This window comes from Aristolochia californica, unplaced genomic scaffold (genome assembly GCF_029961685.1).
Source record: "Aristolochia californica isolate CCGP_79_NKW_82.1479 unplaced genomic scaffold, dmAriCali1.0.hap1 SCAF_9, whole genome shotgun sequence".
In the NCBI taxonomy this organism is placed as follows: Eukaryota; Viridiplantae; Streptophyta; class Magnoliopsida; order Piperales; family Aristolochiaceae; genus Aristolochia; species Aristolochia californica.
In genome coordinates, this window is record NW_027182290.1 from 33,165,371 (window position 1) to 33,234,724 (window position 69,354).

Consider the following 69,354-nt stretch of genomic DNA (forward strand, 5'->3'; position numbering starts at 1 on the left):
CGGCATGTCAGTTCTTACCAAAAAAAAATTATATCATATTTGCAGGCTGCAGCAGTCAAGCAGTCTTCATCACCAGAAAATTTATAATAACAAATTTAAGGTTTTTTAGTCTCCGAATAAACTGAAGCCAACAAAATGTTGGAGGTCGATCTGAGATGCTTCTCATGTCACTTATTAATTCTACATTTCGGAGAAAAAGTGATGGAAATACTAACGCTCGTCATCAACGAAGATTAGAAGTAATGAACTTCGTCGAAGCTCAAAAGTCTCCGACGATATCTGGTATGGTCCACGACAAAGGAACACCGGAAAGCCAATCAGGTGTCCGATTGCCCGTGGATCGTTGCATGAAAGACACTAGAATCTTAGACTCCAGTACGTGGAGACGTCGAGTATTCAGGTTCTGAAGCTAATCACAGCCAGAAAACCAGTTATCTGTTGTCACGAGGTCGAGAACTATGAAACGTTCCATGTGCCTCGTTCTTGTCTACAGAGAGTTGAGATTTATGAACGCAGAGAAAAAAAAAAAAAGAGGTCTGATCTAATAAGAAAAATTAAAATAAGTGGAAGAAGAGGAGAAAGAAGTCTCTTACCGATTTTGAATCTTAATTCTTCTCATGATCAGACGACGAACGTCTACCGATTATCTCTATTGCGATTTACGTCCGAACTTCGAAGCATCGGGTTGGCAGAAAACATGGTGGAGTCTGCCCGCAGTCCACGGCAACGACGGCAGATTCTTTTCTACGTCCTGTTTTCCGAGATAAATCCCTAATTACTTAAAACCAATGCTCAAGATCTTGATCTCCCCTACTGTTCGTCCAGGGCCACAGGTGACCATCGGCTTTGATTGAGATGACGTGTAGCACGGCTTAGATGAATCAAATTTGCTGGAGAGCTGCGTATGCGACAACGACGTGGGCCAGGGTTTGCTGGAGGGTCGAGACTCCAGAGTGGCAGAGTGCAGTCAGCAAGTAAGGAAGAATACGGATCTCGTAATAATCTTTAAATCTAAGGGCAAGAATTTACCTTTCCTTTTTCCGAATTTATTCCACGCCGCTCCCGCGGGGTCACATGCAGTCGCCTTGGGTCTGCCGGCCTAGGTCTTACTCGCTCTGATTACGGTAAGACCACTCTTAGACTCCCTCTCTTCTTCACTCTACATTTACTCCTAGAACTTTTGATTTAAGAACCTCCTTGTCTGTTCGCTCCCCAGTTTATCGATTTTGTCTGTTTTCTGGTAAGTTCTATATTCCCTCTGTCTTCTTATCTTCATTTTCCGTTCTATGCATTATTGTCCTTTTCATCACTGTTTGGAACTCCAAGCCTGTAAGCGAGGGAAGAAAGGGGTGAGAAATGAATTTCGAATGAAATGTTGGATCTGTGGGTATATCTATTAATGGAATTAATCTTGCGATCTTGCATAATTTCGTTTGTCATATATGACGTCGTCTGTGTTGAGAATAATATCAAGGGATCTTCGTTTATTCTTTATTCTGAATGTTTGATTTAGTTTTTTGGTTTATTTTGTTACTTTAACAATCTGAAACATATCTTCAGTTTCATTCTTGTTCACTTTGATATATTTTGTTACATTAACAATCCGTGACATATCTTCAGTTTCTTTCTTGCTCACTTTTATAACATTGACATCTGTGCATCTTGAGATGAGATTTATTTTTTTATTTTTTTTCGACTAAATGTCGAATGTGCTTGAGTTGATCTGTAGATTCGAGTTTATCTAAACTTGTTTTCTCTGTCTTTTTTATTTTTCTCTTCTGTGGTTCTTTTAAAGTTGCGCCAACGCAATTTCTCAATAATGTCAATTGCTTTGATTGCATGCGTTGGAATTGCCAGATTGTTACGAGCGGATAAGTTTTTAAGTCCTCTCTTTATGATTCCATTGGATCTATTATGGCATGTCATTCCCAATTTTAGTTATGAAAACCAATGTGAAATGTCATTCATCATTTCGTCTGTAGCCTTAAGTATGTTAGTGCAAGATAATGTCTGAAGGAGTGTCAACATCCAGACGACAAAATGCTGGAAATTGGCTCTTTAAGTATCAAAATTGCCCTTAGAATTTGAATAAAAGTGAGATCTAGCAGGAAATAATTTTGACACGGTTTTAGTTGGTTCTTCTTTGTTGTAAGCTGCACTTATAATGCAATAACAAGTCTTACAACAATTATCTCCTTTTGTGACGATCCTCAAGTAATATGAAAATACTGAAAATGCTGAGCTTCAAAAGGTTTGATGTTTTGTACACTTTATTAAAGTTAGAATAATTTGTCCATGTATAAATGATGTAGTTTTTTTTTTTTTTTTTTGAAAGGTTCAATGACGGAAATTTGATTTGTTAAGAACCGAAATTGCCCTTTGAATATGAATAAAGGTGTGGTCTAGCTGAAAATGATTTTAGTGTGGTTTTAGTTGCTGTTTTTGTAACCAGCATATATGGTGCTTGTTGTTAGAGAGCTTTTAGTATATTGCTGTAAGAAAATTCAGTTTATCAATGGGTGAACATCATTTTTATCAAAATTTTCATATTTATATGAAGTCAATTTTTTTTCTGAAATCCTCAATTATCATATCTTTCAAAATATAAATCTTCAATTATCCTCTTCATCAATGGCCTAGCTCATCCTGTAATGATTCTTGAGTAATATTGAAGGAGAGAAAACTTTTTGAGAATGTCTAATGAGCTTCACAAGGCTTGATGTTTTGTAAACATTTCTAGTTTAAGAATTGTTTGCCTAATTTTCATGGTATTAGGGAGTTAATTCTTTGAACAAAAAAAAGATGGTTATATCTTTCTAATTGATTAGACCAGAGTCCATTCTTTTTCCTTTTTTTTTTCTTTTGAAGATCTTTCATTGTAATGTTTTTTTATCACAAAAGTAGCTCGGTTAAATTCACCGTATTGTGTGTAGATTCTGAACACTCCTTGGAAATGGTTAAGATTTCATGTGCAGTTTGAGATTTGCTAAGCATTGTGTGCAAATAGCGTGCATTTGGCATCTGCCTGAGTTAATTAAAATTTTGACAGGATTAAAAGTGTTCAATTCCTAACTGTGCAGCTAGAAAATAAGTTGCCTGGGTTCAGTTATAGAAAAACTCATTTTCGTCTATTGACTGCTGTTTTTTATCTGTATGCAGCACCCAATGTGTTCATGTTGTTGTGGTAAATCTTCTGAAAATTAATGATATTTTAACTTTGATATTAGATAGCTTGAAATGGTGGACAACTTCATATGGAATGTAGAAATTCTCTTATGAAAATCTGCACTTAGTGTTAACTTTATGAGACCGTTTATTTTTATTTTTATTTCTTATTTTTTGAATGTTAATTACACACACAGAACTACTTTCCTTGGCGAACCATCCCCATGTGGCTAGTGCGTTAAAGGCTTTTTCAAAAAAATTAAGTACATATGACAATTGTAGCTTTTTAAAAGAATTTTGTTGGTCAAAACTACCTGTATTCACTAGACTATTCTTGTTGAAGGTGAATTAATTATTAAGATTCAGAAGTTCATTTTCTCATTTTCTTCTCCTTTTTCTTAAAAAATAAGGAAAACAAAGAGGTGATTTACAGCCTTGAGGAATGTTTCTATGATGAGAGGTAACTTTTAGTGTAAGCTATGTTTTTAAACTTGGGCCCTTGAACTCTTAGTTTTATCTTGTATCCTTACTTTTATCCTTATCACTAATTCATTTATATAGCTCATTATTATCCATAGAAGATTTTTTTGTTTGTCCATTAGGCAAAAGCTATTTAGTATCCTTGTGAGTTTAACTGGATTTTTTTTCTTTTTTCATTCTTCTAGTGCTAAAAATGTCAGACAAGGCTCTGCGAGTTCTCAACACATTGCCACAGCCCGAGAAAAACATTGAAAATTCTAGTAAAGTGAGCCTTACAAAAGCATGTGCAGAGAACAACAATGGTAACCATGACAAAAGGCAGATAGAAAATCCTACTTCTTTGGCATCTACTACTCCTTCAAGTGACAATGCTGGGGCTTGTGGAACGGAGGCCGGAAATTCAGAAGTAGAATACATAGAAACTGAGAACCTCACTGATCTAGAGGACGTTGGTACGAGTCTCAGTGTATGAATTATTCCTTTATCTTAAACACATTTTCCAGCTTGTATTTATTTCTTATTGCTTTGACTACAATTCTTCTTTATTAATTTTTTATTTACTGGATTCCTAACTTCAGTTTCGCACTTCATTTCATACAGATGTTGTTACAACAGCTTGACTCGAAAAACTGGGTTTTGGTTTGTGATGGTCTAAATAATGTACGTCGGCTTTCTATATTTCACAAGGAAGCAATGCTTGAATTGCTGTAAGTCTCTGTATTTTTCTGCATTCACTTGATATGGTCATTGGTGGAGCTTTATTATTTATGTTTGAACTTACCAGTTACTAGTTCATTTAGTTTGTTTCTCTCAAATTTGTTACCAACAGGGCAAATGTAATGCCACTTGTGGTGAAATCTTTGAAAAGTCCAAGAAGTGCTGTTTGTAAAACTGCAATTATGGCATCTGCTGACATTTTCAAGGTCTACAGTGATCATATAATTGATTCACTTGATCCTTTGGTAAGGGCTACTTCTTCTGTTTTGTCAGGGCTTCTTTGTCTGTGTTGGAATTTCTTGCATATCATGTCATTCATTTTAATTTTCATTTGGATAACTCTTTTCATGTTTGGTCTGCTTCAGCTTGTGCAACTTCTGCTCAAGTCATCTCAAGACAAACACTTCCTCTGTGAAGCAGCAGAGAGAGCTTTAATAGCAATGACCTTTTGGGTCTCACCAAATCTGCTATTACCAAAGTTGCAATCATATCTTAAGCATAAGAATCCTCGAATACGAGCAAAGGCTTCAATGTGCTTTTCTCAAAGTCTACCCCGACTGGTAACTGCACTTAAAATCTGATTCCTGAAGTTTCTCTTAGAGGCATGAGAATAGAGCATAAGAATGAATAGATGATGTAACTGATTATTCAAAACTGAAGTTAATGGGTCCATCCAAATGAAAAAGGTCAATGTATACATATGGTACTGCATTTTTTTTATTAAAATGTTTCTAGTAGCAGTTAGGTCTGTAAACAAACTGGATGTGGTACGGATATTGAAATTCACCATCTGGTCCCTTTCCAGATATCCTAAAGTCCAAAATCCAAATATCCAAAAAACTATTTGCAGTTCATTTTATGATGCACATCAGTATCATCTTCTTTTGCATGATGTTACTCTGTTTTCTTGCAAAATCCAAATTGAAAGGCAATCAAGCCCATTATAAAAATAGCTGCAAGCTTTTGAGTCTGCTCCCACTAGATGTTTTATTGGAGATTTTAACTGGGTTTGTCATCTGCAGGGAGTGGAAGGAATTAATAATTATGGCATTGATAAACTCATTCAGATAGCTGCATCCCTGCTTACTGATCAACTCCCAAAATCAAGAGAGGCTGCTCGAACACTCGCTTTGGAACTTCAATCTGTATTCGAGAAATCCCAAATCTCACCGAGCACGGAAGAGTTGGAGCAGCCTGAAATTAATTCATGGGTGGATTTTTGCCATGCTAAGCTGTCCACTTTAAATGCACAGGCTATCTTGCGTGTCACTTCAATTGGAAGAGAAGGTTTGATTGCAGGTAGCTAATACGTGGCTGGTATTATAATGAAAATAGCACTTTTCTATGATCTTGTGGTCTATTCTTCTTGCTTGGTATAGGTTTGTTGCTTCTAGTTTTATCTGTAAGTTCTCCTATGCGATCGGAAGATAAGAGACATGGATAATGCATGGTTTTTAAGGAGGTCATGCAACATTTTTTCCGTCAAAGTATTGTAAAGTTTCATATAAAAAGATCTTTATTCTTCTATTTGTTTCATTGTCAAAAACTTTTCATGGTTCATGATGTCAATGATCCATAGTAGCTGCAAGGAAGAACATCGAGAAAGAAAATTTTGCTCTGAAACTCAAGTGGGGCCTCTCAGCAGGCATGTTGATAACATCTCCGAGGAAGAACCCAACGGTGAGAATATACTGAGTTATCCGTGTGCGCCGGATGTTTCCGTTCTTTTATTTGTTTATTCAGACTTGCCGTTGATTAGAAACCATCAACTATTCTCTATCCTTTTACTTATTCTTCAGCAGATTGCGATATTGTCTATCCGTTGATTTGAACCACAACATCTCCGGTTGGTTCAAATCTGGCTGCACTCATATCGTTTCCATTTCTTCACCGGAGCCATTAGCTCCAGTTCTGCATATTGGACAGATTGGTGTTCTCAATAACCAGGAATCCACACTGAGCATGGAAACTATGCTTACACGGGGAGCATCCGACATTGATCGCCCGGTCGGAAGTTTTCCAAACAAACGGCGCAGTCGACTGGGCTACTTCCTTTGGACACTCCTTCAAACCTGAAAGAAGGGAGCTTCTCTAGATCATCCTGTGAGATCCCGTCACTGGGTTTAGTCTCGTTTCCTCTTTGATTATTTGCGGATAAGCTTCTCCTGAAGCCTCTTTTCACTATGCACACATGAAGTAGAATAAGGAGCCCACAAACAGCAGCACCACGGATATGATTATCGCCATCACCGTAACCTGCGTAGCAAAATACCCGGAGCTCTGTGACTAATCATAAGCTTCAGGATTCCGCGTTCATCACAATTCGCCCGTACTGCAGTATCTGTCAGCCGATCTTTTCAAGTGCCCCAGTTGCGAGAAACACACAAACCCTCGCAAAAATTTTACAAGCCACTAAAAGCTTTAGCCGAAATAATACCTCATCTAGCACCCCTGAAATCAGAACCATTTCCCTAGTTCCCAATAAGCGAATCTCTCAACAGGCATGGATTTTTGGAGTTTGTTCTGAATTCTGATGGGCCTGATAACAGAATTTACAAACTGGGAGGAGGGAATTGCGTACTTGCATCCATTGGACTTTAAAGAAGAGAATCCCAGCTTTTAGAACCTGGCAAAGGAATTTCTGACATCATGGCATGCATACCGGTGACATAAATTTAATATACGATGTGGGAGTGGCTGTATGCTAAGAGACACGAAGAAAGACTTAAAAGTCATCCTCCGCTGGAGGTTTTTTTTTTTTTTTTGTGGCATGTTTTTCTCCAGCTAAGAGATAACAATATCAGCATCATAGTAGGATGGATTACGTTCTCTGCTTATTTTTCTCGCAAAAGCACAAACATCCTTACCTGATAGATCCAGACATCAGTTCGTAGATCCTTACCTGCTAAATGTATGAAGTACCAGCAATATATATTTCTCCTGGTCTGCCTATACATGCTGCTGTTCCGTCCAGGATTTGTACCGGAGCCAAACAGAAACCTTTTAGCCAGCTGGAAGAAAGTAGTTCTAAGCTATGTCAAATCACATCCAACTATCCGATTCAATTTCCCTTAGCAGAGGGAGTTATCGGATTTTGCCGAGCTAGGACGGAGAGATGTTCACCGACTCTGAACAGACAATTAATGGAATGTTCGCCGGAAACATCCGGCGCAGACAGGTAACTCCATTATATTCTCACCCTCGGTTGTTCCTCGGAGTTGTCATCGACATGCACGCTAAGGCCTACTTGTCAGTGCAAAATTGTATTTCTCGATGGATCACAGAAATCAGGAAGCATAAAACTTTTTGGACAGTGAAACAAATAGAATAAACTTTGCAATACTTTTGGAGGAAAAAATGTTGCATGACAAGTAGGCCTCTAATCTTCTGCTCCCATGGGAAAATTTACAGATATAAACTACAGGCAACAAACCTATAACAGGCAAGAAAGAACAGACTACAAGATCTCAGACAAGTGCTGCGCTCATTGTAGTGCTGGCAGTTAGAGGTGGCAGTAAGCCAAACCAGTTTGCAAGCTGTTCAAGCTCGACTAAAAAAAACACTTAGTTCAGTTCAGTTTTTACTTGAGCTTGGTTCGAGCTCAATTTTGAAGTAAGGCTTGTTAAATATTACAAGCCAAACTCGAGCAGATTCGTTAGCATAGATTTTTTTATGAAAATACCCTTTACTCTAATTGCACTCATCAATTCACTCTTTAGTTTGTTAATAGTTTGCTCTTATTTACCTCAAACCTCAAAGATAATCAATCATTCTGTCCTTTTGGGTCCCTCGACATCTAATGTTGATGTTTGTCAATAGTACTAAATTCATCACAATATTATTTATATTTATTTTAGTAATTTTTAAAATTTTTTAATATAAGTTGGAACTCAAACTCGGCTCAAACTCGAACATATACAGGTTCGAGCTTGGCTCTGCTCAATGCCACCCCTACTTCTATATAGAGTCGACTCATACTTGACTAAATTTCCCCTAATTTTTACAAAAATTACACTCATATACCATGAATAAATGTTTAGATTTATCATCATAAAAATTACAGCACCTAGAGGAATGTTAAACCCTTATTCCAATAGAAGCATATGATAGAAGAGACGTTTCACATTACAATTAGATCTAGAAGTTGTTAAAACGAAAGGAATGGTGGGAATTGCATAGATTTACTACCTAATTATATGTGGTCATATAACAAGTGTTGAAACCATTGCGCTAAAAGGCTCGAACTTGTTAGGAAAATAACCCCACGGATCTTATAAATCTCCATTTCTTACAATTTCTTAATGTTTGCATTCGGGTTTTGCTTGACTGCTTGGGCTTTACACGATTGACTGCCCCTTGCCAATTCCCCTCTAACGGGACCAACTGGGATTGTAAAACTCAACAAAGGACAATAACGCCTATAGAACGGATCATTGGCCGACATCTCCACCCCATAATTCATGAGCTATCCAAGGGTGCTTAAATTCCATTGTTCTGTCAACTTCTCTCAGCACAGTCCAACTGAAACGACCAAACGAAAACGTCCAAATCCTTTAGAAAAACACCACGGAATTCATCACTATTTTGGCCGGCAACCCTTGCTCTCGCTCCAGCGCGACAACATTTGGCATCGTAACAGCTAACGCTTCTTTGGCTGCTAAATCCAAATTTCTTTGTTGATCGGCCTCCAATCATCTTCTTTATACAGCAAACTACGGTGGAAAACGGTGATTACCGGGATCATTTCGCTTCGATAATTTCAAGTTCTTTTATCTTCATCTGATTCTCTTTACTATTTTCCTGCTCCTGTCATCTAATTCTGTGTGGTTAGTTGCAATTACTTGATCAGTCATGTTTCTTATGAAAAAAAATACATATTGTCTCTGTCATCTAATCTGCTACCTTCGAATCATCTTCTCTGGTTTAGGTTTCTCCAAAAAGCAGAAAATGTGCTGGTCTGAATTAGCCGGTGTCCATGTCATCTGAGTGTCAGTTCTTTATCCTTGCTTGTCAACTGACTGACAGTCCCCACTTCATTAAAACTGAAAATTCGAGAGTTACTCCCTGTTCGCGGAGCTCGCCTTCCGATGTCTCGTCTACTATAAATTCTCCGTATTAAAGAGGTTGCACAAACGTTTTAAGGTTTCTCTTCTCTTCAGCGGGAAGATTGTTCTCCAAAAAGGGTAATACTGACTTGTCCCCTCATCCTTCTACTGAATTGTCGTTTTTCTTTCGTGATTCTTGCACATAGATATTTCACTTCTCTTGCAATCCGGTCAAAATTTCTAGGCTTTAGCAAAAAATTCGTTATTATATACAATAACTGCTATTGTTGTTGTCTCAAAAGACTTGTAGTACCAACTCTTTCAAAAAAAGGTCTTCGATTGCTCATAGCTAAAATCTGTTTATATTTCAAGAATGAGCATCCTTTAATTCATTTTTACATCGTTCTATTTGATACCTTGTAAGTTTTATCTCCTCTCTGGAAGCTGCAGAACTGAAGCCATACTCAAATGCTATTGAGATGATAACTTGCCAAAGAAAGCAAATTATTTATTTCCCGACACGACATCTGATTTCATGGCTAAACGAGTTGTCAGCAGTCGCAAGCTGCATCTATCAACGTGTTGGAAGCTGCATCCGCTCACAATCTTGGTCTTAATTTTCCCCTTTATCCTTAAACTGGTGAATACACAATCGCCAAGGACGAAATGCAATCTAGATTTTCAAAAGTCCTATCGTAGAAACTTTTCCGCTTGTGAAGGTGGGAATTGGGGTGGCTTTCTTACACAGAATTGCTGTGGAGGAGCTCTAGATGGATACCTTTATGCGCTGGGACAAACAGCGAATAGAACTGGGCAAATCTACTTAAATGCGTCTGAGCAAAGCAGCTGCTTGGATCAAATGAAGAATTTAGATGCAGATGTTATGATCTGCGGGATAGAGAGGCTTACTAGTGGAGCAGGTGGTTGCTCCGATTTCACAGTAAATGATGTCATTAATAAACTTGGTGACAGGCTTGGAAGTTTAGCAAACAATTGCATGTTCTCGCGTGATGATGGAGGGTTTAATTCCAAGTGTGTTAGTTGTTTGGAGACATGGGAAAAATTGAGACAGACTATGGGCAGTACTGGAGGATTATTGCAAAATGACGTTAATGTTTGTAGATTTGCTGTTTTGGTGACACTAATAAGTCAGAGGACTGACAATATACACTGGGTCCAAGCACTCTATAAATGTCTTGGCGAGAGTGACTATGGTGGAGGTAAATTGCTGAAGTCCTTTCTTGGGTTTTGATTTTTCTTTATGTGTTGGTTGGTATCTGATTTGCCTAGTTGTTCTGTTCTGACTCCATCTTACAGTATTACTTGTTTTGTGATTCAATTATAAGTTATTTTATAGATCAGGAAAATGAGAGAGAGAGAGAGAGAGAGAGAGTATACCTTATTAGTTCTTGTAAAATCTCATTCAGAAATCAGAAACAGGAGACTATTTGTTGTACTGTCCAAAAGTGAAACAACATATATGGTCATGATCCTTTGTATCTTACACTTATGCTTTACTAGTTACCTGTTAAGCCCTGATTCTTCTAGAAGTTGTCTAAAAGTGTAATATCTTCTCATCTGCAGATGTTCCAAAAAGTAAAACTAGGAGGAGCAAAATAGGTCCAGGTAACAATTGATACATCCTCTTCCATCCGAGAATGGATTTTGTTTTTGATGTTTAGCTTTGTTATATCAATTAGAGGAAAATCTAGGTGATCCTTTGGGACTGCAGAGGTTGCATTTTGTTTGAGGGTAGTGAGTGTATCCATGAAATAAAATGGGATGGGCCATCTACATATGGAGATCATATGACATACTCAACTTTAATGCATATATTTGACTCAAGCAAGCTCCTGAAGTTGTTTCATTTTCTTTGTCGGAGCTGGTCTAGCACTGCTGGTTGCAGGCATAATAGGGATTGTTGTGGTGCTGATATTTGTGGCATGGATAGTTCTCAAGAAACGAACAAGATCAAATGTCTCACTTTCATCACACCGAGAAGGTTTCTTTAACTGACTTTTATGGCCATATCAACCATGCTAACTTATGACTTAGTTGATTTGGTAAATCAAAATGACTTTGTGGCTTCTTTCCTTCTACAGCTTCAAAGGACTTGCTACCAGATGTGCCTGGCTGCCAGAAAATTCCGACTAAGGAGATATATGCTGCCACAAAGAATTTGAATGTGTTAAATTTCATTGGTGAAGGCATAGCAGGTGAGGTTCTATATAAATCTGAACTAGTATGTGAGAGGCCTCCTATTTATCCACTTAAAAGGTCATCAAGTATTTTTGCCAGTAATTATGAAGTGGTATTGCCAAACAGGAGACTTCTTTTTAACTGTTTTTAGTATTGAGCTCTTGTAATTGTCTTTAAAGTAGAATTCTGTGGCCTCTATTATTTACTTGGGTAATGGTCAGATTTCTTACTTATAATAACTGATATTTAACTTTGATACTCTAGCATCTAGTGATTTCTTCCGGTTTTTTTATCAGGGAAGGTGTATAAGGGCGTACTTTCAAATGGTAGGCATGTAGCAGTCAAACACATTGTCAAGGATGGGTACGCAGAGACGTTTGTTAGAGAAGTTACTAGCCTATCACATGTTAGACACCCAAACCTTGTAAGTTTGCTTGGCTACTGCGAAGAAGAAGAAGAATGTTTCCTCATTTATGAGTTGTGCTCCAATGGAAATCTCTCTGAATGGCTTTATGGTACTCTTCTCACCTTTTTCATTTCTGGTATTCCTTTTGAAACAGTCTAAAATCTACTTAATGCATGACAGGTGGAGAGAAAGCGCTTTCATGGATTCAGAGACTAGAGATTGCAATTGATAGTGCACAAGGACTATGGTTTCTCCATTCATATCCAGAGGGGTGCATTGTTCACCGGGATATCAAGGTACATAAAAAGTCAGTTAATTTGTATGATTCATCCCTATTTTGATGTTTGAGAAATTTCATTTTCAATCTGCTACTTTCTCTAGTTCATAATTTCTTTACCGAGTCAGTATGATCAGCAATCTGCTGTGTCTGCAGCCTACCAACATTCTACTTGACGATAATCTTCAAGCCAAGCTCTCAGACTTTGGTTTGTCTAAAATTATAGATCATGGCCGTTCATACGTGAGCTCGGAAGTGAGAGGGACATTCGGTTATGTTGATCCTGAATACCGAAGGAACCATCAAGTGAACCCTTCTGGTGATGTATACAGTTTTGGAATTGTGCTTTTACAAATCATATCAGGAAAGCGAGTCATTAATTTGAATCTGAAGAAGCCAATGTCACTACATAAAATGGTAAAGAAAAATCAATCATGTTTTTTTCTCAGTTTCAGTAGTTGCTTGCCATTCTGCTCATTAAACTTCTTCGGAACAGGCAAAACTCTTCATCCGGGAGGGCAATATGATGGAATTTGCAGATCCAAAAATGAACGGGGAATTTACCAGGGAGGCTTTTTACATTACTCTGCGGTTGGCCTTGTCATGCACGGCACATAAGCAGCAAAGACCGACCATGGAGGAGGTCATTACAAGATTAGAAGAGGCTTTGGATATCTCATCAAGTTCCAAAGCCACTCGGAGTGATCTTTCATTCTGAATGCCTCCATAAAATTCATCACTTCATCCATATATTCAAATAGACTACTTTTATTGATTCCCAAAAAATATCGATGGAAGTATATGATACACAGCATATGCCTGTACTATTTACATGAACACGAATCTGCTTCAGGAAAAGAAGCATATTCTGATTTTAGCTCTTAAAAAGCCGAGCTAAAATCACAACAGTAAAAAAAAATTGTTCAAAAAAAGTATTAAAGCAGCATTATCTCGAACTTGTATACGTGGACTGGTTGCTAGAGGGATAGGAAAGATGCGCAGAAGCAAAAAAATGAAAGAATCATGGATGGAGCTAAACCGTGTTACTGGACATGGACGGCTCTGTCTTGTGGCACAGTTGGGGCGAGCATGGATCTTGCACTAGGCCATTCGTGGAGGATACTCAATAACGAACTCGCCTTCTTACCACCACGATGAGTGCCGTCAGTGAGTGATGAATATAATGATACCATGAGCGACGGCGTCTTTCTCAAAATCGAGATCACCTCCGACCCACCATTGATGCAGAGAGATAACAAGATAGAGACACAGTGTTCCTTTCCTGTTCGAGAAGAGGAAGAATGCATAGTACCCAATAGAAGAGGAATTGCCGAGGCTTTTAAAATCTCGGCTGTTCCTTCTGGTTTTTCTGCTAAAGCTGCTAAAACTGCCAAACCGTCATCTACGAGATCACTTCTATCCGAAGTCAAAAGATTCATCAGAGCCGGAACAGCCTCTGCAGCAAGAACCCTTGGGTGATTCCCCGGAAACAATAATAGCCCAAAGAGTGCAACGATTGCGTTCTTCTTTCCTCGTGTGCTACCCTGTTTCAGCAACGCCACCAGAGATGGAATTGCTTCAGGTACTTCTCCGATCATTTCCCGGTACTCATCGATCGAAGAGATATAAAATAGCACTGCCGCAGCATGTTGTCGAGCTTCCATCCTAAGCCCGTTCCTCAATACATCCACAGTAGGGCCCAATCCGCCTGTTTCGACGATCACCGTTTTCCCTTTTGGGTGCTTGGAGAGATTCAATAAACCTGCAATGGAATCCTCTTGGGCTGATGGATTAGTAGAAGAAAGTAAGACCAGTAGCCACAAAATTGAGCCGGCTTCAACTAAGCAAGCTCTATTGAATACACTAAACTTCGTCAGCAGCCGAACTTCATAAGCAGCTTTATTCTTCTCTTGCTCTGTTCCCGTCGAGAGCTTCTCAACGAGGAAAACGGCAAGCATTCTTGTAGCTCCCACAGTAGCAGGAGAGATTGAAATTGAGAGTGTCTTGGCAATCTCACGGCTGCGGTTGCCACCTGCTACCGAAATCCCATGTTCGTAACAGAACTGATGTATAAGCTTATGCAGAGCAGAATTTGGTACTAATCCAGTGTCCATCAGCTTCTTTCCGGTCTTCGGGCAGATCAAATTTCCCGCTCTAAGCCATTTTTCAATCGACACTCGATCGTAAGTCTGTCCAGTAGCCACGGTGACGGGATCATTCATCAGTTCCAGAGATATCGGGCAGCGGAAATCTTCGGGATTGAGATAATTTATCACCTCTCCTTGGCATTTACCATCCAATCGCTCACTGATTCGCCCATCTACAGCGTCGAAGATTACCGAACGACAATAATTTACAAACCCCAACAAACTGCCAAGAAATCCTATCTCCCTTTTTCCCCCTTTCGAGTTTTCCAACTCAATCTCTTCCTCCAAGAACCTGATTTCCTTGTTACACTCGCTCCAGCTTCGAATACCCAAATGGTCGAGAACCCGTTTGACAACACCCGAATGCGGGACGACGCGATCCTCAAACCGACCCAATATCTGGAGACAATCCTTTCGGACCGATTCATCGAGCGGGTCGATCTCGATCCGCACCTTCCGAGTTTGAGCCCTCAGCAGCTCAACCAATTCCCTCACCTCCGTCGTCACATCAATCGAGGCAAGGGGCAGGACGTCGAGAGCCGTTGCAACGGACCGGATCAAGACACGAAACTCGCTGACCACCCGGTCCGAGTTCATGAGGATCCAAAGGCGAGCTCCATCTCTGGCGCAGTCCTCCAACAAGCACCGGACTTTCTGGAGGATTACGTAGAGCTCCAAGAAGCAGAGAGTGACGGAGCCGGGAAGTGCCGGTCGGCGATCCCGAATCTCCTCGAAGAAAACAAGGAGAATACCTATCTCCCTGACCGTTTCGCGCGCGATCCGCCTGTTCGCTCCAAATACAGCCGACTGGTAGACGGAGATGGCGTGGCAGAGGGCGATGAGAGCCTGGAGGAGAGTGACGACAGAGACGTCCTCGCTGGGCCGGACGACCGGTGACGTCAGAAACCGGCGATCGGAGTTCTGAGACATGTGAGGATAGAGAAACAAAAAAAAACAGGATCCGAGAGAGAGAGAGAGGGAGCAGATTCAAACGTAAAAGCAGACACCGAGACGTTAGCGAGGAATCAAATAATTGCACGAGAGAAGTGAAAAGGTTTGTTAGATCCTATATTCCTATATATAGGAGGCATTCCAAAGTATACGTGGCGGATGTCGTGAGTTCCCAGAAGCAACTCACGAGAATCCCTGATAAATCTTGCGCTGAGAGCACCACGTGTCCAGTGGACACGTGGTGAAGGATTAGCACAGGAAGGGTGTTTCTTGGATCGAGCGAAAATAAGAACGACACTTGACCCTATCAAAACGGGCTCAACCATGAGACGGCGCTAAGAAGTGGACACGTGGTGAAGGATTAGCACAGGAAGGGTGTTTCTTGGATCGAGCGAAAATAAGAACGACACCTGACCCTATCAAAACGGGCTCAACCATGAGACGGCGCTAAGAAGCTTCATTTTAGCTCTGAATCATGTTTTACACGCTAGGCAAGGCTGCATAAAGAATATCTTAGCCGTCCGTTGAGAAATGCAGGAATCTTGAAACTCTATTTTATATTCCCCGATCCAAACAGTGAAGATACAATGAAGTGTGGACTATGTTTTGGATATTTTTTATATATATATATATGTGCAGTTGTGTACGGACTACGGAACAATTGATGGAGCCAACGCCAGCCGACACAGGGATTAATCAATTAAGTGATGTGCAACGTACCGACCGACTCCCAAACGTGGCGGTGAGGCACATTGACACGTATGTAATAGATGAACGGTGGGATGGGCGACTCGTCCGAGTCAACGAGCAAGTGATTTCCCGGAATGGCCGCAGAGTCACTTGAGCAATTTTATGTGTCATTATTGTTAGTGGGCCCAGAAAATAGATAGCCGTCATTTCTGATATGAATCATTAAGAGACGTGTCAACTGCAAATACGCAACCTAGTTGCTTTCCTTCACACCTGACTATGTGAATAGTGTGGAATGACGTGACTGTGGAACCCACTTGTCTCGTTCAAAGCTAAGCTGAGCCTGAAATCTGATGGCCACGTCGCCACAAATATGACGTCTAAGTAGAGATCGGGCCCACAATCAATGGTGGAAGTAACCAACCGTTTGCACTGGCTTAACAAAACACCTGAACCAAACAATCCGGAGATCGAGTCAGTTAGATGTAACAGGTGAAAACAGTTAAAACTGCGAACGTAAGAGCATGACATGAATGTCCACGTTGCAAGTAAGAGAGTTAAACAAAGAAGATTAATATGGAGTGAAGCTCGAATCTGGTTGGCTGCGTCACATGTGCTCGCTTCCTTCGCTTCCCTCTATTTATTCCAGGGTCCACTCCGTAGAAGTTTCCTGAACTTAATAATTGAGTGAGTGGAACATATTATCCGAGACGTCCAAGACTAATTAGTGCATAAAAATAAGATATAAAAATAGAAATACATTTTATTGATTTTGTCGAAATGTATTTATATTGGTATTGAATTAGATATTTTATTGTATATTAATATGGTAATTAAATGAGCCAATGAAATACGTATATGATTAATTATAAATAATAAATAAATAACATCATAAATAACAAAAACGAAAGTAATACATTGAGTGATTAATTTATTAATAATATATGATATACTTTAACCTAAAAAATAAATAATTTAAGAGAAAAAATTGATCTAATTATAACTTTAACACACTATATATTTGTACATAATATATTTTATGTAATATTAATTAATAATATATTATCACAAAATTTAAAACCATTAGTTTAATTAACTATAGCAATCGGATAATTATGCCAAAATAATATATCAAATATTTATTTTAATAATATTTTAGTTATGACTAATCAATTATTATTTTAATATAGTAATTTTAAAATAAATATATTAAATAAATAAAATTATTTATTTATTAAATAAATATATTAAATAAATAAATATATATATTAAATAAATAAAATTTATAAATTAATGATTTTATAAAGATAGTTTAATTTTTCCTAACTTAGGAAAAATCAAACCATCGTCGTCTTCCTCAACAGCGAGCCAGCAGGCGATGGTGACAGCGACGGGCCAGTGGGCAACGGTGACGGCGGTGGGCAACACCGACAAAGACGGCACTCCGATGGTACGCTGAGAGGGAGAAGAGAGGGAGGCCAAGAAGCTCTGCAACAGATGCTCGACCTCCCGTGCTCTGCGACGGAGGTCGAGAGGGAGAGGAGAGGGAGGATGGCTGTTAAATCGAAGCCAATGGCTGAAATCAAAGCCGAACGGGAAAATCGATGCCGAATCGAATTATAAATTAAAAAATCGAAGCCCAAATATCAAAATCAAGCGGGAAGTTTAGAGGGAGAGCGAATCCGAGATGGAGAGAAGAACGCCGAAAGGACGTTCGCAGCAAGATGGACACTGTAGAGAGGGAGACCGGAGAGGGACGGTGGAGATGAGAGAGGGAGCAGAGAATGAGAAAGGGCTGTGGGAATGAAATGGCAGAGAGGGTGTGCAATAGAGAGAGCCCCGAGAGACAACCCAATGATAGTGTCATGTACATGATTCTCAAAATTGGGTGGAAAACACTTTCCACCATTTACTCTTGGGACATGAATTCCTGAGTCATAGATGATCATGTACATGACATAAAATTTGGCGCTCTCTAACAACTTCAGGACATGAACTAAATAATATGCATGTAGATCATGTCCTGAGTCATTTTGACTAACCCCCCACAGATGACGAAGCTTTTCACTAGGGTCAGAATCGAACTTACTACCCCCGTTATTTTACGAACGAGGCAAGAGCAATAAAGGCAAGACAGGAGAGGATTGTCATTACCGCTGCCCTAATGAGATTAATCTAACAAAGGCAGAAAGCATAAAGACAGCAGGCGAGAATAGGCACTGTGATTAAGAGTATCACCGCATCAAAGAGAACCCAGCAGCCCACGACAAGCCACTGAGGAAGGTTCTGCAAGAGGAGGAGAAACTCATGCCATTGATATGAAGTTCCTGGTGCCGTTCTCCGACTCGGCACAATTTCCTTCCATCAGCCGGACTACGGTTTCCTCTCACCAAGAGGCTCCACCCCTTTTTCCTTCCATTTCAATTTCACCTGTATTCTATTATGATAGTTTCCTTCTGACCAAGCTTTCCATAGATTGTCATCCATGATTTAACCGGACATTTTATTAAGATTCACTCACACAACGTTTCCTCAGCAGAAAAGCGTTTTTTTATAGGAGCATGTACCGAAGTGAACAAGAACAGTTCAGATGAGCAAATCAAAATCTAAATTACACAAGGTACGGGAACCACACAGGTGACAAGAAGGGCGAGATAAGTTAACCATCTTTCTCAAATTTGACCGCATTGAAAGGACTCACAACCAAGCAGGATTCTTCAAGGGTGTGACCACAGCCTTCACCTGCAAGTAGTTGTTCAGACTGTAGATGCCCTTTTCTCTGCCTATCCCGCTTGTCTTGAATCCACCAAAAGGAATCGCAGCATCAAAAACATCATAGCAGTTAACCCATATGGTTCCTGCTTTTAGCGCTCGAGTTAGGGTATTTGCAGTATCTAGGTTCTTGGTGAAAACTCCAGCTGCTAATCCATAACGGGTTTCATTTGCCCTTCTAATCACTTCATCAATATCACTGTTTATTAAATGTGACAGAAAAAAATATGAGAAAAGACCTCCCACAGTGAGAAAAACATGGAAAGATCAGTCTTTAAGCTTACTTGAACTTTGAGATGGACTGCACTGGGCCGAAGATCTCATCAGTTGCAATTGGTGAACCATCCTGTTTAACAAGATAAGCAGTTGCTTTATCTTAATTATAATTATGGATTAGTGTCGACTACTGTCTTGGTCTTTAGAGTTTACCTTGACATTTGAGAAGACGGTAGGTTGAATGAAGAAACCTCTGTCTCCCAGTTTATCACCTCCTGATTCGAGGGTGGCACCACTCTCTACACCTGCCTTAATGTATCCCATAACCTTTTCAAACTGCTCAGTGTCAATCTGAGATATTCATAACAAATTTTATCAGCAAATAGAATCGCCTAAGAGAATCACATAACATGATCAATTTTAGTCCCTGGCAAACTATCTTGACTTTTAAGAGTATCACTCACGGAAGCAATATACCTGAGGCCCTTGTTCAACGCCACTTTTAAAAGGGTCACCAACAACACGTTTCAATGCACGTGCCTTTGATTTCTCAACAAATTCATCATACACACGCTCATGCACAAACGTACGAGAACCAGCACAACAACATTGTCCCTGTATGAAAACTCAGCCTCAGATGTCACAACAACAATATTTATCGAAGACTCTTCATCATAATAAATGTCATACCCAAGAGCATTTTTTGTTTAAATAATGATGATTTCATGGGGAAACCTGAAAGGTTACATAGCACTGCAGAATCAAATAGGTACGAGGGCACTTGACTCCAAACAAAAGATTGAAATACCTGATTGAAAAAGAGTGCAAAGTGTGCAAGTTCCACAGCCTCATCAATGTCTGCATCATCGAAGACGATAAAAGGAGATTTTCCTCCAAGCTCCAGTGTGACAGACTTCAGATTGCTCTTAGCAGCCAACTCAAGTATAATCCTACCAGTATTCGTTGATCCTGTGAAAGCAAGCTGCAAAGAACATGATGGCAGCGAGGGTTGAGACAATAGAAGCAAAACAATTTTCACTCGTCTGTATCAATGTCACAGTTTAGCAGATACACAGAAAATGAAAGTAAAAAAATGTTGCGCCTAAGCCAACTCAGATGGTTCAAAGCCTTCAGTCCAGTACGTACTACATCGAAAATGCATAGGAGATCCAAGTCGTATGAGACCACTAATTTGGACCAATAAGAAACTATGTACATTACTCTCCATGTCAGTATTGAATAGAAGCATTACAGTTCATTATATAATACTTATTAAACCTGTAACTGGCACAGTGACAAACACTCGTACTGTTCCATTTGATTACACTGAGATGTGTCTAAGGCTGTGTTTGAGCAGATAGGAGATATGTACCTATGGAGATTCATGCGGACAGATGTAACACTTTTGAAGAGACAAATCTTCCTATTTTCTTTCAGATAAAATAATTAAGATTTTACAAAAGATGGCTAAAGTAACAAAAATAAACATAATCTTTATAACATGTATATAGATCAAAACAAAGTTGCAATCTTTACCGTGGTTCCTGAGAGTTCAAAAAACTCTGACAAAGGAAGAGGTTAGATAAAGGACCAATAAATTACCTTGTCCACATCCATGTGACTAGCAAGAGCAGAACCAGCAGTTGAACCAAATCCTGAAACTACATTCAGAACACCAGGAGGAAGACCGGCCTGTGACAAATCAGACATGAATTTGTTTGATAAAATAGAACAGAAGAAAGAACATAAAGGTCTTTAACTTTCTTTCTAAAACAACATAGTGAACTAGAACGTTCAAAATTATTGAAACAATAAGTGTCAGAATCAAAAGATGAAATGTCAAATAGCAAAGCATAGCATAGTGGTCCTGACTTCACTTCCTCAGGGAGTAACAAATAAGCTTTTCTGGCATAGCACAGTGCTCCTGACTTCATTAGAGAGGCCCAAAGAGGTTGGAATTCCTTCTCTCATGATAAGAAGATGCTCTAAAGAGCCAGCCAGAAACACACACATGGATGGCTGATATTGGAATTATTGAGAAGACACCACTAGCAATTGTTATCAAATAATCGACAACTTCGTGCAGAGGGTATTTGTTCATCCAACCAAGTCATAATTTAGGCCCAATTAATTAGAGTATAACAACAAATAGTGATTTGCTTAACTGATCATTCCAGCAGGTACATTTTATACAAATTAATTAAAATATCCATATCCACCACAGGGGCGTCTTGTTCATAGCCTTAACAGAATATAAAAAACTATGCAGATAGGAATGAGAACAGAAGGAAAAATAAAAAAAAAAACTCTGACACTCACCTCATGAAGTAATCTGGATGCGTATAATGCTGAGAGAGGAGTCTGCTCAGCAGTCTTGAGTACAATACTGTTCCCACAGGCGAGTGCAGGCCCCACCTTCCAAGCATACATAAGTAGTGGAAAGTTCCATGGGATAATCTGTCCAGCAACACCAATTGGTTCATGCAGTACTTGAACATGGTGCGGTCCATCAGCAGGGACCACAAGACCATGAATTTTGTCTGCCCAACCTGGAAATTTTTGTCGGATAAAGCATTAAAATTCTAATAGTTGATCAAATCACAACAGAGAGACCCTAAAAGGACACTCTAAAAAAGCACCTAGGACCGTATTTCTTTAACTCACCTGCATAATATCTGATCAATCGTGTAACCATCGGAATTTCAACCAAGGCAGATTGTTCATAGGGCTTGCCACTATCCCAACTCTCAATTGTTGCAATTTCGTCATTATGCTTTTCGATCAAATCAGCAAAGCGGTAAAGTATGTTTGATCTTTGCTGGATGAGAAAACCACATGTTAGAAGGAATTCATAGAATCTAAGATAGTAATCACTGATAGTAAACAAAGAAATAACAAATGCAAATTATTACATAAGCAGTCATCCTAGGCCATGGCCCCTCATCAAATGCCTTGCGAGCAGCCTTAACAGCACGGTTAACATCTTCAGCATCACCCTCAGCAACTTCAGCAATAACTTCGCCTGACCTGGGGTCCAGTGTTTGAAAGGTCTTTCCTGAAGCCCAGGAAAATGATCATCATAAGCACAACTGAATCCCTACTACCCATGTGCCCAGTCATTGCTGGATCAGCAGAACATGGTACGCATGGACTGCTTTAATAAAAAAGGAAAAAAATTGTAGCAGAAAATCAAGACAGTCCTCCTTATCCATGAAGACAATTGACTCAAAATGGCACCTTCCCGCCTTTTCTTTTAATCCCAACTGAAGTGCTATACTTTTGGCTCCAGATCAAGAAGCTTATGTATGTGAATACTAAAGCATACAGGCATATTTCTTCAGCATGAGACTACTGGCAACACTCAGTGGGACCTCACATTTTTTTCCATCCCAACAACAATTACTTGTTCCATCACATGTAGCATAAAGCATGCATGATAAAGCCTCCAGGGAAATCATCACAACGCCAATGGTGGCATTCAGAGGAGATTTAGAATCTAAAATCTTGAGTACACCAAGACTAAACTGAAGTAGACAATATCTATATATTTAACTACAGCAAGGATAAAGTGTGGTGTAAACATGAAACTGCCTGTGTGGGTTTTGAAGGGAAATAGAAGGACCAGATGAGGGCTAATGCTAAATGAGCAAAGGTAACTTGCAACTTGAACTAATATTTGTGTCAAAGTTTGGGTAATGGTTTTTCGTTCACTTATGATGAGAAAAAGATAATTCATGTTTGTGTTTATAATCAGATAATGGTTTAGCCCTTTTGTGTATTTGTCATCGTAGTCAAGGTATTTCCATTTGTTTTAAATTAGCCCTTAATCACTTGGCTAAAAAAATCAGATAAAATAACTACTCAAAAGAACTTCTTACTGCACCTAAAAGGATCATATAACTAAAATTATACAGAACAAAAACAAACAGAAAATACAGAAAATTTCCAAATCATACATGATTTATATATGCGTAAAAAAAAAAAAATCATTGTTGATAGTATAGAAAGGAAAACCAAAAAATTCATTAATACATACAGATTTCTTAATCTCTGCAATACGGATGCAGACAACATTCCCAAAAGATTCCCTCAATATTAGCAAAGAAAATAGTTAACCTCAACAACAATTTCTTCTGAGGATAATCTAACAACAGAAAACCTTTGAAACTTTTGCACATAAACGAAGGGTGAATGACACAAGTATTCTTTAAATTATTCTATAAATCCAATACATGGATATAGGCAATGCAAATAATTTTTAAATAAGAGCTAAGCAGTATAATTGGTAGCAGTGTCATCTTGTCAGATTGATAGTCTGCTTAAGACTTTTCCCAATATATTAAATTATGAATCTGAACCTACTGTTGTTTGAGAATACAAGGTCTAGACCAGCTCACTTGAAGAGGGCCAACCTAGAAATGGAACAAGAAGCAAAGGATGGAGCAAAAGATGAGGATTCATGTAGCCAACGTTATAATAATTTACAGGATGCTCAACTGGTGTCGATAATGACGAAGATTATGATGAATAAAATTTTCATTATATTAGAGAAAGAATGCTAGAAAGTTGAAACTCTGGAATTCACCTGATGCAGCATCCACAAACTGACCATTTATAAGCAGTTGTGTATGATTTATTTGAACCTGTGGCTTGATAAGTTCTTCAGCTGCAACAGCAGAGCTGAACTGACGGATACTTCTGCCCACACCAGAACTTCTACCTGAGGATGTAATAAACAAACTGAACAGATTTAGTAAATCAATTAACTAAAGCATTCAAGAGGAATTCACTTTCACAACAACAACCAAAAAAAAAAAACATTATAACTGAAGAATAAAAACAGGATTAGACGCCATCAGGATCAAACTCATTTTTTCATAAACATATATCGAAAGGGAAGAAATAAAAATACATAATCCATAAGAAGTGGAATGGAAAGAGGTAAAACTATTATCCACAAATAGTAGCCGAAAGAACTAATATCCTGTAACTGGTCCGCTCCCTTTGATATCATCAAGAGTAGAAGAGAGGCATGTTAAACTAAAGAAGTTGTTTTAGACTAACAGTTTCATCACCTTCCTCAAAATTTAAGTTGTTGATTACATTTTAAAACAAAAAGGCAAGTAAAATAAGTAGGTTACGAAATGATAAACTTTCTGATCAGCTCCCCGGTTCTATCACGGGATTCTGGCATAAAGAAAACTTGTTTAACCATGAAATAGAGCCTGCGATTAGAACTATCGGCTAGGCTCGAGTTTTCCTACGTAATCCTCATCTCTGCTGAAATACAGGAGAGGAGGAATAAGAATGGTTTCAAAATATATTTTTTTCCACATCTCACCGAAACTGCGCATCCAGATTTCTTTCATCAAGCCGCACATACATAGTAAACGTAGATCCAAATGTACTTTTATCGGAAAAAAAAAAAAATCAAACTAGAAACATCTAAATAGTTCAAAAGTTTATTTTGACCATGTCTGCTTCTTGCTCTTCTTGTTTCTCATTCTCATTTTATTTTTTTTATTGTGGATCAAGTTGGCCCGAAGCTCTGCAACTTCAGATCGACTAATGATAAAAACTTCAAGGATTCAAATGAATTTTCAACGTTTAGAACATCCTATACACGCAAAGAAATGGCTGAGACCACCGCTACACGAAGGGTACGCAACCTTTCTCACCAGAACAGAGTACTTTCAACTAAAACAACCAAGAGCGATCGATAAAAAAGAACCAAAACCCAACAATTCATCGACATAGCATCAATGACTCTCAACCAACTCCAAAAAAGTAAAATGAAATAAAAGAAAGCTATTCGTCAAAGATAAAACAAACTTCACCTTGAATTAAGGCAGAAGTAGCAGAAGCAGAAGTCAAAGATCGAGCAAGAAGAGATGAGATGCGGAGAGCAGCCATGATCGAACCTAGTCTTCCTTCAGCGTCTACTAAAACTTTCAAGAGTCTGAGGCTCTCTCTCTCTTTCTCTATTTATGTTCTCCTGCGGAAAAAACAGAGGTGTGCGCTATGTGTATATGTAAGACGAGGAGGAGGCTAATGGAGAGAAAATGGAGGCCTCGGTTGGCAGACCACATGGACAATCTCACAAATAATATTAAATAAATAAAATAGCGTAAGGAGTCAAAAGTCGAAATTAAGACTAGAGTAAATTATATATTTATAATCCAATATTCCTAAAATCCTTTTTTTAAAAAAAAAAAAAAAAATCAGTTGAGGCAGTAGTCAGTAGAGCAGGACTTCGGCATGACGATTGATGGTATCAACTAATCGGATTCGTTAAGAGACTCATAAAATTTGGTTTGATATGGGTTTGGGTTTCTAATTTTACCCCACGGGTTCGGTTAAAAATTGTTATCTTCAAGCATGTGCCATTAATCGGGAATCTCGGATTAAAGAATTAGTTTTTGATACTCAGGGATTATCTTCTCTCTGTTTTTATTCTCTGGATAAGACCGGAATTAGCTCTCTGGATTCGACCACGTGTAGTTGAGTTGCACGGCCTAAAAATAACGATTAGTCGTAATAAAAATTACATGTATATTTTTCCAGTGCTTTCGGAAGAGAAGATCCGAACAACTTGTTCAGATGCAGATGGCAATAAAAGACGCTTAAAGCGCCATAATCCAGTTTAATTGGATAACCCATAAAAAGTCCAGAGTTGGGTAGAATCCAAAAAATAGGCCAAAAGAAATATAAATGACAAAGGGATTGACACTAGGACTCCAAAAATAACATGAATAAAGTCATCTATATAAAATGAAAATATCAATTCAAGGGGATTGACACACACTCTGAACTGCCACCTAGTCAACATGAAAGTGAGATTCATAAAAAAATAAGGAGTTTGATTTTTAGAAAATAAAAGAAAGTGAGTTTTGGTGAGTCAAAGAGCTACCAAGAACCATCAATTGTAGAAAGTATCTAAATATAAACCTTTCCTGAAATACACATCGATACAAACTTCAGATTCGATTTTTCTTTGTAGAAAAGTCAAATTGCCAAACTTCAAATTCGATTTTTCTTTGTAGAAAGGTCAAATTGCCAAACTTTATCTTCTCTTTGGAAACTAGCTCAAAGACTTTTTTGTCAACATATAATATATAATACTAAAATATGGTATCGTAGATGGGTGCTAACTAAGTAAATGAGGCGACACATTTTCAAATTAGAATAAGTTACAAGTGTTATACTTTCATATAAGGAGGAACGGGTTGTGACATATTTTCTTCTCCTCTTGCTCGTAGAACTGGTCACGGAGATGGAAAAAAATGGGAGGAGAGGAAAATAGGCTTGCTTTGAACTTTTGGAAATGAGAAATAGTTGTAAAAACACACGAAACCCTTGTCAATATCTTCATAGAGTTTGCAACAAATAGAGAAATTCTACCACAGTTTCTTGAAGCAATCACAAAGCTTGCAACAAACAGACATTTTGTTGCAACTCCGTCATTAGCTAGCACAAGATATATGTAGAGATTGAATTTAATCTTTTTTTAAAACTAATTTATAACAAGTAATTAAATTTCCCTAAACAATAGGTATTATTTAATAATTTAATTCTTGGTTAAATAATTTATTTACTAATTTTACTTGTGGAATTATTGCAAACTTTCATTTATAAATTAAATTATAAACACGAATTAATTTACTCTAGATAATACTTATGATGTAATTTTATCTAATTTAATCTATTTGGAAAAATTATTTATTTTTTATATAAATAATAGTTAATTGTTTCATAATTTCATTTAGTTCTTAGTTAAATAAGTTATTTAATAAATTTATTTTTGAATTATTGCGTATTTTCATTTATAAATTAAATTATTAACACAAATTAATTTACTGTAAATAATACTTACGACATAATTTTTTGCACATAATAATTTACGTACAAATTGATCTAGTTCGGTCATCAATGCAACACCACCACTTTGTCCCGTCGCATCTTCTCTTTCTATTTATGATGTGCCCGGTTGGGAGCGGTTCCATCAAAAGGAGTCTATCTTGGCCATAATTGATGCGGGACCCGTCCAGGCGTCCACCCTTGCCTACGCCAAAAAACACACGAGGTGAAGAGGATGATTTGGGCTCAGCTCATTTTCGCTTCCTTGGGTCAAAACCGAACTAAACCAAGACTGAGTTGACTCAGCTCGGTGCCTCTCCTCAAGACTCGCACCCTCTGTGTTCGTTCATTCATAAGAGTAATCTCCCTAGACAAAAAGATTTGGAAGGCGGCCCTCCCTCCGTGTGTGTTTTTTGTGTTTTTTTCTCCCTAAACCCTCCGTGCTTATTTGGTAGCTAGAGGTGGGTTTATTGTTTGAAAAGCAAAAACAAGTTTGAGTTTTATAAAACAATAAAACTGTCAGTGCTTCAATGTATCCCTATGACCACTCGAGGGTGTCATTTATGTAATTATTTTATGTTTCTTGTGTCTTCTTCACTCTTATTAGGGCGAATGATATAATTATAATATTATATTTTTATCAATTATAAATAGAACTTTAAGGGAAAAAGTTTGGAACAAATCTATACCCTTATTATTTCTCATTTTTCTTCGTAATGTGTGTTATTTTTTTTCCCTAGTGAGGTAATTCGCAGAGTCCTGAAAAATCTACAATATTGTTTGAAGTGGTTTAACGGGTCATTTGTCATTGTTTCTATTGGAATAAAGGTACATCGAAGTGGAGTTAATATTTTTTTATTTTTTTCTCAATAAAAATTAACCATAATTTTAATTTAAAAATAATTATAAGTAATTTTTTATTTTTTATTTTTATTCTTATAATTTTTTTATATATATTAGCTCCGTGCGTGTTCAATTGCACGGGCATCCAACTAGTAAAATAGTAAATACAAAAGAATGTAAATATATATACAAATTACGTTCAAACCCTTGACCTTACTAGGGATGAACACGTGTTTGCAGGCCATTCTTCGAGATGGTTGTTGTTTGGATTGGAAACCCTCATTAATGGGTATTGTTGAAACGAGTCTCAATAGGGGACCCGTCCATCCAAACCTTACCCTATCTTTAACTGATAGAAATTTGTTAGAATCTATCCAGTTGAGGATTCTAACACAGGGATATAATTTTATTTCTGGAACTGAAACTATTGCAGTAATTGCAAGGATTCATTTCAAAATAATGAATAACTTAGTTCCTAAGGTATTACACTTACCAGATCAGGGTAAGACTGTTGTGATAAAGACAGATCTTATGAGTGCCAATATTGCCACTCCACGGATGATCAACTGGGAGGAAATACATTTCCCAGCCAATTGGACTATTCCTCAGGCTGTTCCTCCACAACTCCTGATTAATCAGGATATTGATTAAGTCATCCAATCAACCGATGACGATGTGGTAGTTAATTTTAAGGACAAGACTCCATACCGAGTCTCCTTACCACCAATGTCATCCAGATATTCGGATGTAAGCCAATCCTCTCGCCTACAAGAATTGGATGCAAAACAATCCATAAAGGATGATTCCTCATTAAAAGGAATTCACATATCAGACACCCAGATACCTCATGGGGTCTACCGAGAAAGGGAGCATGAAAGGACTTCTCCCACTCCCAGTGAAATGACTGGTTTTACTCTGTGATTATGATTTTTACACCTCAACAGAGTAACCACGCCCCACCACCTTTTGTGGTGGACAGAGCAACCATTAAAGCTGATTTCTTTCACCCCAATAATCTAGGTTTCAAAAACTGGTTTTTTGACACCTATGGGGAGGCAGAACGCATGGAAGTTTCAAATGACTTTTATCTGTATTTGGAAACAAATAAGGTAATTATGTCTTTTGTTGATTGGTTTATGTGTTTCAGACTCAAGCAAGCATATAAACAACCCTTAGTTTCTTCCAATGCCCCCACTCTTTCCACTCTAACGAAAGAATGGCAGTTTTGATCTGGCATTACCATCAGATCAGTTCATCCTCCTACTGATCCAATAAAGCTTGAATTTCCAAGCGCATCAGGGAAAGCCCCTGATTATGTTGAAGCAATTGCTTTTGTCAATCCTGACAATGTACCCAATCCCAGGGTGCAGATCAGGAAACAAAACAACTTTACTAATTTAAATCTTCAAACAATCGGCCAACAACTTACTCGTATTGAAGATTTATTGGAGAAAGATCTCCCCGAGAAATATTGTCAGAATCCTTATGACTTATCTTCTCGAAAATTACCTTTGTTGATGAACAATAAACCGCTCATCAAACCACTTGTTCCCATTAGGAACTTTAAATTAGATAATCATTCCGAAGTAGTTGAGGAATTATTATCTCGATTGGGCAAATTAAATTTATCAGAGGATCAAATCAAACAAGCCCAAAAATCCGAAGAAGAAAGAGCCGATGCGGTTCGCAAGAGTCTCCATATCTTGGAAGCGCAAGAATCTCTCGATGATGAATCTCAAGAAGATTCTTTATCACAAAATACAGAGGATTTAACTCCTTCTGTATACTCTAATTCTGATGTTGGTCAAAACCCTAATCTGAAAGATTTTGGTTTTACCAATATTCATTAGACTGAAGAAATACTTCAGGAAATGATTCAAGACCAACCGAGTATTCAAAAATTGGATTATTCAAAAAAATCTACTCGAAAATGGGGACTAGACCACAAAATTTATTACCATAGGCCTATACCTCAGGACCTATTGTATGAAAAAATGTGTATCTAGATAAAAAAGCATATGATGGCAAAACCATCTATGAATGGAATATCGATGGATTATTTGAATATCAGATACTAGAACATTGTCAACGAATGCTTATGTATTGCACCATCTGTCGACAACATAAAAATTCTGATCATGGAATAGCAGAAATGCTGACTGCAGGGTTTTCTGGAATCCTGAAAGGTTGGTGGGATAATATCCTCACCGCTGAACAACATCATGAAATTTATAATTCCAAAAAGGTTATTAAAACTGAAGCAGGCCAAGCCTACCTAGGTGAGGACGATGCAGTTTATACCTTAATTTCATGTATTGTTCATCATTTTATTGGAAATTTGACTTCCCAAATAGATAAGGGAAGAGAGGTTTTGCAAAATCTTCGTTGTCGAGCACTTAGCCATTTTAAATGGTATAAGGATGTATTCCTCACAAGAGTTATGCAAAGACCCGATGCCAATAATGAATATTGGAAAGCAAAATATATTGATGGATTACCAACTCTTTTTGCCAGCAGGTAAGAAAAAGGTTAGGTAATGAGGTAGGAGAAATTAACTACCATCAATATACATATGGTCTCCTTACCTATGCTATCATTCAAGAAGGACTGACCTTATGTAATGATTTAAAATTACAAGTTCAGCTTAAGCAACAAAATCTTACTGGAAAACAAGAGCTTGGTGAATTCTGTGACCAGTTTGCCTGTGACACAGGACCACAACCTTCCAATCAAAGGAAGGGTAAAGGGAAAGTCTCTCATTCTAAGATACCCCAACCCTACTCACACCAGAGTAGGAGATATCCCAAAAGACAGTCTCATCAAAAGACTCGTTATGTACCCAGGAGACCTCCTCCACAACAGACTTCTCGTCAGAGACCTCCTAGAAACAATCCTCCAAACAAAAAGAAGATTGTCTGTTATAAATGTGGTAAATTAGGCCACTATTCAAATAGATGCAAAACGAAAGAGAAACTTAACAAACTTCAGATTGATGAAGGATTGAGAATCCAGTTGGCTAAAATTCTCTTAAATTCTGATTCTGGAGATGATATTGATTATGCCTCATCCAGTCAATCAGAAGACCAAGATTATAGTTGTTCTCATCTTCAATGTGTGGCACAAATGCATCAGATTAATGTTCTTACTAATGATCAACAACTTATGCTCAAGAACATTGATCAAGAGGAAGATCCTTAAACAAAAAGATATTTAATCAAAGAATATCTTGATCAAATTCAAAGTACTTCAAAGATACCTTTCATTCAAGGAGTTAAACCTTATTCTTTGAAGGAAATCATTGGTCGTTATGAAGAAACTCATTCTTCAAAATACCCAATAGCCATCTCCTCATTACAAGGAGAAATCAAAACAATCAAGCTGGAATTAAAAGAATTAAAATCCCTTTATAAAAAGCTTGAACAAAAATATGAACAAAATAGTATACAACAAGAAAAGAAATCAGAGGATTCTTTTCTTAATCAAATCACCAAAGTCATCCATCAAAGATGGCATACTGTGATCAATTTAGTTATTAATCAGAACTTTGTCATTCCTAAACTGACAGCCCTGATTGATAGTGGAGCAGATTTAAACTGCATCCAGAAAGGGTTGATTCCAACCCAATACTTTGAGAAAATAACTCAAACTTTAGCCAATGCTAATGGAGACAAGATGAAAATTAAATAATGCCTCCATCTGCACTATTGATCAGTGCATTATTACAGACTTCTTGTTAGTAAAAAATATGACTTAACAAGTCATATTAGGAACTCCTTTTTGGAGAAACTCATGCCAATTAAGGGCATTGACAACCATGGGATTCATGGTCAAGTTAATAACAAACCTATATATTTCTCATTCAAATCTCCTCCTCAAATTAGTTTTATCAATGAGATTTCCGTTTTGAGAAATGTAAAAGAACATCAACTTAGTTTCCTGCATAAAGAAATTTAATTTTTCACCATTGATCAGTAGCTGGAAACTACAGAGATAAAAGAGAAAATTAGTTCTCTTCAGAAAATATTTACCCAAGAAATTTGTAGTGATATTCCTACAGCTTTCTGGGATAGACATAAATATATTGTGTTGTTACCATATATTGAAGGGTTCAATGAAAGAACCATTCCCACAAAAGCAAAGCCTAGTCAAATGAAACATGCTTTACTAGACCTTTGCAAAAAGGAAATCCAAAATCTGTTGGATAAAAAATTAATTAGAAAATCTTACTCCCCATGGAGTTGTACTGCTTTTTATGTCAATAAAAATGCAGAGAAGGAACGAGGTGTTCCAAGATTAGTGGTTAATTATAAACCACTTAATGATTGTTTGAGATAAATTCGCTATCCTATCCCAAACAAAAAAGATTTATTAGACAGATTGTTTTCTGCTAAAATCTTTTCAAAATTTGATTTGAAATCTGGATATTAGCAAATTTAAATCAATGAAAAAGATAAATATAAAACTGCATTCACTGTCCCTTTTGGTCATTTTGAATGGAATGTTATGCCTTTTGGTTTGAAAAATGCTCCATCTGAATTTTAAAATATCATGAATGATATATTTGCTCCTTATTCTGAGTTTACAATTGTTTATATTGATAATATCCTTGTTTATTCAGAATCTCTAGATGCTCATTGTAAGCATTTACATGTTTTCAAAACAGTTATTAGAAAACATGGGTTGGTGATATTGGCACCGAAAATGAAATTGTTTTAGACCTCTATCCGATTTTTAGGGTACAATATTCACAAGGGAAAAATAGTTCTCATTGATCGAAGCATTGAGTTTGCCTCCAAGTTCCCTGATGAACTATTAGAGAAAACTCAACTTCAGAGATTTCTAGGAAGTCTCAATTACATTGCGGACTATTATCCTCATCTTGCACAAGATTCCGCAATCTTGCACAAAAGACTCAGAAAGAATCCTGAGCCTTGGACTCCGAAACATACTCAGGCAGTCTAATTAATCAAAAGTAAGGTTAAACAACTTCCTTGTCTTAACCTGACTAACCCTTCTTATCTGAAGATTGTAGAGACTGATGCCTCCCATATAGGCTATGGTGGCATATTAAAACAAAGAAATCCTACAGGTAAAGAAGAACTAGTTCGATTTACCTCGGGCAATTGGCATGATGCGCAAATTAATTATTCTACTGTTAAACAGGAAATTTTAGCAATAATTAAGTGCATCCATAAATTTCAAGATGATTTATTAAATCAGAAATTCTTTTTAAGAGTTGATTGTTCTGCTGCCAAATCGATTCTTAAGAAGGATGTGAAAAATCTTACTTCCAAACAAATCTTTGCCAGATGGCAAACAGAATTAAGCGTCTTTGATTTTGATATTGAACATATCAAAGGAGAATTAAACTCCTTACCTGATTTTCTAACCCGTGAATTTCTCCAGGGTCAAAATCATGTATAACCCCGCAAGGGGCAATCCACTCCCAATGAGAGGACGTGGTAATCAATCAAGAGGTCAAGGCCGCAAAAACCAAGAAAGAGGAAATACCTCAGACAAGAAGGGTAGAGCCCCAGTGTCGTATAAAGAGACACTTGAAGTAGAACCAGAGTACATTACTCTTCCGGAGACGGAGATCATGTTGATCCTCAATAAAGAGGACTTGGAAGGTACATTGGATTCCAGAGAGATGTTATAGAAATGGCTTGGAAAAGCCTATTGTCCCGTCCGTGCAGGAAAATGATGGTATTCCTTTGAATCAATTTTGGTTCATTTAAATTCTATAGCAGTGCATCATACACTGTCAAATGTGGCTAAATGGGATAGCCCAAGAGAGTACAGTAAATGTACGATACAAAGATTCATTCATCCCTCAATATGGGGAAAATTTGATTTACCCAAAGCAGCTAACCTTCCTAATGATAAAGAATTTAATTATTGGGATTATATGGATTCTTGGTATAATACTTTTTATTACCAAAATCCCTCTCATCAGCATTCCTGGTTTTTCCAATGGGAAAAGAATGTCTTTCAGAGGTCCTTACTTCTACCCAATTAGGTATTTGCATGGTGGAACAAATTTGGGCCACCCATTTCAATACTACCTGAACCCATTAAGGTTCGTTTTGTGAAATGGACTCAATCTAGTCCTGAGCTTAAAGCTCTGTGTTTAGAAAAACCCCCAAGAAATAGTGACGGCCTTATCTTCTTTATGGTATTCTCTATACTATGGATTTGGAGATGGGATTGTACTATAGGCTTTAATGATAAAGGCCTACCAGTATTATTAAGAACATTTCATGTTCGTTGGTGGAAAAATTTCCCCAACATTGATACTAAAGTAGCAGAAATTGGGTCTGCTATCATTCAAAATGAAAATAATCTTGGATTGCACAGAATCCCGGACGTCCATTATGACTCCAACAATCTATTTGAAAGTTTTAAAACTCAATTAAAGAGTTTGATGCTGAATATATCAGAAAAAGAGATTATGAAAAAATTATTAGAATCAATGAAGGATTCTATGATTACTCAATGCAATGAAGGCACATCATCTCAACCAGCAGAAGATAATATAATCATTAATTTTAAAATTTTGAAGACTTATTACATAATGCAATCAATCATACTTAAAAAAAAAAAAAACTTATGAATTTACATCAAAGTCCAAATTGCATAAGAATTTTTTAATTAAAGTAGATCAAATTTAATCTTTTTTTAAAACTAATTTATAACAAGTAATTAAATTTCCCTAAACAATAGGTATTATTTAATAATTTAATTCTTGGTTAAATAATTTATTTACTAATTTTACTTGTGGAATTATTGCAAACTTTCATTTATAAATTAAATTATAAACACGAATTAATTTACTCTAGATAATACTTATGATGTAATTTTATCTAATTTAATCTATTTGGAAAAATTATTTATTTTTTATATAAATAATAGTTAATTGTTTCATAATTTCATTTAGTTCTTAGTTAAATAAGTTATTTAATAAATTTATTTTTGAATTATTGCGTATTTTCATTTATAAATTAAATTATTAACACAAATTAATTTACTGTAAATAATACTTACGACATAATTTTTTGCACATAATAATTTACGTACAAATTGATCTAGTTCAGTCATCAATGCAACACCACCACTTTGTCCCGTCGCATCTTCTCTTTCTATTTATGATGTGCCCGGTTGGGAGCGGTTCCATCAAAAGGAGTCTATCTTGGCCATAATTGATGCGGGACCCGTCCAGGCGTTCACCCTTGCCTACGCCAAAAAACACACGAGGTGAAGAGGATGATTTGGGCTAAGCTCATTTTCGCTTCCTTGGGTCAAAACCGAACTAAACCAAATCTGAGTTGACTCAGCTCGGTGCCTCTCCTCAAGACTCGCACCCTCTGTGTTCGTTCATTCATAAGAGTAATCTCCCTAGACAAAAAGATTTGGAAGGCGGTCCTCCCTCCGTGCTTATTTGGTAGCTAGAGGTGGGTTTATTTTTTGAAAAGCAAAAACAAGTTTGAGTTTTATAAAACAATAAAACCGTCAGTGCTTCAATGTATCCCTATGACCACTCGAGGGTGTCATTTATGTAATTATTTTATGTTTGTGGTGTCTTCTTCACTCTTATTAAGGCGAATGATATAATTATAATATTATATTTTTATCAATTATAAATAGAAATTTAAGGGGTAGAGTCTGGAACAAGTCCATAACCTTTTACTATTTCTCATTTTTTTTCCCTATGTGAGGTAATTCATAGAGTCATGAAAAATCTACAATATTGTTTGAAGTGGTTTAAGGGGTCATTTGTCATTGTTTCTATTGGAATAAAGGTACATCCAAGTGGTGTTAATATCTTTTCATAATTTTAATTTAAAAATAATTGTAAGTAACTTTTTATTTTTATTTTTATTCTTATAATTATTATTTTTCATATATTAGCTCTGTGCGTGTGCAATTGCACAGACATCCAACTAGTAAAATAGTAAATATTATATATATTAAACAAACAATTAAAACCCTTAACCACTCGTCGAGTTCCTCTGAATTGACCTGCTACTGGAATTCTCAAAACTAGGGGTGGCATCGAACCGAGCCAAATCCGAACTTGATTTAAATATTTCAAACTTGAGCTCGAGGCCTAAAATTTTTTATCAAGTTTGAGCTTCAACATTCATTTAAAATTTTTCAAAAATCACATGTCTCAAGTTTGAACCCCAACATATATTTAAAACTTTCAACAAATACATGTCAAATAAATTGTATATAAAATTATGCATACATTTTACATAAAATTGGGCATGACTTCTACTTAAAATTGGGCATTAAGGTGCATTGAATCTAGCTGAGTTTAAACCTTCTTATGTTCGAGCCGAGCTTGATATATTTCGAACTCGAGCTCAAGCTGACCTAGCCTCGAGCCTAAAATTGTAATCGAGCTCGAGGTCAACCTACATTTAATACTCTACATAAAATATATGTCAAATAAATTATCTATAAAATTATGCATACATTTAAAAAAAAAGAATGATAGGGGAGGTTTGGGATTGAATCTCGATAATGGATTTAAACCCACCAATATTAATCTTTTTTACCCCAAATGTTGTCTAGCTTATTTTGTAATTTTTTAATCTGGCCATAAATTTACTATGGCTTCCTTAGTGCCCCTGGTTGAAAATTTATATTATAGGAAAAACTAGAAATGTTTTTCTTAGGATACATATTTTCAAAAAACCCTTTAAATAAAATCCTTTTATTATTAGAGACTTACTAGAAAATTACAAAAAATATTTTCAAATTTTCTTAGGAAAGTTAAATGGGCCTCTAATAGCCTCTTGTAGGCAAATAAATAAAAAAAATCAAACTAATATATTACTATATTTATTGATAAATTTTTAATCAAATAAAATGTCAAACACAAAATTGCTATGAAAATTGCCTCATGCTAAAAGTATTATAGCATCAACTATCAAATACTTATTCAAAATTTTTCTATACAGTTTTCTAACCCATCTTGAAAGGAAAATCTTACTTAAAAAATTATATAATTTTTTAATAAAATTTTCTAATTAGAAAAATGTTTCCAGAAAATATGAGGCACTAATAGTCTCTAGAAAAGTATTTATACTAAAATTATTTTTTTAATATTTCTCGAAAAAACCACTAATAGTCCTTAGAAATGTATTTCTACTAAAATAACTTTTTCAATTTTTTCAAGAACCATGAGGAAGGGACAAAGAGTTTTTGAGTGAGGGGGGTCTAGCGGCGCCTACGATGACCTATCGTCAACGATGGAGACACGGCGACGGAAACTGAGGCGAAGAAATCGGAGGAAAAAGTAAAAATCGGAGGGAAGGGGATCTAGCGGCCAGCAAGGGGGGAAAAATTCTTCCTCTATGTTCGGCGCTCCAGCTCCCCGGTCCTGACTCCCTCAAATCCCCCAAATCCCGCATCACTCTTAAATTAACGATCCGGCTTGTGAGCTTTCAAGCCAAACTTTGATTCGACTAGTCGATCCCAGATCACGAACTCATCCCGAATCAAACTGAGCCGAGCTTGAGCCGTTGGCGAGCCGGCTCGTTCGAAACCACCCCCGCTAAGAACCATGCTTGACTTGAGCGAAATAATTTTAACGGCTCGGAGCTTCTCCCAAATCCCAATTTCCCACTCAAAGCAGTCCAACCACTCGAGGGGAAGAAGACGAAGATGGGTTTCTTTTCTGTTTTTAAATCGAGAGAGGGTAAGAACAAAGCAGACGTCGAGAAGCGCTTTTCCAATCCTTTTTTGACTTTCCACTTTCAAAGTCGTCCATTTCGTCTATGGATTCATCATTTTGTATAGAGATCGTGGGCATCAACGCATCGCATTTTGTTGAATGTTTCCTGGTTTTGGAAGGCTTGCATGGCGTCGTCTCAATTTGATGTTTATGACTGATAAACTCCAAAGTCCAAAGCACTTACTCTCCTCAGGAATGAAGCTTGGTAGACGGAGTCAAAACTCTCAACTTTTTAATGGGAATCCTAGGTCACTTTTGAGACGAGAGAATTGAGCGAACCTATGCCTCCTCAATTGTCCTTGTAATGCTGCAAAGAGTAAATTAGATCATCTAAATTGAAAGGGGAATGGCAATCGGTGCTTCATTTCCATATAATTCCAGTTATCTAAATTGGAGCTTAATGAGTGAAAAGGAATAAATACTCTGCTCCTGTACGTCCATCTCCTCTTAAAGCAAAATCAAATACTCTGCTCCGGCCACCGTGAGTGGTAGGGAAAGTTCTGCGGTTTGCAGCAGCTGCTGGACGCTGGGCTCACGTATCAGTAATCTAAATTATCATGGCGGTGGAGATTAGGGTCTTGTTTTTAATCCTTACGAAAAGAAGAAAAAAAATAAAAATTTGACTAATATTATTTCTAAAAATAATTAATTAAAATAAAATAATGATTAATTTTTTTCATAAATTATTTAAAAAAATAATAATAGTTAAAATTTTATTTTATTTTTTTATTTTATTTTTCATGGGGTTGAAACAGAGCCTTACAGAATGAAATTTCTGTGGTAAATTTTGTATGATCAATTAATTAATAGAATAAATTATAGAATTACTTAACAAAGGACAATTATGTAATAAACTAGAGACGCAGTGATGCCCTCCTCCCTGGTGCAAGGCTGCATAGGTGCATCGATCAGAGCCATTCAAAAACATTATAATTGGCGACATAAAAATCTGCCAAAAAAGGGTTGCACGAGTCTCAACCCTAATTGAGAGTTCTATCATTTTCTATCGTACTTGAACAGTAAGTTTGCTTTTTGTGGGTCTCCCTCTCTCTCTCTTCAGCCTGTCTTTCGTTTGGAGTCTTTGCTTTGCAGCGTTCCCCAGATATTTTTTCCTCACATTAATTGTTATTTTCTACGTTTTGTCACTCCTCGTTCAATTTATTTATTTATTGCTGTATAGGAATTCCAGATTCTCTGCATGATTTCTTTCTCTATAAGTAGTCTGCTACCTGGAGGCTGGAGCCCAACCCAGAATCACCTCATTTCTCTCTTCGAGGTCTTTGAAAGGCTTTGCTGGGTTTTAGGGTGAAGAGCTGTGGAGGGATAAAAAACTATGGCTGAACAGAGTGCTGCGACTGAGATGCCGATTAAGAGGCCCAGAGAATGTTCAGGGACAGAGTACAATGGTGTGAATGTTGAGAACATGGTGGAGGAAGGGAAGGAAGCGGATTGCTTTTCTTCTATTATTCCTGGGTGGTTTTCTGAGATCAATCCCATGTGGCCAGGTTTTTTCTAGTTTCTGTTTATTCTGTCTGTACTGGATGACTTATCATGGATTTTTGTTTACTTTTTCGATTTTTTTTTTATCATCATCGCGTTTTCGTTTTTTTTATATTTTTCTTAAGTATGCTGCTTTATTCTAATTTGGCTTCGAAGCTGGATATCTATTCGAAGTGCTTGTTTTCTGGATTCTTTTCTTACTAAGGACCTCTGTGATGAATCCGTTGATTGTTTGCATATCTCTTTGTCTTTTACCTTCTTTTCTATAGCGCTCGTAGTCATACTTTCGGGTTTGTGCAAATTTTCTTATTTATTTGTGTATTTGAAGCAATTTGTTTTATGAAAACCATAAAAAAAATGTCTTTTTTTTTGTCAGGGTTTTTGGCTGGACATTATCTTTTATTTTTTTATTCTGGGTGGATGAAATTTTGTGTTGGATAATTAGTTGTTTGAATACTTGGTTTTCGGAACGTCATGATATTCTATATTTAATTTGTTTTTCTTTTCGAATCAGTTGTGGGTGGTTTTACGCGGCCCCCTTTTTTTCGTTTTTTAATTTGTTTTTGCGTGCTATTCTTTTTTGCGCTGTTCCCTGTTATTTGTGTTGGTAACGATCTTTTGGTTTTTCTGGGTTGCTCTAGCTTCAGTTTCTTGTGTATTGTTCAGTGATGAGGCTCCCATTGTTTGAAGGATATTCTACTCTTATTTATCACTGAGAATCAATGTCTCTACATTACTTTGATGTTGGTGTTTTCTCCCTCTCTCTCTCTCTTGATAGCTCATTGTGCTCTAAATATATTTTATTTAAGAGACGATGGAGTCATATATTTTCTTTTAGTTGATAGAAGTGTAGTTAGGACTTCTTTGTTTTTATGGTTTGTTTTATCTTTCCAGCTTTAATTGGATTCTTTTTGAGAAAAAAAACATTTATCCTGTTTTAATAGTTTGAAGGCCTAGCTTTTTCTTACACTGTTGTCCTTCGTTACGGGTGTGGAATTTCTAGCCTAGTATTGCCTTGATGTCTCATGAAACAGATGCCTTTTTTATCGGGTTCCGCACCTTTTTAAATACTTTTTTCGTTTTCTCTTTGCAAGTTTCTGTCTATTTTATTGTCCTCAGTGTGGGTAGTTTGATTATGCTTTCTATTTGTCGCAATAATACCTCTTGCACTGTGTTTTGAGGTTTTAATCTGATAAACCGTCAGGAGCAGTTTACATTAACTCTGCTTGTGGTTGCTGTTTTATATAATTTTTAGACATGATTGTCTTTTATGCTTTGAAAGTGTGACTATCATAACAAAAGCCATATCACCTGTGTGTCTGAAAGTTTTTACTTAAAATTTGGGCGTTTGATAGGAGAGGCACACTCCTTGAAGGTGGAGAAGATCTTATTTCAGGGCAAGTCAGACTACCAAAATGTTATGGTTTTTCAGGTCAGTTGAGTTGACCGATTTTATGTAACTATAGCACTTTCCTCACCGTTACTGTTTTTTTTTTAATTCCTGAGTGCAATGGACTATGTTTGTTTCAGTCTTCAACATATGGGAAGGTTCTTGTCCTGGATGGAGTTATTCAAGTGACTGAGAGGGACGAGTGTGCCTACCAAGAGATGATAAGCCACCTTCCTCTATGCTCTATTCCGAACCCTAAGAAGGTTAGTATTTATTTCTCATACTTTGAACTATTTAGAGTATTAGTTAGGTATGTACTTGGTTTCTGTAATTTCAAGGTGTGTTGGCCGATAAAGTTGTCTTTTTGCAGAACACTTAATCTTGTATGTGCAATCACTTTCATACAATAAAATGTTCTTCTAATTGTTTGAGTTCAAAGTTGATGGACATTTATTCAAGTCTAACACAGTGGTTATAACGGTGTCACTTTTGGAATTGATTCATGGGCATGGGAAAAGGTTAGAGAAAATGCAGTCCTCTTCAAGAATGGTTTTTCACATGTTTGTCAAATCTGTCATATGTTTTACATCTATATATTCTGTATTAGTTTTATAAGGAGGTCCTTGAGTTAGCATGCAAATATATCTAAGATTCCTTTGTGTTCAAGTAGTTGTTTTATTCTTTCCAGTTCCCTTCCATGTCTTTGACTCGGTCATGATGTAATATGACAACTACTCCAATTACTGAGACTAGAGGAAACATGATGTATCAAAGATTGACAGGCATGCCAAAGGAGAAAGAAAAATATAGAACAGAGCTAGGCCCCCTTAATGGGGAAGATTCACAGAGGTATTGTCTTCACTATGTTAAATCTCGAGCATAACTAGGTCAGAGGCCTTTACAAAAGAAAAAGAATGAACCAAAGTCAACCAAGCCAGAGCCCTGTGGCTTCACTGTTTTTTGTTTCCTTGAGCAAACCAATTATCTTATGCTCACACCTACTGAAAAATGAAGAATTTTTAGGTCGTGTGGGTTTAAACTTGGGCACCTCTAAGAAATTATAGCTTAAAAATAGCAATAGATCACAAGTGGCTGTCAGAGGTTGCTTACGAAGCTTTTTTTCCTTTTTGTAACAAGAAAGGAAGCAATACAAGATCTACATATTGTATTTGCGTTATTTGCCCTCTTAATTGGGAACTTTGTCTCTTCTTCAGTTATCTTTGATATTCATATTGAATGCCACTAACCAGTGTCAGCTTAATAATTTCCTATTGTTGTTTAGCTTATTGCCTAATTGTTGTAGCAAGTTCTTTTCTTAAGTAACCTTTATTTGTTCAGTGAAAGTGGGGATTTTCACCTTATATTTCACTGAGGTGGTTTCTTCAGTTATCTTTGATACTTATTTTGGACTCAATGTAACTAATCGGGTAGTCAATCTCTCTCTTTTTTTTAGCTTGTTGCCTTTTTTTTTTAAGTAACCTTTATTTGTGTTCTGAAAGTGGCTTCCACTTTATATGTCACTGAGATGGTAACTTCTTCTTTTTCATCAGGTGTTGATTATTGGAGGAGGTGATGGTGGTGTTTTGCGAGAAGTATCTAGGCATTCTTCTGTGGAACAAATTGATATATGTGAAATCGACAGCATGGTTGTTGAGGTTAGTGAAGTACCCTTTTGCCTTTCACTTTTTTAAACAGGGACATTTTCGTTAGTTTTTTTTTTTAAATTGTTACCACTCTGCCAACTATGATTTATATGCATAATGGTTTCCAGGCAAAAGATATTAATTTTGCTGCTTATTTGACATTGCATATTGATTATTACTGGTTTCCCTGTGGGTCTGTTTGAAAAATATAATCATTTACTTTTCCTTAAAGCTCTTGGAGATCTTCATTATATTCAAAGCTTATTTTTTTATTTATTCTCATCAACTTCTGTTAAATTTTGTTGCGCAATTTATTGTATTTATTATGTGTCTTTCCTGCCATTTAGTTTATTGAAGTCTTTAAAATATCATATTACTTTCAGCCTCACTAGTTTTACTAAGTTCATGTATGTCAAAATCATTTTTTAAATTAAAAGTCATTTTGTTATTGAACTATAAATATTACATCATCCGCTTCCATCTTTTGCTTAGCCTACTAAAGATTCTTTACAAATTAATTTTTTTAATGTTATGTTGGTAAGGCAGATTTTTCCCATCTCTATGCACTAATTCAATGGAAATTTGACTATCCAAATATTTGTCTTGTCAGGTTTCAAAGCAGTTCTTCCCAGATTTAGCAGTAGGATATGAGGAACCCCACGTGAATCTCCATATTGGTGATGGTATGGCCAACTGTTAATTTTTTTTAAGATGGTCCACTCAGTCTTACACTTAACGTAAAAATGGAAATTGTATCTTCCAAATCTGAGTTACTGGATTCAGATGCCTGACAATTTTTTTTGATGAACCTGTAATTTTAGTTGTAAAAGCTATAAAAATTTAAGTTCAGAAAACTTATTGCAGGTTTAAAAATTCAGCTGTAAGTTCAGAAAACTTATTGCAGGTTTAAAAATTCAGCTGTATCCTTCCATCTTCACTGAAGTTACTGGCCTAAGCCCTCCAGTTGTTTGTACTGTTCAGAATAATTTATCTAGTCTCTCTCCAAAGCAAACTCTAGCTCAGAAATGGACATCTCCCTTCCTTTTTGTTTTGAGTTTGTTGCATCATACGATTTAGGTAAGGATGCCTCAATTGCCATGATCTAAGCTTCTGCGGACTTGCAGGAGTTGCCTTCTTAAAGGCTGTTGCAGAAGGTACTTATGATGCAATCATTGTGGATTCCTCTGATCCAATAGGTACACATAATAAACCAGTTAGATTTGTGTATGATTCTGATCTCCTTCAGACTCTCCCTCATTTTATCATTAAACCTGTGAATCAGGGCCTGCACAAGAGCTTTTTGAGAAACCATTTTTTGAATCTGTGGCCAAAGCTCTTCGCCCAGGAGGAGTTGTTTGCACTCAGGCTGAAAGTATATGGTTGCATATGCACATCATTGAGGATATCGTTTCTGTTTGTCGCCAAATCTTCAAGGGATCTGTCAATTATGCATGGACAACTGTTCCAACATATCCAAGGTATGGTATAATATCGCAGTATGTCTTTATTTTTCATTGTTTGGGAATTACCCATGACTTCAATCAACTGGTCTGTGGCAGCTAAAGCAGTCCATAAGATTGGATTTGAAATTTTGCTTTCAGTGTTTGAATGGTGTTTATTTGTTCTCCTTGTGGTTAATATCGGTGTTCCATTGTCTTGGTTGTATAATTATGGAATTATGCCTTCCTCAGTCGTTGGTCTACAGCCCTCCTTTGAAGGTGGTCTAACCTACCAACCATTGGCCTCCTTGACATCATTTTTGACATTGGTTTGTTATTTCAAACATATTTACTGATATTCTGCTTCACATTGTTGTAGTGGAATCATTGGTTTCATGCTTTGCTCCACTGCGGGCCCGCCAGTCGATTTCAAGCACCCTGTGAACCCCATAGACGAGAAAGCAGATCAGTGCAAAGCCAAAGGACCCTTAAAGTTCTACAATGCAGAGGTTATCCATCATTTCCATAGCCCCTGTAAAGACTTGAGATTTCTTTTATTTTCGCCTTTTTCATCTCACATCCGTTTATTATTCAGATTCATTCTGCTGCATTCTGCTTGCCGTCTTTTGCGAAGAAGGTGATTGATTTGAAAGCCGAGTGATAAACTTTCAAGACATTCACAGAAAAGAATCCCTGTTATAACCTGTTGGGCACTCATCAGAACGGAGAAATAATCTTTCATGTTTTTGAGTCGGCATCTCCCGAGCCATGTGGTGAGCTTGAAAGTTTCCGGAAAGGAAATTTGAGTTAAGAAGTCATGTTTTTGTTTATTATTTTTTTTCTTCCTGAATCATGTCTTCAGATATCCAAATTTAGCATTGATTAACATTTATACTTCAGCGCCAGTTTTAGAACAATTGACAATCACAGATTCTTGCGAGAAGAAAACTCGATAATGCTAATTTCATTGCAACAGCGACATATTCTTAGATCTCAACTCTCAGGTGACCGAATCCAAGACACGTCTTGTCGAGTCTGATAGTCATTTTAACCATCCGCTTGGCCTGTTACAGCCTGAACTGGTCCTTCTAAAGCATTTCAATCTGTTGGCTGAAATGTTACTTTCTGCAAGGATCAAGGTAACGATTGAACGGCTATGCACTGGTCCTTCAGAGTCTCCACGCTTCAATGAAGTCCATATGTAGGTAAGGAGCAAGAAAGGGCACTCACCTTTCTGGTCTCCCAGGAACCCTCCCTCGGAAAACCCCCTGAAATGAGACTCGGTTTTGACCAATACTTAAAGTTACATGTGAAGCTGGGGGAACAAAACCCATCTTAGACAACCTCAGTTACAACATAAATTCATTAATCTCGTCTGCAATAGCTTCAGTGATAAAGATTATTCAAAAAATAGATCACCAAGTTTACATGTAGTGTAGAACTCGAATACAGAACTCGGATGCTATATCACAGGATAAATACCAGGCGAAAGAGCAAAATCCATTCCACATATCGAACACGGAAGTTCCTCCTGAAATTTAGCCCAATTGCCCATTCGAGTACAAAAGAGTCGTCATCTCAATTACAGTTTCTAGTCCTGATTTCTGAGAATTATCTCAGCTAACGGTTCCCCCACCCATCAATAGTTCCAGCGTTTTCTCTAATATATTGGAGACGGGGAGTCAAGAGTGCTGAAGATGAGTAAAAATGTTAGCGAGGCAGTTCTCCAATAGTGCCAAGATGGTCTCTCGGGTTCATGGACATGATGCACAAGCTATGAGGGAGAGCGAAATGTATAGCGAGAAATACTAGAACTCCAAGATCAGCCTCTTCACCAACAGCTGGCTGAGGCGGATTTCTCCAGTATATCTGACTGGTGCACCACAGACAGTACAAACTAGCAACGACCACAATAAGGTAGACAGATTGATGTGATCTTGCTGTAATAGACTTATTGTGTTTTACTCTGTAGAAACAAAGGAAGCAAGCAATACTTTAAAAATCTGTAATGTAGAAACCAAGCAGTAACAGATGATTTCATATTTAATAAAGCATGATAAGTGGTGACAAATATGTCCTACTTGATAGCCTCCTTAGCGCACTAATTAAAGGACAGTCATTAGTGGGCGTGAAAGCCTCACTCATTGAATTATTTCCAAGAATCTGTTCCACTTGAAAACAAATCATAATGGTGCAACAAGAACCGACCTCTCACAGAACAACAATCATCCTTTCAGTTTTTTTTATTTTTATTTTTTATTCTATTTTAAATTTTTTTTGAATGGTGTACCCCTACTTAAAAGTGAGTTTTGAACCTTAGTCATCACGCTAGAAGCACAAACCCCTTCCTCCCAATCCACCAACCCAATGTGGTCATTGAGTCAAAGGCCCAATCCACATTTTAAAAGTTCATTTCAGTGCAAGCACTAATATTGTGTTGGAAGATGTAATTTATGTATAGCGGTATTGATGTAAAATCTCTTTCTTTCTTGTCCCTTTTCCACCCTTCTCTTTCTCTTCTTCTTCTCTCTTCTCTTCTCTCTTATTCTCCCTCTTCGGTTTCTTCTGTACCTATACAGCTCAGCTTACATTAATTATCGTGGGATCCTAAATCTAACATATTGACACTTCACTAGTATGCAAAAGATAATCACCTGTATATATATATGAAGCCACCAATTAAACAACTGCAAAGGAATCCAACCACAATGACAGCCTCAGGGTTGTTGGGAGCACGGGTATTCCACCAACCTGTGCTCAGTATCCAAGTATACATAGAAGACTGACCATTTTCCTGTTAAATTAAAAGTGATAATTAATTCAAAGCATATGTAAGTTCCAGATACAGCCAGAATCAGAAAAATGAAGTGACGAACAGGACTAAAAAAAACAGAGAGCGAGCAAGAGAGAGAGAGAGAGAGACTGAGTTTTTGAAAGAGAAGAATTCCCTAAAAGGCCAAACAAGATTAAGACAGAAAAAAGAGACCAATTTTTCGAAACAGAAACTCCCATGAGACTGGATATGCTCCAGGTGTTATTAGGCTACAGAGGTAGCATCAACGTTGCTTCCCTCATAGCTTAAAGGGGTACAGAAAGGTATATGAAAATGAACAATGTTCAGATAGTTAAAAGGGGTACAGAAAGGTATATGAAACCACACAGTTGAACACTCTACCAACAGAAAAGTAGGAAATACGTAATAATTACTACACACGACTATGAAGAAAGGTAACTCGCTATAAGAATCAGCAAGATATGAACTACCATTAACCTGACCATAAATTCAAGCTAGTTTATCGCTCACCTCAAACAGGTGATCTAAGAAAAAATGGGACAGCGAACCTGCAGACACTAGCAGGAAGCATTGCCTAACAGTCAGAGGTACCTACATCACACAATTACGGCCGTAAGAGAGAAAAGAGAGAGTTTATATCTGTGCACAAGCTGTATCATCAAAATGTTACAAAATCCCAGATCACGAAAAGCAACGCAATACCCGATAATCTAACTAGAATATATTTATATATAGTTTCAACTGAAAAAACAACAATATACAGTCTTAATGAAGATCAACTATGTTAATTTCCAATGAGCAACATGACAACTGTGTTCATCAAATTCAAGCAGTTTACAGTTATACAAGAAGGAAGGAAGTTAAGCAGAGAACTGACCCCAGAAACGCTTTCCAAAACACCCTTGTGGAGCAAAATCTTGGAAACCCACCTATAGAAGAAGGATAAAGGCAAACCCAGGATTAAAATATAGTAGAAGGGATGGTGAATTAAGTCCATGGCGGCGGAACCGGTGGCCTCCCCTGCTTTGAGAGTCTCCGAGAGCCATTCGGCGAATGAACCCAAATCGGGACCGATGAAAGCATTAGCAGCGTAGACGAGACAGTGATGGGGACTGAATCTGCCATTAGAGAGGTGAAGAAGAGCTAGACCGGAGGTGAGGGCGTAGATAGTATGTGGGCCTGGCCCTGGCATCGGATATCTTACCGGTCAAGCTCTCCGCTTTGATGTCTGAGAGAACGTTGCCCTCGCTCTTACAAGCAGCAGATTGTCTTCGTAAGTAATACAACATAATCCCGATATGAACAAAATATGTACTGAACATTATTATGTGAGGGAAGATACATCTATGAGAGCTACCTGACGACGCTCATCTGTGAATTCATGGAGGTCAAGACATAACCTTTTAGGGCCTTTTGTGGCTTTAAGTAAAGTAAAAATGAATTACATTACACTATCACTTGACCCGGATACACGCACTAAGCCCTAATTTAAGTGGATTCACCCATGAGTAAAGTGGTTGAATTAAGATTCTCACCAAACTCTTAGTTCATCTACTTGTACTCGTGTCTTGGCTCGCGAAAGTGGATCTCTCAATCGTGCATTATTAATTCGGTTCATTATCAAGCTTTTTTATTTAATTATTTTATTTTTATAATTAATAAAACTAATGATTTTTTCATTTATAGAAATATATTATTAATTTATACTATGTAAAAATCTATCTTTTGTTATTAATAAAATATTATATTTATTATTTTTGTTACTATATTAAATTGGTGATTTAAGAGTGGTAATTAAAATATTGTTAAAATCAGTATTTGATCAAGTATTTTTGTTTAATTATTCTAATTTATAATTAATTAAACTAATGATTTTAAAATTTTTATAAATATATTATTAATTTATACTAAGTAAAAATTTATCTTATGTTATTAATAAAATATTTTATTTATTTATTTATTATATTCATTATTTTTATTAATATATTAAATTAGTAATTTAGGAGTGGTAATTAAAATATTGTTAAAGTCAGTATTTTATCAAGTATTTTTGTTTAATTATTTTAATTTATAATTAATTAAACTGATGAATTTTAAACTTTTATAAATATATTATTAATTTATACTACGTAAAAATCTATCTTATGTTATTAATAAAATATCTATTTATTTATTTATTTATTTTTATTAGTATATTAAATTAGTGATTTAAGAGTGGTAATTAAAATATTATTAAAGTCAACATTTGATTTTAATTATTCTATTTTTTTATCATTAATTAAACTAATGATTTTTAAATTTGTGGAAATATATTATTAATTTATACTACATAAAAATCTATTTGATGTTATTAATAAAATATTATATCTATTTATTTCTTATATTCATTACTATTTTTTTACTTTTTTATTTAGCTATTTTTTATAATTAATTAGTGCACCAGTTAATTGTCACAAGTAATTATTGTATTAATTTAGAGTAAATTGTAATCTATCTTAATTTATTAATAATTAATAAATTAGTATATTAATATATTTTAATACTACACTAAATTATTTATTAAGGTAGTAACCATATTTGTTTAGGTTAATTATCTGTTTAAGCATATTATCTATTTAGTTATATTATAAAAAAGTAACTCATTCTTTTATTTACACTACATTTTTTATTTTGGACACTAACACAAAAAAATATTTTCCAATATATTTTACATCTACCACACTAACACCAACACAGATGATTCACTTTCACTTACATTGTGTTAGTACACTACCTCCCTAACCTTACTCTAGATGACCATTATATATGATTTTGTTGAAGCCAATTGATCCTTGATCCACCTAACCTTACTCTAGATGACCATTATATATCATTTGGTTGAAGCCAATTGATCCATGGTCCACCTGACCTTACTCTAGATGACCATTATATATGATTTTGTTGAAGCCAATTGATCCATGATCCACCTAACCTTACTCTAGATGACCATTATATATCATTTGGTTGAAGCCAATTGATCCATGGTCCACCTGACCTTACTCTAGATGACCATTATATATGATTTTGTTGAAGCCAATTGATCCATGATCCACAAGAAGAAAAGTTAATTAAATTAAACTAACTCTGCATGCACCTTGTTTAACTTTGGTTTAACAGTTTTTAGTACTTAAAAAAGTTTTCTTTTATTGCGCGGGCATCCATTGGATAGGCTTCATTGCAGCGAATGGTTACAAATAATCCTCATCCATTTAGCTGTTCATGTTAAAGTAATAATTTAAACTGATTAAGATGGTTAAATTCTGCCGGGCTTTTCTTCCCTTGTGCATATGAAAAGAATGCGAGTACTATTGGTAAACATGTAGAAAGACTTAATTGAATGTGTTCTTAAGTAGGGCTAGAGAACAAGAAGACGGTGATTCCAGCTGCCGAACAGCAAGAACATGACGAAATTACAAGAATAACTTGACCAAAACTGTAAATTACAGGACGCACATTGACCTGGCTCTCCAACATTTTGTTCTTGGTGGGATGAGAATGTAAAACACTCCAAAATTGCCGCAGGGCTCGCACCTTTAATGAGAGATGTAGAATGCATATACGTCTCAAAAAATTAAATTCAGTCAACTTCCTTGATAATTCTTCTTTTCCGGTATGGCTCTGTGGTGCTGCTTCCAATAGCGCTGTGAGCTCTCCTCCTTGCCTCTTTCTTCCTCTCAGCTTCAACCATGGTGCGCCTCAGTGCTGCTGCTTTATATATTGGTTTTGGCAAGTGCCTATGCCTGTACAATGCAAAAATAGAACACCAATAAAGCACAGCAATATTGAACTTGAAAGTTAGAACTGTTAGACGAGCGTCAGCAAAAGCTGCTCTTGGCAGAAGTTGCTCCATTCAAATCTAAGAGAAAGCAGCGAGCCTATAGAGTCTGTGGAAATAGACCTGAATATGTAACAACTGCCTAAAAAATTGTAGTCCAAATTGCAATATTTCCATCTTTCCTTAGGGTTCCAACATTAGGAGGTCAAAACAGCTTCCAACTACAACTCTGATAGGTAATAATACCTCAACTAAGACAAGGCATAAAAACGTGTACTTGTAAAAAAACTGGATGCACCAATGTGAATGGAACAAATAGTCCAGTACTATCTGAGAAAAGTTCCATCAATTTCAGAGGCAATATAAGTGATACAGAAAGCACAGAGGAACACAACTAATTGAGGACCACCTGCCTAATACTACTAGAATAGTCTATGATATCATAAAGTAAGAACTTGAAGAATTTTCACTCATTATTGGTGGTCGATTATGTCATCTTATCTCCAAAATTCCACCAAAAAATATCCATAGTGATTCAGACAATCCACATGAAAGAACAGCATACCTAACAATTCTTTTGATTTCCGGAAGATGCTTGTACCGATCCTTTACTGCCTCAAGATATTCTTGCTTTTTACGTTCCCTAGGAAGGAGCTGCAGATAGGATTAAGTTTCATAAAGCTTAGAAGTGGACTTTAAAGTAAGTGCTTCCAGGCTTCTGCCATGTCTCAACATGTTTCAGAAAAATCCTAAAACTTGAAATCCCTATCAAAATCTATTCAGGAAAAAATTACTTACAACTCCCAATTGTTCTGAAGCTTTAGCCTTCCAGAGACGCAAATTGGTGTCATCACTTCCAGAAACAATGTAACTAGCATCACAGGTAAATTTCACACAAAATACCCTATACAGTGAAATGGAATTTGTCAGAAGACTGAACTTACAAGCTGTACCCATGATATAAAATGACAATTACCATTTCAAAATCTCACGATGCATTTTTTTTATAAGAATCACATGATGCATCTAAGAGAAGGCTCCTAATAAGAGTAGCTCATAGTTCATATTTTTCAATGCAATGTCAAGATTCAAAAGTGACATCTGAATCGACAGGATTGAAATTCCATATAACTTAAATCGTTTTGTTATCAGAGACTGAAAAGGGAAAAAAGAAATTCACAAACCTCTGCATCCTCTTAGTGTGGAAAATTTCTCTGCTGTGGCCTCCATTATACTGGAAGATCCTTACCTGCAAAAAAACAGGAAATATAAAACCCAAACAAACTCTTTATCCAACTGAAGACATACGTCTTCAGCTGCCTCAATCACAGATTGATTAGTAACAGCTACAACTCACAGTCCGATCATAAGAACCAGTAACAAATTCCCTGCCTGTTGGAGAGTAATCGATATCCATCCTGAAATTAATTACCATTAGGCTCAAGAAGAGAACACATAATGCATTAATTAAAAAAATACAAAAAACAAACTCTCATTAACCATGTACTTACACAGCAGAAACATGATCTTGGTGCACACACTTAGCTTCATCCAGTTTTCTTGCATCATAGCTGTAGCAATTGCAATCTTCATTTGCCTGCAGGTAATATAACATGTGAGCATTGGCCATCTAAACCAGGGCTCTCTGTGTTTCCCAAAATCAAACACTCAAATTGAAAAAATACTGCAGCTAAAGAAAACAGGATCATCCACTGTCAAGAGGACATAAAAACAAATAGAACCCATCGACATATAACCAGTTAGAAGCACATCATCAAGTTTAGACTGCATCCTTACCGTTGTGAAATTCATTGGCTCCCTGGGGTTCCAAGAAATGGCATTTGTTTTTGTCTGCAAAAAGTAGGTCAGGGAAGGAACCATTATAAGCTAAACCAAGCCAATTTGGGAATAAATTTATGGATATGATGCAAAAACTAAAAAAGCAAAAAGGTTCAGGAAATGTAGTCAACTTATGTAAAACTGTTAGAAACTAATTTTCAAACAGACAAGCTTAATCAAAGAAACAGTGAATGTTTTAAGACGGTGGCCTAGAGATGTTGATTAACAATCCAAATCCATATATAAACTATGAATACAAAACATACATTAGTGTGAAAGCTGCTTCAAGAGTTCCCTTTAATTCAGAATGGTCATACTATACATACATTTATACATGTATATATATAACATTACCTTCATGATCACTTTCCTTGCAGGTGAGGCCATACGCAGATCATATATTGTTATACTACGATCACTGCAATGACAAAGATGAAGTCATTTAGAGGGATCATTAAGAGCATATAAGAGCTCAAAGTTTTATAAATAAATGTAATTCTCAAATGGTGACAACCACTACATCAACACACACCTCGCTGAAGTTGCTAAAACATCTGGTTCACCTGGATTAAATCGAACAGAAACAACCGTATCCTTGCCCCATTCAAAACTATTCACTGGTTGTGACCTTAATGCAACAGCAGCAACTAGGTGTCATACAAAGCATAGATAACCATATATATTGATGTTAGAAAAGTTCTAAAAACCTGCTGTGATCCCATATATCAACTTGTGCACCAGCTGTAGCAAAGAGATCACCCTCCCACTGGTGATCGGCAGCCCTAGAAGCCACATAAATGTAAATCAGGGCACATAAGGAGATTTATAAGCGTACATACCTAAGAGTTTGACACACTTACAAGAAAGCATTCTTCCAAACATAAGCTGCCAGTGGCTGAAGCAAAGAGAAAACGAATGTAAGAGCATATGAAGATAAGAATTGGTTGCAGAAGTTTCTAATTAGGTATATGATTCAATCTGGGATACCACGAACCTTTGAGGAACTATCAGATGACTCATCAGAATCCAGAACACTTGGCAAAGGAACTCTCCAAAGTCTAACACTGTTAAAGAAAGATTATCAATCATGGCAAGAGAAACCCTCATCTGTGTAAATACATGAGTTCTCAAGAATTTCCACAAGAAAAATATAATCATCTTACGTGCAATCACTTCCACAAGATACAAGAATGCGCCCATCTGTAGATGCCGTTAAACCCCGAACAGCGCCTTGATGGCCAGAGAACTGGCATACTGTTTTTCTGTTTAATTCGAAATTAAATTTTGAGTCAAATATCATCCACAAAATATTCACAGCTTCAAAAGAAGCTGTACGACATTGTGGATTAGGCATCTGCTTGTGTTGTCCATATTCCCAAATTTATTTATTTTTAAATTCAATACATGGAACCACAGCGCACAACCAAAATGGCACCAAATGTTGGCAGGAAAAGGTTGCTAAAGTTATCGAAACACAAATTTGGGCTAAAAAGGTCATCAATTTACTCTTTTGACAAGGTCATCTTGAATAAACAATATGATAGGATATGAACTGCAACTATTGAAACTAAAAAATCCTCCTAGTTTCAAGTAAATAAAAGAAAAATACTAAAAACAGTGCTAGAGATGAAGAAATTCTTTCAGTGAAAAAAAAAAAAATGTTGTTGGAGATGAGAACTTCATATTAACTGAGGAAAAACTACAACAAAAATTAGAAATGTATCAGCCAGGAAAAAATAACAAAGAATTTTTCTCAGATGGTTTGGAAATCTATAACGAAGACCTCATAATGAATCTGAGAGTCTTGTTATTATCAGAAATACAGATAAAAAATGGAAGAAGAATAACATGATAAGGATGAAAGGGATGAGATAGACTTGTCTAAAGGTTATGTGGCAACAAAGTTATCTTAGGAAAGCACAATGCTGGAGGAGGATTTATTGCTTCTTCATCTATCAAGATGTGTTAATGAGTTTTCAAAATCCACATTGTTCCAATATATTGAGTGAGTAAACGCGGCTTTTTTTGGAAAAAAGTGGCAATTCTATTAAGAACACCAAAGCAATTAAAAGTGTATTAGACCACAACATTTCCACTTTTTAAGCATGGAAAGAATCACTACATTCAGCAAATGAATAAAGCATGGTCCTACCTTCCCATCAATAAGTAGAACAACAATTGGCTTTCAAATATACAAAAACTAATAACAAGTAAACCTTAATGGTAAAAAAAAAAAAATTCTACTTAAAGGAAACTAATCATAAACTTTCCAACATGAGACACAGTACTCTACAAAGTATATCAACTTGCTGTCAACTGACATGAGACATTCCAGAAAAGAATATACAGACAACCAGCAAACTTTCATGATGACTGCACCAAACAGGTATTAAAAGAGATAGAAAGGATCAGAAAACTGGTTTACAAACACCAAAGCAATCAAGAGCTGCGTGATAGTACCTTGAGGCTATATCCCAAAAACGGATATCTGCCAAAGTGGAGGGAAAATATTAAGTATTAGAACCATAAAAGACAAACTAATAAATTTAAAATGAAATAAAACAGCCAGAAAAAAAGACTATTAACATAAATACTCTCATCCCAAACAAATAAGCCATAGATGTGTAATTTGCAACAAACAACAACTAAGACAACATAGGATAAAAAGCCTTAGGGAAGTCGGTGATTTACTATAATATATGTGCTGGGAATCTATTATTAAGATAAATATTTCTGACATATTTTTTCTACACAAGACTCCAAATTTAAAGTATGGTCCACGTTAGAGGATGAAAAAACAAAGAGAGAAAAATGTGAGAGAGAAGGAGAAAAGGGAGAAAAAGAGAATACAGAAGAGGCAAGAAAAAAGATGGCTTCACTCCTCACTGAAACTCTAATTCCTTCTCTAAAAATGGAATAGAATTCTGAAAGCAGGGTGAAAACCATTGCATCCAGTTGCTACAGTAATTCTTGCTACTCCAACTCAAAGTACACTTTAACGGGTAATCAGAGCTCAAGAGTTATCATTCTAAACGCATTGAACACCCCAAAAAACAGAACATAACTTATATATAAATACATACCTCCATCCATTGAACCAGAGAATATGCCTTTCAGGTAGTTGGGATTCTTCGCCATACAGGAGATAGAATCGATATGATCGTCCATAGCGCCAATAAAAGGTCTTGCAAAAATCTAATGGATAGAGAAATCAATAACATACCAGAAGGAGCATTTAGTAATGTAACAGTTGGAGAAAGTTGTTACCTTTTCCAATTTTGCGGCATTGAGAGCACGGACATATTCAGTGGCCTTCTCTTGTGGGCGTAGGCCAGGATCATAGTTTCGGAAAACTCTCTACAAGAGATGACAAAATTCAAGAAGAATATTTAAAAAATATATGTAGTTTCACAAAAGTGATGAAAGGTGTTGCTTCACACAAAGTTCACTGATATTTTTCAATACAAACTGAGACTTCATATTATGTACTCCCCAGGTTGAGGGAGAGTTAGCGTATAACGATTGATAAGATTTGATGCAAAAATTTAACTAGTGTTGCAAAGCTCAAGCAGTCATACACACAAAAAAATCTTTGTGGAAGTTCTTTAGTTGGACAAGGTGTAGCAAGAAATCTTCTCTACTTAGAACATTTCATCAAAGAACCAACTAGCAGATATTTTTATCAAGGCATCAGTATCAGCTCTGTTGATATCCACCTTCAGCAAGCTTGGCAAACTGGGCAAGCTGGGCATCCAATATCTATATGCACCAGCTTGGGAGAGAAAGTTTATCACATGGAATAAGAATCCTATTTTGTGTCCAACACAAAGACTCAAGTTGTAATCATAGTTACAAGATTAAAGGTCAAGTAAATCATACCCAACAGAACCTCCTTCCATATTAGACTTTCTACATTCCAATCTGGATTCTAGTTGTAACAATTGTTTTGCAATTTATTTGAAATGTTTAAACATAGTCATATTAAACAAAACATCAAAGATGCTTTCTTTTAAATAGTAATATTTCATAAGAAATTCAAATGTGAAAATGCAGCCTAGTGAGTATAACTCATACTTTGATTTTACGCAGGAGCAACAATCAACTCCAGCGCTTGCAGTCACAAGTAGAAGGTGAACTTGGGTGATTGGGGTCTGTGGAGTTTTGGTCTAAACAGGTCAACCCCACTGAGGTATTCTTTTCTTCAGAATGTTCAAAAAATGGGATTAGGGGTATTTTGGTACTTCTGTCCTTGTGATATCTACCCTACCTATCAGACAGCAGTACATGAAGTTAGCCTAAAAATCTGGCATTTTTTCTGTTTATTTTATGACTTTATATTCGATGTATTATGAGCGCATGTACTAAAGGAAATTTTGTCATTTGTCCCCTTTTTTCACTTAAGTGATATAAATACTATTATAGGTCAAGTTTAACCCCAAACGATCCCTCATGCTACTTTTTCATCTTCTTCTCTTTCTCTTTCTTATCTCTTTTCTCTTTAATTATTTCAACCTCATACTTTTACAAGGTATTAGAGCAATAAATTCCGAGCTCGGGAAGTTTTCTCGCAGTTTTTCTTCTCTCTCCTCAAGTTTCGACTTCTACAGGAGAAGAATTCTTCATGGCCTCTTCTGCTGAGTGAACAAAGCTCAGATCTTTCCCCCCATCTTTGTGTCATAACCATTTGGTTGATGGCTTCTACAACTTATTAAGCAAACTAATATGTTACTACTGCACCTAGAGGACTCTTTGTTGATTTTATAATGAAGTTGTGCTGACATCATCTATCCTTTGGCTGTGTCATCCCTTCGTCAACCATGATTGTTGCTGTTCTCGGATTATTTTGATTGTCGATGTGGTGGATATGAAGATTGCTGGTTTGATAGTATACTCAATTGTTTTGTGACACCTCTATGCTCTAAATCTAAGGTGAGTATGGCCTACTTGATCTGCAAGGCAGAATTAAATTTCTCGGGATTTTTGATTGTTGATTAAGTTATTTTAGTGTTGCTTGAGTTTCGTTTTGTGGCTGTTAGGAGATACATGGGCTGAATGTAGCAAAGCTATTTGTCCCATTAAACCCACTGAAAGTAAAAATAGTATAGATTCTCAATCTATTCAGATTATCTCTATGAAATCAAATGGAAAGAATTATGTGAATTGGCCCAGATCTGTTCTTATGCTTTTAAAATCAAAGAGGAAGGCGAAGTACCTTACAGAAGATCCTCCTAGCCTTATAATTGAGGATTAAGAGTAAGATAATCAAGTAATGACATGGTTGATTAATAGCATGGAACCAAGGTTTAGTGATGAGGTTATACGTTGTGGGACTTCTAAAACAATATAGAATACACTAGCCATTTATCCTTTCTCAAGAGAGTAATATATTCGAGTATATGAATTATATGTGAAATATTTCAACATGCAGAGGGATGGTCAATCAATTACTGACTATTTTACTTAAATACAAGGTGTTTTGCAAGATATTAGTTTTCTTCACCCATTTACCACTAATACAGATGAACTTTGTAGGAGAATAATCAGATTTAAGTGGCTCGATTTCTTAATGGCCTTAGACCTAAGCATGATGCTATTTTGACCCAACTATGGCTGATGATGATGTATCAACCCTTGAACATGCTTTCAATCGTGTAGTCCGTGTTGAAGGTGTAGAAATTATTCAAAGTGAGAAAGATAAAACAGCTGAATCTAATCTCTCGACCTCAACTCTAACCCCAACAAGTATGAGACTTCATTAGGTTGTCGAGAAAGTAGTAGAGGTCGTGGCAAAGACTCTTCCGCTCAAGGACGTAAACATGATAATAGAGGTGATAGAAAATGTATCCATTGTAGCCAAACCAATATTTTTCGGATAATCTAGCATGGGATAATTCTACTGTGACTAGAATGGAGACTATAACATATGCTAGACCACAAGAAGCAATTCAACAATTACTTCAACAACTATGTTAATTGACTTCCACATTCACCTTATCTACTTCCAAAGAACCCAATCCCACCAAGGCAAGCACAAGTATGCAAGGACTCAATGTATCTCATTATCCCTCCTGGATTATTGATTCAATAGCATCCATACATATGTCAAGTATACCCACCTTATTTGTATGTCTTACTCCTCAATCCTATCACACTATTACATTGGTCAATGAGCCCACCTCCCCAATTCATGAGGAGGGTGTCTTTCATACTACACCTCATGTCTTTGAACTCCATCTTATTTGTTCCAAAGTTTCTCGTAAACCTCTTGCCTATTAATAATATCACTAAGTCTATAACTTGCTTTGTAACCTTTTTCTTTACATCGTGTACTTTCTAGGATATGCAGACAAAGAAGACGATTGGTTCTGGGTATGAGAAAAGGTGGGCTCTACATTCTGGATGATTTTTGTATTCCAAAGGTAAAGGCTTTTGCAACAAACAACTCTCTGTACCTATGGCACCTGCGCTTGGCACATCTATCACCAAATAAGCTTCACCAAACCTTTCCCTCTTTGTCGGTTGATCTTTCCTTCAAGTGTGAACCATATCAACTTGCGAAAGACCGTAGAGCTAGTTTTCAAGCAAGTCTTAGTCGAAGTTCTCAAGTATTTGAGTTAGTTCACTCAAATGTATGGGGCCGTGTCGGGTCCCTGGTCTTTTTGGTTTCAAATATTTTATCTCCTTTATAGACTATTTAGGCAAAGTTACTTGGGTGTGTCTCCTAAGGGAAAAATCAAAAGTTTTCGATGTATTTTTTGAAATTTTTTCATGAAATAAAAATCAATTTGGTGTTTCTATTCATAATTTTCATACAGATAATGGTGTTAAATCCCTGAATCACAAGTTTACTTTATTTATGACCTTCATGGAATTGCTCACCAAACCTCCTGTGTGTATACCCCCCTTAGGAAAACAAGATTGCAAAAAGAAAAAAACATACCTTAATTAAGTAGCAACACATTGTTGTTGCAAATGCATGTTCCTAAATATTTTTGGGGCAATGTTGTTTTACTTCACTTTTTTAATCAATCATATGTCGTCATTTGTTTTGTAGAGAAATATTCCTATGCAAGTGTTGAAACCTCATTGCAAACTTTTTGATGTTCAACTCATACATTTGGATCTACTTGTTTTATCCACTTGTTTAGTCACTCTGTTGATAAAATGTCTCCCAATTTTGTCAAGTATGTTTTCCTAGACTATTCACATCATCAGAAGGGATGTAAGTGTTATGATCCTATCACCCGTAAGACATAAGGATCAACTGAAATAATGTTTTTGTTAAATACTCCACACTTTGTGTCATCTGACCAGTTTCAGTCTGTGCCTAGTCCACTTGTGGATAATCCACTACCTATAGTTATTATGGATGTTCCAAGTACAGGTACGTCAACTTCATCACCAAAACCACTACAGGTGCATTGATGATGATATTGCACCTCATCACCGCCATCAGAAGTTCCGCTCGCACATGAAGCCCAAGTACATGAGCCCCCTACTCTTAGATAAATCATCAACCTCTTTGCATATACACCCTCTTACCCCCGATTTAGATCTATCAATTACCTCCAAAAAAACAAAGGTCAAGTATTTCTCATCCAATATCTAAATATGTCTTTTGAATTTTTTCATCTCCTACGGATCTTCTGTTGTGTCTTTGTTTACATCTTCTATACTTAATTCATTGCAAAATGCTCTAGCTTCACCTCAGTGGAAACAAGCTAGAGATGAAGAGATGGAAGCTTTGGTTTCTAGGGGGACGTGGAGTCTCTATTATTCTCCTGCAGGAGCAGCAGTTGTGAATTGTCATTAGGTGTATGTAATCAAGTATAAGGCAGATGAGAGTATTGAACAATACATATCACAAAGAGGTATATTCAAACGTTAGGAGTAGATGTGTTTAAAACCTTTTCTCCGATTGTTCTTACTTCTATTCAAATTTTGATCTCCTGGTGAACAATGAATGGTTGTTAGTTCAATTAGATTTCAAAAATAAATTTATTTATGATGATTTGAAAGAAGAGATTTATATATAGCTACCTCTTGGGTATGTTGTTAAGGGGGAGACAGAGAAAATGTGCGGGTTGAAGAAGGCTATTTATGGCCTTAAGCAAAGTCCCGGAACGTGGTTTGAAAAATTCCGTAACGTGATTATGAAGTTTGGATTTTCTAGGAGTCACTATGATCATTCTATATTTGTACTACGAAGACAGTTGGGTGTTATGGTTCTAGTTATATATGTGGATGATAATTGTATTGTATGAGAATGACCATACATGGATTCAGGAAGTCAAGGAGTATCTAGCAAGAGACTTTTAGACAAAAGATTTGGAACAGTTAAAATTTGGAATTGAATTAACCTAAAATTGGAAAGGAATTATCCTATCTTAGAAGAAGTATGTGTTGGATATGTTAAAGGAGTATGAATTCTTGTGCTCGTCCTATAGAGACACTCATGGAAGTTAATCATTGCCTTCATGATGATGAGAGCCTTGAACTTAGGGACACAATACAACACGTGAATTACACTAAAGAGGCTGCCCATAGAATTTGAAGTATTTAAAAGGAGCTCCTGAAAAGATTGTGGTACATATCTCATCACAAAGTTGATGTTATGGGACCAGCTTGAGAGTTAAAAATGTGATTAGATAGTTAGTCCATAAGTCTGACCTGTTTTCCGTTTATTTTATGACTTTATATTTAGTGTATTATGGAGGACAAGTACTGAGGGGCATTTTTGTCATTTATACCCTTTTTCACTTGAGTGATATAAATCCTGTTAGGGGTCAAGTTTAACCCTTTTGTCACTCACGCTGCTTTTTCATCTTCTTCTCTTTATCTTTCTTATGTCTTTTCTCTTTTATTATTTCAATCTCAAACTTTTACATAAAATAACAAGGGCAGGTTATTCTAGAGTTTCAATATCTGAGTTACACAAGCATCGAGGAACCAGTTTGGCTTCCACAGTTGAAGAGACCAGATTTTAAATATTAGCCTCAATTCTAAAAGTATGAAGTAGAGGTGGAGTTTATCTCTTCCTCGAAAGTAACAACTGAATTTGGCATGCTTGAAAAAAACCTGAGATTGTGTACATTATAGCATACATTGGATGATGTTTAAGACTGTCAAACTGGATGACTTTGTGGTGTCTTCTTATGATGTAATTTCCTTATATATGGAGCTTCCTTAAATAACTTTCATTTCTCGTTGTCCTCTCTAGAAAAGAAAAAAAAACTGAAATGCATAATGCAAGCATTGAAAACTATGCACAACGTAACAGCTTCAAGTAACATAAATAAGATTTAGCTCAAAATGTGAAAGAGAAGAGTACACAAACATAATGAATGAAAATAAAAAAACATATGCGGCTTAGGAAAATGAAGATAGGATCAGCGATGACAAAAATAGATCAAAGATAATGATCATGTGAGGGGAGACCCATCCATGATGGTTACCTGAAGATCCTGGCTACGTTCACGGGTGAATTCATCAGTAGGTCGTGATATAACCTTAACCTTCATTACTGTATGTCAAAAGCTCCAGTAAATTTAATGGATCTCTTTGTTAGAGGATGAAAATTTTAAAGAATAAGAATTGCTTTTCCACCACAAGCAATTTAAGACCCTTTTGGAAAAACAAAGAATGTTAGACATAGTCAAGCAATAGCTACAAAAAATAAGATATACCTTAGTCTTTTATGACAAACCTTAAACCCTAAACCTTGAACTCTAAAACCCAGAACATTAAAACCAAAAACCCTATACCCTAATGAGAATCAACTCTTTATAAATATTCAAGAAAATTAACAAAAAATATATGTAAATCAAACCATCACCGAAGAAACCATAATGCCAAAAAGTAAATGACCACCCAACAAATATATATATATATATATATACACACACAAATACATATATATTCTCAAAACTACACAATAGTATAATCAAATATTCATATGTATGTTTAAAACTACACATGTATAAATTTTCTCAGCATTAGCCTCAAAAAAAAAAAAAAAAAAAAACTTAAAACAAAAAGTGCAATAAACGATTTAGTTCATTGAATTTTACTAAGCAGAAGGTTAGGGTGTAGAAACCTCATCTTTCTCACCTTTATCAGCTTTGGTTAATGAGGTATAAAGAACATGGAATATGCAGCCACATCGCACAGTAAACGATGTGAAGAGGGGTCAGCACTTCATAGCAAAGAACGACAACAACGACAAAAATATCCACCAGCCAACAACAAAGAATGTAAAAAACGAAAAAGAATTTTGGAGAAAAGGTCCAGGAGGGAAGCAACTCACCCTCTCTCCTCTTCCTTCTCCATTAAAGGGAGGGAACTGAGGAGAAGGGGGAGGCACATCCACCCTCTCCCATCTCTCTCCTCTCTCTTCTGTCAATTATGATGGGAATCAACAAAAAAAAAGAAATTTGTATCTGACTTGCCACATAATATACACGTCAAAGGTAAAAAAAAATACCTATAACGTGTAAGAGCACTTCACATTTTCCTTTTAAAAATTTACCCTCGTGATTGTCCAGACCCTTAGGTATAAAATAAAAAAAATAAAAAAGTAAAAAAAGGAAAGAAAAAAGCATTCTGCCAGTGCCAACTAGAAGAAAAAAAACCAAACCCTACCAATACAATTGACATCAGTCAGTGCCTTCTCCCAAATGACATCAAAGGTTGGGAACTCTTTCCGATTTTCTTAATCTTTTATTATTCACTGTAAAGAAGCCTGACCAAATGGATGGGAAATATCATTTCAAAAATGAAATTATTGGGGAAATCCTTAAATGGGCAGGCTCCCGTTAAATGTGTACAAGCCACATTCTGCTACAATGCATCTTCTCGTGGAAGATGTGGACTTCCATTCTTAGTATGTTGGGGTTACAATTCTGCATGACGGCTGAGCTAATCTCTTTCAGCAAGTCGTTCATTGGTATTCCCCTTCCTAGTCTCAAAAAAGTGATGTTCGCCACTTGTGCTAGTTTCATTTCGTGGAGGCTTTGGAATGAACACAACCGAAGGCGGTTCGATGCAAAAAGTGAATCAGCGGTTTGTGTCGCGGACTGAGTGGTGGGACATATTTCTTCTTGGCTTCTGACTAAGAAGTCTTTCTCCTCCTTTGTGGTACCCCTATCCGGGAAAACTGGAGCAATTAGGAAATGATGTACTCTGGGACAAAGGTCCAAGTCATGTAGGAACGGACCCCTCCTGACCCCAGTTACCTTAAGTCGAACTTTGATGGCTCTTCTCATGGTAATCCCGGGATTTCTGGCTTCGGAGGTGTTATTTCGGATCCTTCTGATAATTAGCTTTTCTCATATGACGGCCCTTTAGGCATATCCAATTCTACGTCAGCTGAGCTTTATGGCCTCCTCAAAGGGCGCCGTGTTTTCAGAGACAAGTGCAGCAGTCCCCTTTACATTGAAGGGGACTCGAAGGTGGTCAATGGTTGGTGTGAGTGTGCATCCCCTCCCTCGTGGCACCATTGGGACATCTTTCGGGAGATTCTAAAAATTACCTCAATTTTATCTTGAATTTGTTCTCACATTCCGATATTCACAAATTCGGTAGCAGATGTGATTGCCAAGCAAGGAGCTACACTACAATCGTTTGTTATCGGAGATTTGCTCCCTCTTCTTTTGTAATTTTTCTCATTGTTAATATAAATACATCTTTATCAAACAAAAAAATATATATTTGATTCTTAATTTTTCCATATAAAGTTTTATCAAGTTTTGGCCTTATTCAGAGTTCTTGAGGACCACTGAAAAATTATTAAAATAACAGCAAAACCACAGAATTGCATAAGTTCTGCACGTTCAATGCAGATAAACCATTGAAAAAGCACAAACAATAAAAACAGTATAAAGATAAATCTATCAGAGATCTATACAAAGATAAGATTTTGCAGAAGGTTGTGGCAAAACAAAAAAAATTTGTCTGTCATCTTGCAAATGCTAGAGGTAAGTACCATTAGCTTACAGAAGGCCGAAATTTACATTTTCTGTAATCATGTTAAGATAATTATGAATCTTAAAGAAAAGTTAGATAACTGACATGGTAATCATTAGTAAATAGGGAACAGAGGATGAGAGAGTTCGTAATACATCAATCCCATCTAGTCAATCTCGTGAATTTGAATGAAGTTGGAAGAAAGATGTTGAACATCAGTCTCACCCACATAAGTCCATTATCATCGTCTGTAAGTGTCAGTCTCTTCACAGAGAAAAAAAAACGAAGACGGACTGAATCAAACCCATTAACCTATAGGAGAAGAGAGAAGGGGAAAATAAGGAGAAAGAGGAGGAGAAAGCAAGGGGAGACACGCTGGAAGGAGAGAAACTAAGAGATTGTTTAGGGAGAAAAATAAGGAGAAGATGAAGCAATACTCTAGAAAAAAAAAAAACGCTCGATTAGAAGAAAATAAGAACAATACCTTATAGAAAGACAAAACCATGCATAAACTGAAAGACAAAATCAAACTCATCAAAGAAAACAGAGCAGGGGAATAAATAGAGCGGAAGAAGAAGCATAACAGAGGGGGGTGGGGGTGAAAGGAGAAGAGAAGAAGAATAGCGACGTACCAGAGAACCAGACGATAGAACGCAGGGATGAAAAGAATGGCAGCAGTTCCGTTTTAATCAGACAGTCGAAGACAAGGGTTTCAGGTCGGCGTAGAGAGTTAAGGGTTGTGCATCGGGTCGGGTAATGCGGGAAATACGACCCGTCCCAAAATCACTGGGTCGGTGTTCCATTTCCACCCCGCCAGGTTTCGGGTCAGAGGCTGGTTTACCAGAACCCGACCCGCCGTGGCTGATACCTGTAATACCCCAATTAGATATTTAAATGACATTCAGTTTAATAAAACTTAAAATACTTTTTAACTTTAATCGGAGTATTTAAAGAAAATACTTTAATCCTCACAAACTGACACTTTTTAATTGGATGAATACTCAGAAAACTACAGCAAACCACTTGAGCTAAAAAAAAAATATCGCTAAAATAATTTGTTGCTGCTTATGTGGTATTTACCATAAATTAAATGAATTGATGTATAAAAATTTGAATAATTAGATTATTTAAGTTGATAAATAAACAACCATGTCACCCCTTGCAATTAAAGTAAAAAAAAATGGAAATTGCTAATCAATAATTAAACTATCAATTATGTAGAATAGCAAAAAAAATAGTTACATTGATTGATTAATTGCAACCAATAAGCAACTAATCAATGATTAACAACTAATTAAATGAACGACGAATAATTGTCTAGCTTATAACATTTGTACTGTGACTTGTGCATCAGTCGCATCTAGGGGTGGCATCGAGCCGAGCCGAGCCTAAATCTGCTTATGTTCGAGCCGAGTTTGATTTAAATATTTTGAACTCGAACTTGAGTCGAGCCTAAAATTTTTATCAAGCTCAAGCCTAATAATTTTAATTGAGCTCAAGCTTCAACATACATTTAAAACTTTTCAAAAAATACATGTCAAATAAATTGTATATAAAATTATGCATACATTTTACATAAAATTGGGAATGACCTCTACTTAAAATTGGGCATAAGGGTGGCATCGAATCCAGCTGAGTCCGAACCTTGTTCAAGTCGAACTTGATTTAAATATTTTGAACACGAGCTCGAGCCGGCCCTAGCTTCGAACATAAAATTGTAATCGAACTCGATCCTGAGAATTTTAATTGAGTTCGAGCTCGAACTCTACCCAAGTTCGAGCTTAACCTACATTTAGTACTCTATAAAATATATGTCAAATAAATTATATATAAATTTATGCATACATTTTAAAAAAAGAATTATAGGGGAGGTTCAGGATTGAATTTCAATAATGGATTAAAACGCACCAATATTAATCTTTTTTACTCCAAATGTTGTCTAGCTTGTTTTGTAATTTTTGAATCTGGACATAAATTTACTATGGCCTCCTTAGTGCTCCTGGTTGAAACTTATATTTTAGGAACAACTAGAAATGTTTTTCTTATGATACATATTTCAAAAAAAAAAAACTTTAAATAAAATCCTATTACTATTAGTGACTTATCAGAAAATCACCAGAAATATTTGAAAATTTTCTTATGAAAGTTAAATGGACCTCTTATTGCCTCTTCTAGGGAAATAAATAAAAATTAATAATCAATATAATATATTACTATACTTGTCGATAAAATTTTAATCAAATAAAATATCAAACACAAAAATACAATAAAAATTGCCTTATGCTAAAAGTATTACACCATCAACTATCAAATACTTATTCAAATTTTTTCTATACGATTTTCTAGTCCATCTTGGCAGGAAAATCTTACTTATAAAATTATATGGTTATTTTAATAAGAAATTTCAATTAGAAAAATGTTTAAAAAAAACATGAGACACTAATAGTCCCCGGAAACTTGTTTATAATAAAATATTTTTTCAATTTCTTCGAGAACCATGAGGAAGGAGAGTTTAAGGATTTTTATTTTTTTTCACTTTATGATCTCTACGTGCGAAATCATCTTCGCACCGGGGGGGAATTATTTCGTCGAGACGACGCAGAGGAAGGGGGTTATGGGTGCCGGTATCGTCGGGGATGGAGACGGAGTGTTATGCACCTAGCCAATACTACCCAAAAGACCGACCTGTTAGGAGCGGAAGACATAGGTACATAACCCGGGACCATAACATCACACCCGCGCTCGCGAGAGCCGACGTCCACGACGGCCCACTTGCGACTACTCATGGTTGCGGGAACATACTCAGGTCACCCTCTGGTCGCCCCTTCCGCAGTTGCCCCTTTTGGGATTCGAACTCGCGACGTAGCGCTAGCTCTGATACCAAGTTATTATGGTCCCGGGTCATGGATCGAGTAACACGGCATGGGATTTGTGAATCCAACACTTGTACTGAGTTGCTGGACTCGATAAGGAGGGTTAAAGCTCCCTTCTTTGATTGATCTTCCACATGTGATCAGTTCCCCTTTTTATGTATCCACTCTAGTGCTAAAGTTATAGCTATAATTGAATTAATTCACGTGGAGAAAGGACTGGAAGAGATACCTTTTGTTGCTCACGGAAACCAGGGTTTTAACCCTGGTTTGGTTGCTGCTCGTGCTAGGATTGAAGTCTTAGCTTATGTGTAGCCCTTGGCTCACCTTGGTGGACGTTGATGCTAGGTTTTCGTGATGCCTCTAAGCTAGGAAGAGATACATCAGACCTTCACGTGGAAGAACCAGAAAAACCTTCATTTTTCTGCTCGTCAAGAGGGTTAGAACCCTTGCTGGCTGTTGACACTGAGAAGGAGGGAAGACCCTCTATTTGGGCTCGGAAAAGGGGCAGGAAGCTCTTCTTCCAACTATGGATGATGGAGGATGAAGGTGGATGAAGATGGATATCAATGGAGGATGAAGGATACGTTGGATTTTTGGAGTAAACCCTAAACTCGAGATCAAGAGGTGATCTCAGCCTGTTTACACTAAGTTATTCTAAAATCTCAAAGTTTGCCTCATTCATTCATTCTTTCCCTTTAAATAGATCACGTCATGGAGTTTTAGGTTAGGGTTACAATAATTTTCATAATGCCCCTACACATAAAAGTAATTAGAAATAACTCCTATTTTAAAAATATAAGAAATAAATCCAACTCAAAGTAATATAAGAAATAAATCCTACTAAAAGTAATATAAGAAATAAATCATATTGAGTGAGTTGTTGTTGCCTCCTTCTTTGTGTGACTCGGTGTGCTATTGAGTCCACAACACGGAGGCGGCGGTGACGAAAATAGAAGCGAAGGCGAGGGGAGGAAGAAATCAAACAATCGTCGAGCAATTGTCGACGGCAACATAGGCGGTGACAACAGCAAACGGGAGGGGCTTGACGGTGACAAGGGGAGGAAGAAGTCCCACCCCCCCCCACTCTCACTCTCGCTCCCGCTCCCCCTCCCGACTCAGCACGTTAATGAGCTGGCTCGCGAGTCGTCGAGCCGAACCTGGATTCAATCAAGCTCGGCTCGTTAATTTAAACGAGCCGATTCCCGATATCGAACTCGAGAGATACCGAGCCGGCACGGAAGTGATCTTGAGCCGGCTCAGTTCGAAGCCACCCCTAGTGGCATCCCACTTGGCTCTTTATTTCTAACGTGAAAATATGATACTTTTTCAAGTGTGAAATTGCCGATGTCTGAATTTACCAAATAACCGGTGTCGGGCGGTCGGTTTTCTGGTCCGGGTTTTTGTTTTTTATCGAAAAAATATCCCAAGCCGTCTTATGAAACGCGAAGTCAAGTCTGGTTCAAACACGGTTTTGGGGAGTTTCCTCCCTCGACCTTGATAAGCTAGGAAAGGGAGTGCAAACCGATCCTCGTAATTGTGTTTGCATACGGTGGAAGATTGCTGCGCTTTTTATATTCTGCTGCAGTAGAATGTGTCCAGCTTTCAACCAGTGGTTATACTGCCTATCTCTATATTACCTCAAAACAAAGGGCATTTAGTTATTTTGGATCCTATGGAAAACAACATACTAATCTCTGAGAATCTGGGGAAAAAAGAGGGAGAGCAAATGGTTATGCGGTTCCTCGATTCCATGGACGACTATCTCATACTCTTTGACTCTTTGTCATCCAGTCTCCGCCAGGTATGCTTTTTATTGATTCCTATAAATTCTAAAAGGATCGATCTTATTGTTATAATTCAACCAGTACGTTAGTACAGCCCTATTTTCTTTGAAGAATTATTACAGTTACAGAGTTTAAGTGTTTAGGGTTCGATGGTGCCAAAGAGAGAAAGCGCCCAAGAGGAAACTAAATAGGGCAAGACAGCATGAATTTTGCCAGATATACCTCCAGTTTCTCCGAATTACAGCAATGAGAGACTCATTAACTTCACCGAGGAGGCTTGTCCAAGATAAAATTTGGTGCAAAGCCATCTCAGTGATCTCTCCTTAGATATGACCTCTTGTTTGAAAATTCTTTGGTGCTTCTCCTTCTAATGGTACCGAGGGATTACAGCTTAGGACAAATGCCACATGGTTTTATCTGATTGAGCCAGCAAATGTTTGGTCTAAGTCACTAAAGGATGATGGGAAGCATGTTTTTACATACCAATCCATTTAATGATGGAGACCTAAACCTCAAACACCCAAAGCTTACACGTGTGGTTTGTGTGCCGCATACCCGTCTTCTCAAGATGGTCAATGGTGAGGATCTTGTTTCTAGCTGCACGCCAATTGAAGAAGCTGATCTTAGGTGGCCTTCTGAGTCTCCATGCTGTGTGAGATGGGTGAAGCAGTTGGTGGGGGCAAGAGTAACACTTGAAATATGAGAAGGAGATTTTATTAAGAGATGGAGGAGGGGATCCTAAACCAGGAAAGAGAATGTCAAAAAATACAACTAAGGAGAATACAACGTAAAAGCTAAAATTTTATT

The 69,354-nt window shown here is 36.7% G+C and overlaps 8 protein-coding genes across 16 annotated transcripts in view; 4 read left to right on the plus strand and 4 right to left on the minus strand.

Annotated features, from left to right (window-relative positions):
• The first annotated feature begins 1,090 nt into the window (after positions 1-1,090).
• LOC137941323 (uncharacterized) lies at positions 1,091-5,898 on the plus strand. Of its 5 annotated transcripts, none has more exons than XM_068786678.1 (7): positions 1,093-1,124; positions 3,576-3,625; positions 3,831-4,111; positions 4,246-4,352; positions 4,475-4,607; positions 4,728-4,922; positions 5,385-5,898. In XM_068786678.1, exons 2-7 carry the CDS (start codon positions 3,616-3,618, stop codon positions 5,667-5,669), a joined length of 1,011 nt encoding a protein of 336 aa, XP_068642779.1. In that variant the 5' UTR covers positions 1,093-1,124; positions 3,576-3,615; the 3' UTR covers positions 5,670-5,898. The 5 variants fall into 5 exon arrangements, with proteins under 5 accessions (XP_068642782.1, XP_068642779.1, XP_068642781.1 ...); XM_068786677.1 differs by lacking the exon at positions 1,093-1,124 and adding an exon at positions 1,141-1,240; XM_068786681.1 differs by lacking the exon at positions 3,576-3,625 and having other exon boundaries at positions 1,091-1,124.
• A 2,913-nt stretch (positions 5,899-8,811) lies between these two features.
• LOC137941433 (probable serine/threonine-protein kinase PBL21) lies at positions 8,812-13,111 on the plus strand. 3 transcript variants are annotated; one of them, XM_068786838.1, is made up of 10 exons: positions 8,812-9,089; positions 9,290-9,545; positions 9,858-10,627; positions 10,992-11,033; positions 11,290-11,409; positions 11,510-11,623; positions 11,903-12,121; positions 12,193-12,308; positions 12,446-12,706; positions 12,786-13,111. In XM_068786838.1, exons 3-10 carry the CDS (start codon positions 9,943-9,945, stop codon positions 13,005-13,007), a joined length of 1,779 nt encoding a protein of 592 aa, XP_068642939.1. In that variant the 5' UTR covers positions 8,812-9,089; positions 9,290-9,545; positions 9,858-9,942; the 3' UTR covers positions 13,008-13,111. The 3 variants fall into 3 exon arrangements, with proteins under 3 accessions (XP_068642939.1, XP_068642940.1, XP_068642941.1); XM_068786839.1 differs by having other exon boundaries at positions 11,299-11,409; XM_068786840.1 differs by lacking the exon at positions 11,290-11,409.
• Positions 13,112-13,261: 150 nt separating this feature from the next.
• LOC137941432 (U-box domain-containing protein 18-like) lies at positions 13,262-15,461 on the minus strand. The gene has a single exon (XM_068786837.1). It carries the CDS (start codon positions 15,364-15,366, stop codon positions 13,333-13,335), a length of 2,034 nt encoding a protein of 677 aa, XP_068642938.1. The 5' UTR covers positions 15,367-15,461; the 3' UTR covers positions 13,262-13,332.
• A 3,052-nt stretch (positions 15,462-18,513) lies between these two features.
• LOC137940371 (aldehyde dehydrogenase family 2 member B4, mitochondrial-like) lies at positions 18,514-25,049 on the minus strand. Its single transcript, XM_068785403.1, has 11 exons — positions 24,903-25,049; positions 23,651-23,785; positions 21,978-22,120; positions 21,730-21,883; positions 21,385-21,614; positions 20,668-20,757; positions 19,874-20,047; positions 19,543-19,680; positions 19,279-19,416; positions 19,134-19,195; positions 18,514-19,048 (listed from the first exon to the last, which is right to left on the minus strand). Exons 1-11 carry the CDS (start codon positions 24,976-24,978, stop codon positions 18,775-18,777), a joined length of 1,614 nt encoding a protein of 537 aa, XP_068641504.1. The 5' UTR covers positions 24,979-25,049; the 3' UTR covers positions 18,514-18,774.
• A 13,449-nt stretch (positions 25,050-38,498) lies between these two features.
• Positions 38,499-44,378, plus strand: LOC137941033 (spermidine synthase 1). 2 transcript variants are annotated; one of them, XM_068786245.1, is made up of 10 exons: positions 38,499-38,526; positions 38,688-39,012; positions 40,363-40,439; positions 40,538-40,660; positions 41,948-42,052; positions 42,651-42,723; positions 43,165-43,236; positions 43,323-43,518; positions 43,859-43,988; positions 44,075-44,378. In XM_068786245.1, exons 2-10 carry the CDS (start codon positions 38,841-38,843, stop codon positions 44,138-44,140), a joined length of 1,014 nt encoding a protein of 337 aa, XP_068642346.1. In that variant the 5' UTR covers positions 38,499-38,526; positions 38,688-38,840; the 3' UTR covers positions 44,141-44,378. The 2 variants fall into 2 exon arrangements, with proteins under 2 accessions (XP_068642346.1, XP_068642345.1); XM_068786244.1 differs by lacking the exon at positions 38,499-38,526 and having other exon boundaries at positions 38,570-39,012.
• A 415-nt stretch (positions 44,379-44,793) lies between these two features.
• On the minus strand, positions 44,794-47,582 carry LOC137941803 (uncharacterized). Its single transcript, XM_068787387.1, has 4 exons — positions 47,151-47,582; positions 46,784-46,864; positions 46,134-46,273; positions 44,794-45,445 (listed from the first exon to the last, which is right to left on the minus strand). Exons 1-4 carry the CDS (start codon positions 47,463-47,465, stop codon positions 45,190-45,192), a joined length of 792 nt encoding a protein of 263 aa, XP_068643488.1. The 5' UTR covers positions 47,466-47,582; the 3' UTR covers positions 44,794-45,189.
• A 2,038-nt stretch (positions 47,583-49,620) lies between these two features.
• LOC137941368 (uncharacterized) lies at positions 49,621-64,622 on the minus strand. Of its 2 annotated transcripts, none has more exons than XM_068786740.1 (18): positions 64,523-64,622; positions 61,382-61,449; positions 55,194-55,283; positions 55,010-55,121; positions 54,387-54,414; positions 53,090-53,188; positions 52,921-52,990; positions 52,787-52,821; positions 52,634-52,708; positions 52,459-52,554; positions 52,281-52,344; positions 51,885-51,938; positions 51,599-51,684; positions 51,445-51,505; positions 51,272-51,336; positions 50,886-50,991; positions 50,653-50,741; positions 49,621-50,052 (listed from the first exon to the last, which is right to left on the minus strand). In XM_068786740.1, exons 2-18 carry the CDS (start codon positions 61,445-61,447, stop codon positions 49,890-49,892), a joined length of 1,359 nt encoding a protein of 452 aa, XP_068642841.1. In that variant the 5' UTR covers positions 61,448-61,449; positions 64,523-64,622; the 3' UTR covers positions 49,621-49,889. The 2 variants fall into 2 exon arrangements, with proteins under 2 accessions (XP_068642841.1, XP_068642842.1); XM_068786741.1 differs by lacking the exon at positions 64,523-64,622 and adding an exon at positions 64,046-64,483.
• Positions 64,623-68,256: 3,634 nt separating this feature from the next.
• Positions 68,257-69,354, plus strand: part of LOC137941321 (uncharacterized) — a 22,112-nt gene continuing 21,014 nt past the window's right edge. The window contains exon 1 of the mRNA XM_068786675.1: positions 68,257-68,564. Within this exon, the coding sequence (XP_068642776.1) occupies positions 68,436-68,564 (129 nt within the window). The 5' untranslated portion in view covers positions 68,257-68,435. The remainder of the gene's footprint in view (positions 68,565-69,354) is intronic.

What these genes read in the sequence shown, in the direction of transcription:
- LOC137941033 (XM_068786245.1), top strand. Translation starts at nt 38,841, where the DNA reads ATGGCTGAACAGAGTGCTGCGACTGAGATGCCGATTAAGAGGCCCAGA. An exon ending in GATCAATCCCATGTGGCCAG is followed by an intron (nt 39,013 to 40,362) that starts GTTTTTTCTAGT and finishes GGCGTTTGATAG; the next exon opens with GAGAGGCACACTCCTTGAAG. An exon ending in TAAAGTTCTACAATGCAGAG is followed by an intron (nt 43,989 to 44,074) that starts GTTATCCATCAT and finishes TTTATTATTCAG; the next exon opens with ATTCATTCTGCTGCATTCTG.
- LOC137941323 (XM_068786678.1), top strand. An exon ending in ACGTTGGTACGAGTCTCAGT is followed by an intron (nt 4,112 to 4,245) that starts GTATGAATTATT and finishes CATTTCATACAG; the next exon opens with ATGTTGTTACAACAGCTTGA. An exon ending in CTCAAAGTCTACCCCGACTG is followed by an intron (nt 4,923 to 5,384) that starts GTAACTGCACTT and finishes TGTCATCTGCAG; the next exon opens with GGAGTGGAAGGAATTAATAA.
- LOC137941432 (XM_068786837.1), bottom strand. Translation starts at nt 15,366, where the DNA reads ATGTCTCAGAACTCCGATCGCCGGTTTCTGACGTCACCGGTCGTCCGG.
- LOC137941368 (XM_068786740.1), bottom strand. Translation starts at nt 61,447, where the DNA reads ATGAAGGTTAAGGTTATATCACGACCTACTGATGAATTCACCCGTGAA. An exon ending in GTTTTAGCAACTTCAGCGAG is followed by an intron (nt 52,345 to 52,458) that starts GTGTGTGTTGAT and finishes TTGTCATTGCAG; the next exon opens with TGATCGTAGTATAACAATAT. An exon ending in CAAGGAAAGTGATCATGAAG is followed by an intron (nt 51,939 to 52,280) that starts GTAATGTTATAT and finishes TACTTTTTGCAG; the next exon opens with ACAAAAACAAATGCCATTTC.
- LOC137940371 (XM_068785403.1), bottom strand. Translation starts at nt 24,978, where the DNA reads ATGGCTGCTCTCCGCATCTCATCTCTTCTTGCTCGATCTTTGACTTCT. An exon ending in CATCCAGATTACTTCATGAG is followed by an intron (nt 20,758 to 21,384) that starts GTGAGTGTCAGA and finishes GATTTGTCACAG; the next exon opens with GCCGGTCTTCCTCCTGGTGT. An exon ending in CAGTCCATCTCAAAGTTCAA is followed by an intron (nt 19,049 to 19,133) that starts GTAAGCTTAAAG and finishes TTTAATAAACAG; the next exon opens with TGATATTGATGAAGTGATTA.
- LOC137941433 (XM_068786838.1), top strand. Translation starts at nt 9,943, where the DNA reads ATGGCTAAACGAGTTGTCAGCAGTCGCAAGCTGCATCTATCAACGTGT. An exon ending in CATTGGTGAAGGCATAGCAG is followed by an intron (nt 11,624 to 11,902) that starts GTGAGGTTCTAT and finishes TTTTTTTATCAG; the next exon opens with GGAAGGTGTATAAGGGCGTA. An exon ending in TTGTTCACCGGGATATCAAG is followed by an intron (nt 12,309 to 12,445) that starts GTACATAAAAAG and finishes CTGTGTCTGCAG; the next exon opens with CCTACCAACATTCTACTTGA.
- LOC137941803 (XM_068787387.1), bottom strand. Translation starts at nt 47,465, where the DNA reads ATGCCAGGGCCAGGCCCACATACTATCTACGCCCTCACCTCCGGTCTA. An exon ending in TTTTGGAAAGCGTTTCTGGG is followed by an intron (nt 46,865 to 47,150) that starts GTCAGTTCTCTG and finishes TGTGTGATGTAG; the next exon opens with GTACCTCTGACTGTTAGGCA. An exon ending in TCTTAGATCACCTGTTTGAG is followed by an intron (nt 46,274 to 46,783) that starts GTGAGCGATAAA and finishes TTAATTTAACAG; the next exon opens with GAAAATGGTCAGTCTTCTAT.